We start from the raw sequence: 72,089 nt of genomic DNA on the forward strand, positions 1-72,089 counted from the left end.
AACCATAACTATCTTATAACATAAAGAAATAAATGAACGTAGAGATCAAAGAGGATAAAACGTGAGGATTTGAGAGTAACGAAAGTGGAAAATTAAAGAGAAATGTGAATTGTATGAATAAAAAGTTATTAATTTATAATTAACATAGATTGATGATTAGAAACATTTGTATAGATTTTTAACCTAAACTAAAAAGGGAAGAACAATTTTTACAAGACCAAATCCAAAGTTTATTTTCTTTAAATAGTTAAATAAACTTAAATATCTTAAATATTTTATGTCTTATATAAATTAATAAGAACATATCTCCTAAAAACCATTAGCCCGATTTATGTTTAGATGGTTTTGCATCAAAATAATTATTCTTTTTTCTTTTGAGTTGCTTGTATATTCTAATTGTTTTTTAGCAGCTTTTAGAATTTGATAGTATATGAGAGTTTAATGAGTTATTTTTTTAATTATTTTGTGCCAATATATATATATATATATATACACATACATATGCATATATTTAAATTTAAAAAAAAAAAAAAGGCGCGTAAACTGAAGATTGAATACGAAAATTCGGTTATAAAACGGTAATTTGCTAAAAGTTGAGAAGAAGAGATAGCAAAAGCGAAAGTAGCGGGAACAATTTCACAGAGAGCCGTACAACAGAAAGCACAGCTGCTGCCAACGTGTTGGGTTCTTCTCTTACCAAACATAAAACCTTTATATCATTTCTTAACCCAATTTTTCTTTCTTCTTCCAATTTTCCATTTTTAATTTTAGCTAGGGGGGAATCCAGAAATTCTTTTTCCTCCTTTTTGAAGAGTCACGCAGGACGATTCGATATTACACTGCCTACCTTTTGCTGGTTCTGCATGATTCTTCAAAATTTTGGGTTCTTCTCTTCACTATAAATTTTTAGGGGACAAGCCTCGTAAGGACGTTTTTCATGGTGAATTTCTAGTTGATTTTGTGAGGACATAGTTGTAATCAGTGCAATTTTTTCATTTTTTTCACATCTAGATTGCACATTCTTTCAATTTTTTAACCTGGATTTTAAGCCGGGACCAAGATATTTTTATTCTGAAGAAGCTAGAATTCCCTCGATTTTCTGTCTTGCAAGGAGCAAAATTTGGAAGGAATTTTGTGATCTTATATATATATAGTTTTCTTTCTGTTTATCTCTCCGGTAAGTAGTTTGGACCTATATATTCCCTTTTAATTCATTATCATCATCGATTAAATTTGGTTCTTAAAGAAGTTTCGCGTAAATATGGAATACCTTGCAGACATTCGTGTTTGGTCCGAAGATGGAGCAATTTCGGCAGATTGGAGAGGTGCTAGGAAGTATGAAGGCTTCGATGCTGTTTCGAGACAATATCCAAATCAATCAGAGGCAGTGCTGTTTGTTGCTGGATATCTTCAGTTTTGCATACGATTCAGTAGGAGAGAAAATGAGAGAGAACCTGAAATTCGAGGAGAGGCAAATCAAATGGAAGGCTCTTGAACATCCCCTGAGAGAGCTCCAGAGAGTTTTCAGAGATGGAGAAGGATATATAAGGCAATGCTTCGAATCCAAAGATTGGTGGGCTAAGGCCCTTACCTTTTATCAAAACACAGACTGTGTGGAGTTGCATATTCACAATTTGCTCTGCTGTATCCCAATTGTCGTTGAAGCGATTGAATCTGCAGCAGAAGTGGCTGGGTGGGATCAAGATGAATTGCAAAAGAGGAGATTGGTGTACTCCGACAAGTACCAGAAGGAATGGAAAGACTGTCAACTCTTCCACTGGAAATTTGGAAAACAGTACCTCCTGACAAAGGATTTTTGCAATCGGTTTGAGACAGTATGGAAAGAGGATAGATGGATTTTCCTCAATAAGATCCAGGAAAAGAGAAATTCAGGTAGAACAAAGCAGGAAAAGAGACTGATAAGTCTTTTCAATAGCTCTGATAGCTCAGAGCCTTCAAATGGAAAACTTCTACCAAGTTCAATCCTGCTGGGGAGTAAGGACTACCAAGTTAGACGGAGATTAGGGAGTGGGAGTCAGTATAAGGAAATCACGTGGTTGGGCGAAAACTTTGCATTACGACACTTTTTCGGGGACATTGAGGCGCTACTTCCTCAGATTTCTCCACTATTATCTCTTTTCCATCCCAATGTAATGTACTGCCATTGCGGATTCACTGACGAAGAAAAGAAAGAGTGTTTTCTGGTTATGGAACTAATGAGCAGAAACCTGTGCAGCTACATCAAGGAGATATGCGGCCCAAGAAAGCGAAATCCATTTTCACTCCCTGTTGCAGTTGATCTTATGCTTCAAATTGCTAGAGGAATGGAATATCTTCACTCAAAAAAGATCTACCATGGTGATCTGAATCCCTCCAATGTTCTTGTTAAATCAAGAGGCAGCTGTACAGTTGAGTACCTGCATGCAAAGATATCTGGATTCACCCTATCTTCCATCAAGAACGTCAGCCACAGAAGCCCTTCCAGTCAGAATGAGACCCCCTCATTCATCTGGTATGCACCAGAAGTTCTAGAAGAGCAAGAGCAGATGGGCAGTGCAGGGAATTCCAAGTATACAGAAAAATCTGATGTCTACAGCTTTGGAATGATATGTTTTGAGCTTCTGACTGGAAAAGTTCCTTTTGAAGATAGTCATCTCCAAGGAGAGAAGATGAGCAGAAATATAAGGGCAGGGGAGAGGCCGCTGTTCCCACTATCTTCACCAAAATATGTCACAAGCCTGACAAAGAGATGTTGGCATACAGACCCAAGTCAACGGCCGAGCTTTTCTTCAATCTGTAGAATTCTTCGCTACATAAAAAGATTCCTATTGGTGAACCCTGATTACAGTGGCCAGCCAGACCCAGCAGTAGCTCTGGTAGATTATTGTGATATTGAATCAAAGCTTTTGCGGAAATTCCCTTCCTGGGAGACTTCAGATTCATTGCAAATTTCCCAAGTTCCATTCCAGATGTTTGTTTACAGGGTTGTTGAAAAAGAGAAAACAAGTACAAGTCTGAGAGATACTTCAGAATCAGGTAGTGATAAGGCTTCTGTTAGTGGGGATGAAAATGGGACAGCAGTTGATGAATCCTTCCCGCCGACGAACGAAAGGAGGCTCTCAACTTCAATTGAAGCTATGAACAAGAGGTCTTCTTCGTTGAAAAGATCTCCAGACGTGAAAACAAGTAAACAACCAGGTTATCCATTCCTCAATACCTACTTGTTTTCATTCCTTTCTAATATATTTTTTTAAAATCTTTTGGTTTCAATCTAAAATTATACCAGATATCAGTTTGGAATTCTTGTAGATCTTGCACTAAACAACAAGAATTTTCAATAACTATTGCCAGATCAAATGAATTTATCACCAATTGAACACTTAGTGACCTTTAGGTATTCAAATAATTCATCTTCATATAAATCATTAGTAATCTCAATCCGCCCTGTTGAGAATACGATTATTCTCAGATCTAAGGACTCTATATGCGCATATGTAGAATTAAATTTCTTCAAGCAGATCTTGAGTTACATATTTCCTCCAAATATCTCACATGGAAATTATTTGAGCAAGCATATGAACCATTTTCAGTTCTTAAAGTTAGTTCAAAGCATCAGCCATCAAAACAATAAACGACTATGCAACATTATTTTGTTAAAGCACTCTGGCATCTAGTACCCTGGTGTATCTCTGACCTCTTACTTAGAACATCACTTTCTTAGGAAAACCGAGCATTAACAATGATAGCAATACTTTTCTGCCCCTACATATCTTTAATAGGAATTGTTTTGAGTTTCTATCCATTTTGAGAAGAGAAAATTACCAAGCAATTTTTCTTATCATACTTTCAAGGATAACTAATAACATATCCGAACTTGAAGGGATGGTTTCAATCTGTTCCTCTTACATATCCTAACTTGAAGCTGGTTTGTTTACAGGGACACCAAGAGGAAGATCAGTAAGACCTCCACAGATTACCCCTTGCGGTCGTAGTTTACGAATGAGCTCAGAAAGCCAGCTAATGTTGATGAGTCCAAAAATGAGGAGATCAGGGTCTGGTCATGCCTCAGATTCTGAGCTTCCATAAACCTCAGATGAAAAAAATGAAGTACTCCAACATCCCGAGATGGTTTTCCTGGATCAGTTGTTGACGGTATGTTAAGGAAAATGTTTGTATAGATGCCAGACATTTGAGATCAAGGATTTGTTATCTTATGGTAGTTTATTAGGGAAAGAATGGGGTAGCTTGCACCAACTTCTCTAGTCTGTTATGTGATTTGGGCTAGTCCTAAATGTATGAAGGAATATTCCTTTGTTTGTCCACTAAAATATAAGAGTAGAAGCATTTCAAGAATAACATTATGACTCTAAGGTGTATAAGCTCAATACAAAAAGCTATATATGAGTGGAATGTAGAAGAAAGCAGTTCAGAATTCACTGATAGGTAGGTGGAACAACCTCATTAAGGTATAATAAACTTTATATGCAAAGAAAATATAGAGGGTAATAGAGTTACATCAATCATTAGGATCTGGAAAACTGCACACAACTAGTATGTGGATGTACGCTTTCAATGGGCAATTACAGGGTAGCCTTTAACAGTTCTACAACTTCTGGAAGTTCCAACCATTTACACTCGTTCTTCAGCTGTCAGTATAGAAGCAAATCAGGTGCCGGAGCAGCACTTGCACTCCATGAAAAATTTTAGTAGTTGCAGCTCATTCATCTTATACAAATATTTTCCCAGCCTTATAGGAACTTGTCTAGAAGAGAATTAAAATGAACTAAATATGATTCCTTGATCATTAGGAATCATATAACAACATGATATTGATCACCCAGAGACCTCACTATTTTTGCAATCCTAATGCCTGTGGACAGAACTGAAATTTCCTGCATATTTTGCTCTAAGCAAGGAACTTATGAAAGTGAACTGCCAAAAGAAGCAACTGATTTGTGTTTTCCCTGTCCAGGACCTGGCTGAAGCAAGGAAAATGTCCCAGACAGAAGAGAGGGCTCGGCGGCCTGTGTAAATTTCTGGTAGTAATTTCACATCAAGAAGGCGAAAGACAAGTTCTTCAACTGGAATGCCAGTAAGAAAACCTCTTATCATATCATTTCCAGTAGCTTCATACTTCCAGTTGAGTTGGCAGCAACAAGCATACCTGACTTCCGTCTCCAACAGACACTTGAAACAAACTGTCCAATATCATAACCAGTCTCATGTCCAGAAATAGGATCAATAGACCCAAACTTGTAAGAAGTGATTGGCATTGGCAAAGATCTATAATAACTGTAAACCTGGCGGGTGTGGGAATACATGTTGAGATAGTTAGAACTTAATGAGTAAACATGACAGAAGCAAGAACATAATAAAGGAAGAAACAAAATTCTAAGCAATTCAGAGGAAGCATATGTTAGCGATGAAAATCAATTTATGGAAAATTTCTTTGTAGAATAATCAGTTAAATTCTTCTTGGGAAAATTTCTAGATATGGCTACCACATATGGGTTTATCCACTCCAACCATAAATGAGAGCAGGATATCAAAAGTATTTAGAATTTTAGGTGACACAATATGTTGATATGCGCATAATAAGAGAGACCCATTCTCAGAGTTTTCCTTATACAAATATTACCACAAGGCTTGCATGTTTTCCTATATGAAAAAAAAATAATTTATTTCATGATTCGAAGATACTGACCAGTGCCTATTTTAATAAGAAAAAGCAAAAGAGAAACTGTTACCGAAAAAATGTGAGAAAATACATATTGAAGTTATTTTGTACAATGTTCACGGCTAACCATCTTAAAGTCAGTTGATATGAACCATGCAACAGCTAAGTATTTGTTAAAAATGAAATCAATGGGAAATGAGACAGATGTTAAGAAAAAAATCAGCTAGTATAGAACTTTTCTTTTTTTGGGCGATTAGATATTATTACCTCGTTGGTTTCTGAGCCACATGCTATGTACCCATCGAAGACAGATAGTCCCACAAAATTCTAAGCAGGCAGGAGATAATGGTCATCAGTAACCACATTTATTTGATTATCAAGAAGTTTAATATGCCCAGAGCAGTCTAACCAACCTTCTTATTTGTGTGGCCGTTAAAGGTTAAGGTGCAAGCACCAGAAACCGAACCAGTGGAACTGGTCTTATTCAGGTCCCAAAGCTTGAGAGTGTTGTCTGTGGAAGCAGATACAATGGTATTTGCATCTAAAAATTTGACATAGCTTACAGCTTTCTCATGGCCAACTAATGTGCACCATGGGGTTCTATCATGTCGAAGATCATAGCAGTAGACCTTGTAGTCAGCAGATCCAAAGGCCAACATATGACCAGAGGAAGCAGAGAATTGAACACAGCATACATTGGCAGGGTTCCATATGGTGCCAACCGAACTTTTCTGCACGAGAGTAGTCACCCATTTCCCATGAATATTATGATTAACATTCATAAGGAAAGCATTGTACTTCGAAGCAATATCAAGAATTCAAAAGAGATAAAAGGAAGAAAAAAGGTGGATGAGTCAAGAAGATGCTAATTGAAAATTTCTGCATAAGTTTTCACACATTTCTCATGGATTTTTAATTTTTAACATTCCAATGAGACAGAAAGGAGAAAAGAGGTGCAGCAGTTAGGAGAGAACAAGAGAAGAAGTTCATAGTGCCTGTCAACCCTGCCCTGCTCTGCTTTTAATGTGTAGCTATAGGACAGGCACTCCCAGCCAATTACTTTATAGCAGACCAGAAGTCCCTTTTGAAATTGATGATGCATTAAAAAATTTCAACATAAACCTCCCTTCATATAGTAGGGCAGGCACCAGGAAGACAGCAAATAATTTTTCCAGTGATTTATGGTGGTTGCATAAAATTCAAAATTATCAGAATTTCCTCTGCTTTGCAATGACAGTGCCTCCAAATGCATCTCCCATATGTTAAAAGGTGTATGTGAGTGGGTGCAACTGTGCAAGTATGTGAGACCTGAATCTCATGTCTAAATCAAAATAAAAGCACAAATTTGGAACTATGATTTTCAAGAAAGCCTGTATTTTAGGAGCTAGCTAACTGATAGTAAAAAATAGTATGCCTCATTAATGCTCCACAGCTTCACAGAACAGTCATCACTTCCGCTGGCAAACTTCATTGGGTCAGTTTGCGAAAAGTCAACTGACCAGGCTCTCTTCTGATGCTCTAAGTACTGTGAGAATCCTTGGCCGGTGCCAACATCCCAAATCTGCATGTACCCATTGATACCTTATTATTAATAAAATGTAAGAGTTGCCAGTAGAAAACAGAAAACCATGACATGGCAGGTTGCCTGATGCTTATGAATGAAAACATGAATTTGCAGGCTAAAATTGTTGACAATAAAACTACCATAATTGTGATGATAGTGATATTCATGAAAGGGAAATAAATAGCCAAAAGTAAATTTCTTTATAGGTCTTTGTTGAGAACTTGGGCTCGTGATCCAAATCAGAAGGAAGGACTTTCTTTCAATGGTAACAGTATCAATTAAGTTTAAGTTCACTTAATTTCTATTTGAATTTGAATCAAGATGAGATTATCCGTAATTGGCAGTTTGGGAGGTCTGTTAGACAATTCTTTCAACTCTCATGGCTTAGCTGACTGCTTCCTGAAATCTAGGAAATTCGGTTATTTCACTGGCTATATCATCTAATTGGCCAACTGAGAATTTAAATGAAAGAGACATTTTCTTCTTCTCCATTAAAAAATTCAACATCTTCCTTTCCTGCTAAATTCTTCCCTCTCTATCTCTCTAATTTTCCTTCTCTCTCTCTGCATGTTTACTTCTCTCATTCTCTCCCTCACTCATTTGTTACATTCTATGAACCAAGGACACTACAATTTTATATCAGAACCGAGTGAATCTGAACTTACTCTTGCTAAAATCATTAAATTGGCCAAGCAAGGGAAGAATGCTATGGGTGATCACCAGTGTTTACGGTAGTTCAAAGAGACGGTGAATGGACTAGATCAGCAGCACAAGAATGTCATGACAGGAATTGATGTAAGCATGGAAATCATGGGTCATTTCAAACACAACCCAAGCCAAGGAGAGGAAGAGAGGGTCGGCCAAGAAGAGCACATGGGCCAAATGGAGAACCAAGAAGAGAGATGGGGTGGCCAAGAGAAGCAAGCTTGCAACAAAGCCCAATCAATGAAGAAAACAGGCCCATTAGACCAAGGGTATGATGGTACATGCACCATAATCCAAAGAGAAGAGGAAACCATAGAAAAGGGGAAAGAAAATCCTCCTACCTATGAGGAATCTTTCCAACCCGAGGGGATTGCCTTCTCAAGGGGAAACTTTCCTCTTCCTTCACCCATATCCCCTTAAAACTGCAAGGATCCCATCCCTTAAGGAAAGAATTAGCCACCAATCCAAGATCTTCTCCTAAACCGATCATGATCTCAAGAAAAGGGAAACTAAATCCCTTGGCTTGATGGGAGTCTAAATCTAACGGATTTAGGGAGATATGGATGGCAATTAAGTCTTTCCCAAACCAGCCATAATCTTCCTTAACTCTTCCCTCAATTTTCTCCATAATTAATGAAACTCTTCATTATTTAAAAGGTTTTCACAAGGGGATGACATATCTACCCTATTATAGTTATAATCTTCTTAATTGTAATTTTATTCTTATTTTAGTTTTGATTTATTTTCCTATATAAGTTTTACAATTAATTTAGGAGATTTCTTTTCTTATAATTCGCATGGCCTACAACGATAAATAGGTATTTAATTCATGATTGTAATCATTCAAGCACAAAATCAATAAAATATAAAGCTTTCAGCTTGACAACTTGAGAGATTTCTTCAACTTTCTTGTTGAGTAGAGAACTAGTGTCCACTTATTAAGATAACATGTGGCATTTTAATCAATCTCTTTTCTTAAATTGATTTTAACTTATCAAGATTTTTCTTATGTGTTCTAATTAATTCATATATTTCTATTATTTTAATTCCAATCACAAGTTGATTGTGATTAGGTAGGAAAAACATTCAGGAAATAAGTACTTAGTACTAATTGAAATTATGTGAATTTTGGATTGCACTATTAATCTTGGGTTCTGCATCAGGAATGTATAGCGCAATGGAACCTTCCATATAGCACCTCAATAGTGTGAACCAGAAGAACCAACATCATCTGTAATAAAGATTCAAGCAGCTGGTTGATCTAATCAGATCCAGTGGCAGCGCCTCTAACAAATTACTCAAAGCCAATAGGTCTCTACCCTAAGTAATCTCTAATCCCTCGTTGCATAGAGATTGAGGGTTATTGCACAGTCCTAGGAGACGGGACCACGGAGATAGTAGCAACAATATACTAGGGTCCTGGGCCTTGGATCTGGCCATGGGCCCTGCTAGTATGAAATCCTGAAGCAAGCGAGCTGCTTGCTTGTTTCCCAGTTTTCTGGCCTTGCCTTCCTATAATGAGGCTTGTCTAAGAGAACTTCTCATCTTTTAGAGAGAATCTTTTTGGATTAATATCTTGCTGATTTTGTTCATGATAATAGATGTATTGTAGTTTTCTTGGTTTTCCGGCCTTGTCGTCCTACGGTAAGCTCATTAAAGAGAAATTTTGATCTTTTAGAGAGAAATTTTTTGGATTAATAGCTTGTTGATTTTATTCGTAACAATAGATGTATTTAGAGTGAAGCTAATTAAATTAGATCCCTATTACAATTCTAAGAATCATGGTCCTAATTTTATTTTAGTCATAATCCAAATTTAATAATAGTTATAAGATCCTAGTTGTAGTTTTATTCCAATTTCCTAATCTAAATCTAAATAATTAATAAAAATCCTTAAATAATTCCAACTCTTGAAAGAAACTAACTTCCTAATAGACTTAAACTCCTTCCTTCTACTGCTTCTATGGGTCCCACACCTTATTATTTTCTATATCATAACATTTCTCCCCTTCTCGAATTGAAGCTTGTCTGCAAGCGCCAAAATGGAATGTTTTCTTGTGCCTTGCTTCCTCCTCATCTCTTGCCTCATTCTCAATTTTCAAACAAAATAGCTTTTTACACACATATACTGGAACAAATGATTCATCACAGTTGAAACGGGTACCCTTATTGCCCTGACCACTATAAGAGGCCTGCTGCGTATAACCTTGCTTTTTAGTCCATTCGCTACCATGGAATCCATAAAGGAGTAAGAGCTTATCCAAAAGTATCATGACGACCTTCTTATGTAATGGACCTTTAATTCTCAAGGTCCCTCTGGTAGACATGGCTTCAATGACTTGCAGAGAAACAGTTCCTGTGTCCTCAAGAGTCTCCTAGTTCTCTTCTTCCTTGTTTGCTTCCTTCCCCTCCTTGACTTCCTCCTCACTTTCCTCCACAGCCATGACTGTTCTGTTCTTACACTGGTGTTCTAGGAAGTATCTCTCTCCATAGGGATAACATAAGTTATTTCGCCCACCCTCTTGCTGGTTGTGGATCATAGCTTTTAGTTTCTTTCGTGTGGTAGTTACTTTTTGGTGCTTGCCATGAAAGGCTGGGTGTATACAGGAAGAATTTTTGGAACTGATTGGTGAGTAATGTGTTTTTGGGCTGTAGGTGGGAGACAATTGGAGGCCAACTGGTTTCTAGCAATTCATCACCTCAACAGATAGTTCTTGTTATAGGACTAGCTTAAAAGCATGGTTAAGGGTGAGAGGTTTATGCATTCTCACAGTGGGTTGAAACTTTTCCTTCAATCCACTTATGAAACTAGAGATAAAATCTCTCAAATAACCTAGGGTTTTCAATGAGCAAAAATGATCTCAGCTCAACTTTTTCCTGGTAGTTAAGTACAAACTCCTCCTGAACAAGTTTATTGAATTCTTCCACCACATCAATGCATTTATCTCACTCAGTCAATTCTCAAAGTTAGTTTAAAATGGCACTATTGACCACCTTTCAGTTCTGCACTACTGAATGGCCAAATTTTCCTGCCAACCAAATTCTGGTGTAGTGGGTTGATTTAGACCTTGAGAAGACCTCAAGGAAAGATTTTCCCTTCTGCAAGCCCAGTTTTTAGATTTCAGCCATCAGGACAAAGCCAAACTCCCTCTGTGTACTGTTGAGAACGTGACATGATCCAAGTCAGAATAACTTTTTATTAATGCTAATAGTATTAATCAAGTGTAGTTTTACTTGATTTTTATTTGAATTTGAATTACGATTGATTAGATGTAATGTGCAGGTTGGCAGGTTTGTAATAAGATTCTGTATTAGCTTAGCTGACTAGTTCCTGGAATCTAGGAAATTCAGTTATTTTACTGGCTGCATTAATTGACCATACTTTGGTACCATATGAGATTTTAAATGAAAAAAGACAACTTGTCTCATTTTCTTCTTCTCCCTAGAAAAATCCAACTTCTTTCTTTCCTGCTCGATTCTTCTCTCTCTCTCTCTTCTGCTCTGACTATCTTTCTCGCCTTTCTCAACACCTCTACTTCTCTCATTCTCTCCCTCCCTGTTGCATTCTATGAACTGAGGACACAACATAGTTCAGATAATTTATCTCCATTTTGTGGCATATTAACACACTATAAAAGCAGAGATCTATCTATGATCCATTCATATGTAACCAAGAGTTATCTAGCCTATAGAAACCAATGTATTCTTGAACTTTAAACCCTCCAAAGGGGCATAGTCAGCTGAATACAGATCCTGACAAGATTAGAGACACTGGAGACGAAATGCTTTATTTTCTTGTCGTAATAGTACCACATTTTCTTGACAAAAGCCTAAGAATAATAAGAGAATATCTTTGAGTCACATCCTCCCTATAGCAAGTGCAAGAAAATTTCCATTGAAACGACAAGATATTGTCTCCCTTAGCAATGCACCATTGGCTCCAAACAAACCATCAAATGAAAGGTCAGATTGCCTTGGCCACATGTTAAAAACAAAATGATAGGTTTTTCACACAAATTTAGTGCTCTAATGGACGAAAAAAATTATCTCAAAACGCACCTGAACAACACCATCATAATCTGTAGAAGCCAAATAGTTCTTAATGTAATTGTTCCAGCAAATACAGCTAAGTTTAGATTTGCTTGCCATCTCGACTACAGGATAATGGACATCGATAGAGTCATTCGTAAAGGCACTAAACTCAAAAATCTTGATTCTCTTTGATATTCCAGCTGCAGCAATGTATTCTTCATCACGGTCAAAGTTTAAAGAGCAAATCACATTCGTTGAGTTCATAAGATCTCCATTTCTTAGTGTTCCACAGACTTTGAACTTGCTATAGCAAGAAAATTTGCAAAGACCTTCAAAAAAGGCGCCAAGGCGATCAACAGGTTTCTCACTTGCATTCAGTTCTTCACTCTTGTTTTGTGTCTCAAACAACCTGTCTCGATTCTTCAGCAAGCCTTTCTCAAAGCATCTCACAGCAGCAGTTTCTAATAGTTGGGTTTGGGATCTCATAGAGAAGTATGCATCTTCAAGCTGATTGATATTTCTCATCAACCTTTCCTCATTCATATCTGGCACCAAGTATGATGTAGGAAGAGAAGTCAAACTTGTTGGGCCTTCAAGATGCAACTGCACTTCCCTTTTATTAGCTACAGGACAAATGACATTCGATATACTTGACAAATGCCTTCTCTCAACCTCCTTAATATCTTCTTCTAAGCTTTGAATATCTTCAACTAACTTGGAGGCATGTTTCTGCTTTTGTTCCTCTACTGAAAGTAGAAAATGAAGCAATAGGTCTAATTCAGCATCACTTTGAGCAGCAGATGTAGATAAAATATCTTCAGAAGATAATTCTTTGATTCCACACATCAACTCAGACTTAAGTATTTCCCTGTTGCAGACAGAAAACAGAGGCTGCTGAATTGATTATATTTAGATAATACTCTTAATGGTAAAGACAAACAGGAACTACATTCAAATCATACTGCATTAGTGATGACAGTTTACGAGTTAAAAACAAAAAGAAGCTTGCCCACTTACATCTCATAATTGAGACATGCTTTTTAATTAACACACAAACATATTTAAAGAAAAGGCCCAGAAAAAACAAACAGATCATTAAAAATGTAATCATCAAATGATTATATTGCTATATATAAAAAATACCAGTTAAATCTAATCCTCATCCTAAATCTTCTAATGCCTTCTATCCAAGTGATCTTTAAAGATCTAATAATAGGAACAAATGTTTCCTACAAAATGAAACCTTTTGCTTGACATCATGCCTGGCATAAACCACACACACACACCACCCCTTTGGTTCAATTTACATTCTATTTTAACTAATTCCTAACTTAATTATGATAGATTTAATTAACCTATTAGTATTGATATGTATAACTACTACATTTTTTTATGTTCAGAATTAAGTCCACGACTGTCGGACACCTCGTATTCTTAAGTGGTAAGGTTACTTCTATTTTAACTAATTCCTAACTTAATTATGATAGACTTAATTAACCTATTAGTACTGATATGTATAACTACAATATTATTTTATGTTCAGAATTAAGTCCACGACTGTCGGACACCTCGTATTCTTAAGGGGTAAGGTTTCCAATTTGTAAACTAGGAGGGGAATGAGAATTGAACCATACATAGGAAACATAGTAAGCATAAAGAGAAACATCAGTTTTGATCATACAACTGAATGAACTCTCCAATCTTTATATGGTGCCATGTCAGTCAAGCCTAGTTAAACTGTTAGGTCCCTAGACCAGGTTTCTTTAAGGACTTATTGTGGAAATAATACAAAATGGCTAAGCCTAAATTGTCTAAAAAGAACAAAATTCTAGAGTTACTAAAAACTATAATAATAGACTTTTCAATAGTACATCAGTTTTATATTTAGAAGAATTATAATATATAATTTATTTATGCCCTGTTTGGCAACAGCTTTTAGCTGTTGCTTCTGTGATGGAAAGCACTTTGATATCAAACAGAAAAAATTAAAAGTACTTTTGGCCAAAACTAAAACTGAAATCTGTTTTTAATATATATAAACACAAAAGCAAATTTTACATGTTGATCAAAAACTACTGCTTTGAAAGAAAAATATACAGATGGTTTTCCAAAATTATTCTCACATACACGTATTATTTATTAGTCAAATATTATCAAAACTAAAAAATAAACAAATTTTTATTTATTTATTAATATTATCGTACAAATAACAATCTCAAAATAAATTTATATTTTTTTACTATTTTTTGTTATTTCGACATGTAAAAGTTTTTTATATTATAACAATTTAAATAACAATTGTTCAATTATGTTTAACACTACAAATAAATAATTCACTTAGTATGTATTTGTTAAAATTTAATAATAATTTCAAAAATAAAAAATAGAATCAAAGTAACAATTAGAATTATTTAAATCTTTTATTCTCTTCTTATGCTCTTTTTATATCATTTCAGCACTCACAGCTACTCCCATAAAATATACCACCTTAAATTTTTCAAAATAACATCTTCTACTGTTATTTCAACTAAACATCTAATGGTTTTTATACTAAAAATATATTTACTATGAACTATTTTAACACTTTTTACAGCTCATAACACAAGTACCAATTGATCAAATGGGCATTAGCCAATTTAAACTTAAAGTAATTCTACATCAAGAAAAGGATAAAGAGTCACTAAAAAAGAATCCTTAACCCTCTTGAGTGGTAAGTGCATATTAAGTAAGTCTCTTTATCTTCGGATTTGAAACAAATTCCCACTTTACTGAAGATAACTTCTGGACAGAATTCACTGTCATAGTTATTGATGATATGTATCTTCTTTCAGACAAGATAGAAGCATCCTAAAGAATAGATAACTTCCATACTGAAGAAACCAATTCCAACATCTAATAATGAAAACTATAACAGATAAGAAAAGAAATGTCCACTAAGGGCTAAGAAAAAAAAGAAGAATCTATTCCCAGGAGATTTTACATGAAACTAACAAATCTATTTTGCTCTTGCTGCAACATCTTCATTCCTCACTAAGTTTACCATGTTGTCCACCATAAAAACACATGCCTTTGAAGAGCATGCTTGTCTGATGTAGCGTAGCAAAATAACGTAAGACAAATTAAGATTAATTTATCTGCTTAGAGGTTTGGACCTACAAATATAAACGTCATACCTAGAATTTCTAAGAACATTAAGCACCACAATTAAGGGTTTAGTTGCACCATGCAACTTAAAAATTGCGAAAAAACTCTGAGTATTTTATTTTATTTTTGATAGAAAAAGAAGTATTAGAAGTATTATTGAGATTAGAAAAAATGAGTTAAAATGGCAGAGGATAGGTATCATCCTGAACCCTTCACAATTAGTAACAAAACAACGTGCATGCAAAGATCAAAAGATTATCGCCTTTCAATTCCTATATGCTATATGAAGTACAGAAATAGAGATATCTGGAAATTTTCGTGGGCTTTTGCCCATAGGGACACCAAAATGTCATCTTCTTCCATAGAACCTCAATAAGGAGGGATCTATCTCTCAAAAGTCAACAATTTCGCTATAACTATATCATCCATAAACCTAAAAATAGAGCTCCTGTCTATAGAGGTGTAACTTTTTTCTTCACCCTCATGTCATTCATGTTAGAATTCTTTTTTTTTTTTTGGAAATACATCCATGTTAGAATTCATAAAACACTCCAAAGAAGAAGGTGCTATCCAGTTTAAACAAAAATGTATTCCATTGAATAACTGAACCTTGTCCCAAAAGGTGACTTTGTAGAAATATTTCTAATTGCTTCATATGTAATCTTTTCTGAATAAAATTAGACTAATTAGAAAATAATACTACTAATACAAATGGGAGAACTAAATACTAAGAGAATAATATAATAATATCCCCTTAAATAATATAATAGTTTTATATTTAATATATTTCTAATCTATTTAGGCAAATTTGAAACTTAAACTATTTTGTTTTGTGCCAAAGCTAACAGAAATACACAATTAGTTTTAATGTCAAAATTAGTAGAAAACACATAATTCGTTAAGAGTGCAAAAATCTTGGTGTAATGATGAAATCAATATATTAACAAATCTGTGCTTTAATTTCATGCTTGAGTTGAATGTCAATGGACCCAATTATTGACTTAGGTCCCTTTTTACATTGACTTTCCATAGTATTTTCTTTTAATTTCAACCCTCAATCCTGTCTTGAATCAAGATGTTGCTTGATTATCATATTTTACCAACTGACTTCAACTTTTTAGCCCTTTAAACTAATTTCAGTACTTAGTTATTGATATATTGCTTTAAATTAAAATGTAAACTTGACAACAAAGCTTGTCAAAAGTAGTTGAGATGTAAATACTTTTCGCAAAGAGTGACTTTCATCTCATTCCATGTTTCAATTTTCTATTGTCTCATTAATGTTATATTCTCTTCAATATTTTACTATCGTATTTTTACAATTCCAGCCAATCTTTTATTGCTTATTTGACTCTAACATATCATACTAGAGATGGGCACAAGAGCATGTTACTCAATAGCCTGAACCCAACCAGCTCCGTTGGAGTGAGTACATGTAACGGATTATAAGACAAGTGCAAGTAGAGAATTATAAACCTGAAATTAGTATGGAGTAGGTATTGATTAAATGATATACATGTCCTATCCGCTGCACTATATATGATTGCTAAATTTTTATTTCATTTTTTATTCTATTCATATTAACTAAACTCTTATTAGTAAAATATCCAATATTATATTTTTATAGTATTATTTATATTTATTTTTGAGTAAATTATTTAAATATATATTTTCTTTTTATTAAACACTTACAATTTTTAGTTAAGTTTTAATTATTTATTTATAAGATCTTTTAGAATTAAAAAATAGGTAAATGGGACAAGTGATGGATAAGAAATTCTACCCACGAGAAAGGTGGTGGGTCAAGAATTTGCTACCCGCGTTAGATATAAGACGGGTATGGGAATGGCTATACTTGCCTTATACCTGCTCTGTGCTCATCCTTATATCATACCAGTTACTGTATTCTTAAATTGAATTAAGCCAATGGGAAGAAATTGAGATATCTTCTTCTATCAACATCAGAAGTTTTGACTTTCATTCTGAACAATACCTTTAGCATTATCTTCGATTTGTCTTCTGTCAACAACTTCAGCAACTTGCAAATTTCGAACTGGTATTAGTGTTTACTCTTGTGCACCTCGCCTAACATTCAATTTAGGTTTAGTTACTATTATTGAAGCTAAGATTTCTCTTACATTAAAGTTGAACTAGTCTGTTTGACATTAGAATCGATCAAAGGAATCAGTTTGATCAAACTTGGAGGTTATTGAAGTCAAAACAGGTCAGATTGAGTGAGTCCCACTTGGGACTAGATGCGCAAGTGATTTCTGTGCCAACTTTTGGTCACTAGAATGCAGCCTTCAGTTAGTCTACTCACTAGCAGTGGGGGCTGGAGGTCGGTGAAGATGCAGCTAGAAGAAGGATGAATTGATAAAAGCAACGACTAAGAGGGGCTACAAGTGGTGTGTTTTCCACTGAATTTTTGCAGCAGGGCCCGGACTAGGGACGGTTCTAGCGTCTCCATGTGTGCGATTTTTGCTTTTTTTTTATGGTCACATAGTTGGTGCTAATTTGGTGGAGGGTTTTGAAATATTTGGTGTAGGATCTTTTCAGTTTTAATACCAATTGAATTAAAATTAATCTGCTTAGGAATTTGAGATAAAAAGTTTATATTACCTAAGATTTCTTAGACATCATATTTAACAAGTCTAAAGCATCATAATTAACATTTGATAGCATCACCTAACTAAAAAATGAAAGCTCATAAAGTATTTTATTGAATAACCAAACTCCGTCCTAAAAAATGAATTTAAAAAGATATTAATAATATTTTGTAAGTCATATTTCTTGAATAAAATTACACTACTACTAAGATACTTAAGAAATAATAACACTAATACAGACCGAAAACTAAATACTAAAAAGAATAAAATTTTAAAGCTCCTAAAACTATAATATTATACTCATAAATAGTACCATAGTTTTATATTCAACAGAATTGTAATGTCTAATCTACTTAGGCAATTTGGAACTAACCTATTTTGTTGTAAAGAATATGTTAGAACAAAAATACAAAAAGAAAAGAAAAGATTCAATTGATAATGATAGGTTTTGGCAATAAACATCATAACAAGGTTGCTACAACAATAATAACAGCAGTATTAGACACTCAAATCAATGATTTTCAATGAAGTGAGAGGTAATGAATTTTTTCTGACACGTAGATTTAATGTGGACTTTAGTATGCGTATCAGGCAATCAATTTAATAAGTTCGTTTAAAAGTGATCAAATATGGTTAAATAATATTGAGATTTAATGTATCGGATTTAAGTATATTCTTGTAATGTGTAAAGGCTATTTTTGTAATATTCTCATTTTATGATAGGTAAAATAGGAATTGCAAAAGTTTGTCAATATAAAAAGCAATTATGATCCCCGAATCATAAAGTTACCATTTTATTTTTCTGAAATCTTGTCAGCAGAAAAAACTAATTTCAAGGCATTGTGTTGATTCAGAAGATTCTACCGCGGACGCGAATAATTTTTCCGTGATGGATATAGTTACGCTTCCGCTTACATTTCTAATTAATTCAATACGAGATTATATGTTTAATTTTTACAAATCTACGGATTTGAAAAAAATATTGATTCCAACAATTGATATCAGAGTTTCTCGTATTAAATTTTTTAGAAAATTTTATTTTATAATTTTGAATTTTGAATTTTATTTTTTGTTTGACTGAATTTATATATATATATGCATAAATATATGCAAAAGAAATATATATATATATATGTATATATATAAAGATTAGAAATATATATATATATATATAGGAATATTAGAAATATATATGTAGAAGATTAAAAATATATATGTATTTTAAAGATGTATATATATATATATGAAGCAGAAAAACAAGAAATAAAAGCAGCGACCGACCACCACTGCATAAGGAAGAAAGCCTGGCGGTTACGCAACCGCTTGGCAGCCGTTTGGGTGTAACAGCTAGAAATTTCCAGCTGTTACTGTAGCAAATTAAGAAGCAGCCGTTACATGCTGCATGAGGAAGAAGAAGAAGAAAAAGAAGGAAAGTTTTGGGCTACTTGGGTTTTATTTGTGTTTTAAATTTTTAAATTATGGAGGCTTGGTCCACAAGAAGGAAAGAAAAGGAAGAAATGAAAGAAAATGAAGAAAAAAGGAAAGGAGAGGCCCATTCAGGTGGGCCAACCTGGCCCGGACCCAACCCGGCTCAGGACCAATCGAGTTTTGACACGATCTGGTCAACGGTCAATTTTTGAAAAAAAATGAATTTTTTTAAAATATATTTTTGGTCATTTTGTAGTTAATTTTATTCCTAATTTAATTTAAATTTAGTTTTAATCTTAAATTTTAATATTGATATGTGCATATATATATATATTGAAATAAATTATTTATATAACATGTCACCAAAGTTATCTCTCTTTGAGATAATTTATTTATTTCATAATGTAAATAGTTATATAAGTATAATTTATATTAATGTTAATCGGTCCAAAGAAAAGTTAATATTTAACATTATTACTTTTCATTTTTATGGTAATGAATACATGACAGTTATTTAATATAATATGTGAACTTTAAATCGGTCCAAATGAAAATTTATTATTTGATGTGTTTTTACTGTCTGTATTTAATTATTGTTACAGAATATCATTTACAAGTTAATATTTTATATAAAAATAGAGTATTAATAGAGTATTCGGTATTTTGATATAGAAATATACCTTTATTTAAAATTCATTATTAAATTTTATGACTTATAGTTTTATATGAGTATTAATTAATTTTTTTTTTTTTGTATGTTCTCTATTCAGCTTTTTTTTCTACTGGAAGTATCATCGCAAATGTTTATTCCATCCCAATATTGAATAACACAAACTTCAGGTAATGAAAGAATAGTGTTTGACTTGTACTTGGAGTTATGGATCTAGATTAAGCTTTATGGGTTGATCAACCCGGTTCGATTACTCCTGACAGTACCCCTGAGGAAAAGAATGAGTTTGAAAGATATGATCAGTCAAACCATATGAGTATGTTGATTATGGAACATGTCATTCCAGATATTTTTCGAGACACTATGTCTGATGAGATCACAACAACTAAAGATTTCCTTCATTTTCTAAAATAACGTTTCGCCAAAAGTGATAAAGTCGAAGCATGTACACTTCTGTTAACTCTTGTTTCAATGAAATATAAGAGAAATGAAAACATCAGAAAACATAATGGAGATGTCACATGTGCATTAAAAGCTCAAGGCAATTAGAGTAGAGTTATCAGAAGAAATACTTGCGTATTTTGTTTTGATTTCTCTTCTACCACAGTTCAATCATTTTAAGGTGACATACAACTGTCAGAAAAAATCATTAAATCTGAATGAGCTCATCTCACATTGTATTTAAGAGGAGGAAAGGCTCAAGTCTGAGAGAACAGAGGGTGCTCATTTCACAGTGATTTCAAATGATAAGAAGAACAAAAAAAAAGAAAACAGGTAAATCTGTTGTAGTTTCAGTACAACAGAAGAAGCAACAGAAGGTTCAGACTAAAAATGTTTATTTTTTCTGTAAAGCTCCGGGATACTGGAAGAAGTAATGTGCTAACTATTATGAGTGGCGCGTAAAGAAATGTATGCTTGTTAATTTTGTTTGTTCTAAGATTAATTTAACTTCTGTACCTACACACACCTAGTGAATAGATTCTGGTGCCACAACTTACATCAGTGTGTCTATGCAAACTTCATTGCCACAAGTCAAGTGATGGTGCCAAATTCATTTATATGGGCGATGACAAACGAATCGAAGTGGAAACAATTGAAAAATTTAGATTGTTGTTAAAGATTGGATTTTATTTGGATTTAGAAAAGACTTTTATTGTACTGTCATTTAGACAGAATGTGATTTCTATTTCTGTATTGGACAAATTTGGTTATTTATGATTATTTAGAAATGAAAAATTTAGTATTTTTCTTAATTCAAATCTGGTTAGTTCTGGTTCTTTATCAGCACATGATAATCTTTATTTGTCTAATATAATTACTTTTTATAATGAATCCTTACATGTTGGTACAAGAGATGTAAAGAGAAAATTAACCAAGGAAAATTCCGTTTCATTATGGTACAAGAGATTAGGTCACATCTCTCAAAAGAAAATTGAGATACTTGTGTAAGATAGAATTCTAAATCCCCTTGATTTTACAGATTTTGACTAATGGATCCATTGTATCAAATGAAAACAAATAAATATTAAGATATTAGGTGCCAAAATGGCTATATACGTATTAAAACTCATTCATACAGATATTTGTGGACCGTTCCCTACGGCTTTTTAGAATGGTCAACAATATTTCATAATGTTCAAAAATGATTATTGCAGATATGACTATGTATATCTCATTCATGAGAAGTCTCAGTCCCTGAATGTGTTCAAGAGTTTTAAAGCAAAAATTGAGAACTAACTCAACAAAAGAATTAAGGTTATTAGATCTGACCGTGGTGGTGAATACTATGGTAGATCTGAAGGTTCAGGTGAACAGCATTCAGGACCGTTTGCTCGCTTCTTAGAGAAATGCGGTATCGTCCCACAGTACACCATGCCAAGTTCTCCTAGCATGAATGGTGCTGTTGAAAGGTGAAACAAAACACTTAAAGATATGGTGAGTAGTATAATTAGCCATTCTATCTTACTTGAATCACTCTGGGGAGAAGCATTAAAAACCGCAACATATTTACTCAACAGAGTTCCAACTATAGCAACTATAAAAACTCCTTATGAGTTTTGGACGGACAAAAAGCCTAGTTTGAAACATTTGAATATTTGGGGATGTCCAGCTGAGGCTAGACCTTATAGGTCACAAGAAAGAAACTAGATTTCAGGACTGTAAGTTGCTATTTTGTTGGTTATTCTGAGCGATTCAGAGGTTACAAATATTATGATCCCACCGTTAAGATAAATTTTTAGACGAAAAATGCTCAGTTCTTTGAGAATGTTGAGTTTACAAAGGAAAAAAGAGTTCGAGACCTTATCTCTAAAGAGGAATGGGTCGATATTCTTAATCCCTCAGTTGCTTTTGATAACGATCAGGATTAAATTTTTATACCCAGCATTATTCAAGAAGTAATCCTAGATCAAGACAATGTCATAGTATCCTATGTTCCCGTTTAGGAAACTGTTCCTGAGGCACAAACTTCACACCCTCAAAACCTTATGTCATTAAGGAGATACACTAGAGAGAAGAGAAGTACAATTCTAAATTATTATATTATGTATTTTCACGAACATGAATTTGACATTAGTACGGTGGAAGATGATCCTATCAACTTCCATCAAGTTATAGAAAGTTATAACTCTCAAAAATAGATTGATGCCATGAATGAAGAGATAAAGTCTACGAAGGACAATGACATTTGGAATCTTGTCCCATTACCTCAAAATGCAAAACTTATTGGTTCCGAATAGATATTCAAAAACAAAAGGGATTCAAAAGGTAATGTGGAGAGGTACAAGTCTTGTTTTGTCGCTAAGGGTTTTATACAGAAAGAAGACATCGATTATAAAGAGACTTTCTCTTCGGTTTTGTCAAAAAACTCTTTCAGGACTATAATGTCTTTAGTGACATATTTTGATCTTGAGTTACATCAGATGGATGTTAAGACAATGTTTCTCAATAGTGCCATTGATTAAATAATTTATATGATGTAACCAAAAAAAATTTGTATCCGGGATGCACAGTAACTGAGTTGCAAACTAAAGAAATTCATCTATGTACTTAAACAGACTTCCTGTCAATGCTATCACAAATTTCATCAAGTCGTCATCTCGTTTAGTTTTGAAATGAATTTAATGGAAGATTGTGTATACCACAAGTTCAGTGGGAGTAAATATATTTATCTAATTTTATATGTCAATGATATACTGCTTACTAGTAGTGATATAGACTTATTGCACGAAACCAAGAGATTTCTAACAAATAAATTTGATATGAAAGATCTTGGGGATGTCTCTTTTATATTAGGAATCCAGATACACCGGGATCGTTCTCAGGGTATTCTTGCATTATCACAAAAGAGTTTTAAAAGGTTTGGCATATAAGATTGTAAACCAAGTGACTCCCCTATGTCTAAATGAGACAAATTTACTCTAAATCAATACCCCGATAATGATTTAGAGACTACGGAGTCTTATGTATGTACAGGTTTGTATGCGTCTGGATATTACATATATTGTTGGATATTAGGTAAATATTTAGGCAATCTAGGAATAGATCATTGGAAAGCAGCCAAACGTGTCATGCGATATCTACAGAGAACAAAATGTTATATGCTCACATATAGGAGGTCAGATCAGTTGGAGATCATTAATTATTCTGATTTTGATTTTGCCGAATGTTAAAACAGTAGAAAATCTACATAAAACTATATTTACTTGCTTGCTAGGGGAGCTATTTCCTGAAAGAGTGTTAAACAAACACTTGTAACCTCTTCTACTATAGCAGCAGAATTTATACCTTATTATGAGGCATCCAATCATGGAATATGGCTATGAAATTGTCACTGGGCTACGTATTGTAGATGGCATAAAAAGACTATTAAAGATTTTTTGTGACAATAAGTCTGCAGTTATGTATTCTAACAACAATAGGAACTCGACGAAATTAAAGCATATAGATATCAAATTCCCTGTTGTTAAAAAAAAAAGTTCAGAGTAAACAAATATCGATAGAACACATTGGAACAAGCTCCATGATTGCGGATCCACTCGCTAAGAGATTACCACCTAAGGCCTTTCATGAACACACTGCTCATATGAGCGTTGTATCCCTAGATGATGTATAATTTCATTGGAAATCTTGTACCGTAGTTGCATTTATTTTGTAAAACATATCATAAACTTTGTATTTGGTTTGGTTTATATATAAATATGGTTTCATTCCAATTTTTTTTTTTTTGTTTATGTTTATATATATTATTATCTCTAAGTTTTCTTACAGTTGATCTCACTAAAGTTAAGGCAGAACCAGTTAGAAATATGCATACTTAGATTATATAGCATGTTATTTCCATATTGTACATCCATGTTTGATTCATGTTATTCGGTTATATTAATATACGTGACCATTGATGAGTTTAGCTACGTTAACTATAGCAAAAACTGCTTTGATCCTATGTCTTTATGATCGATGGACGGAAATGTTTGATGATGCATTCAGGTATTGATAACACAGTTCTGAGTACGCCTACAGTTATTTAACCCAGAGTTAAGGAATCACATAAAAAAGCCCAAATGGAAGATTGTTGGATTTTTTCTGACATGTAGACTTAATGTGGATCTTGATATGCGTATCAAGCTATCAATTTAATGAGCTCGTTTAAAAATAATCAAATATAGTTAAACAATATTAGGACTTAATACATCGGGTTTAAGTATAGGCTTGTAATGTGCAGATACTATTTTTGTAATATTCTCATTTTATGATGAGCGAAATGGGAATTGCAAAAGTTTGTCGATATAAAAGGGGATTATAGTCCCCGAATCACAAAATTATCACTTTATTTTTCTGAAATTCCGTCACTAAAAAAAACTAATTTCAAGACTCCATGTTGATTCAGAAGATTCTACCGGCAGATGCAAACAATTCTTCCGCAATGGATCTCAGTATGCTTCCGCTTACATTTCTCATTAATTCAATACGATATTATATGTTTAGTTTTTATAGATTTACGGATGTGAAAAGAATTTTTATTCCAATAAGAGGAAATGGCTAGTTAAATAAGCTTCATTTCTCATCTATCCAAAAACTAGAATTTGAAATAAGAAAAAGTAAAATGTTTTCTTTGTCCCCTCCCCCCCAATCTACCTTCATCCGAAAAGTATCTTGAACAATCCTAGGTGTGACTCCTAGTTATTTTTTTGTTATCTATCCTAATCTTCATATGCTTTATCTAAGAATCCCTAAATTTGTCCGATATGTCTAAGTAGGAAAATTAACTCAGTATGTCCTAAATCAGACTGACTTTAGAAACATCCCTCCTAATAGATGGCCAATAAATTCTAACCTGGACCAGCGGGATGGTTATATCTCTACCAAGATAACCTGCAAGCATAGCCATATGCATCTGCCAAGCAAGACAATACCTAAGGAAAATACATGGAATCCATAAGATAGTGGCTTAGATACCAAATTGAGGTAGCACAACAAAATAGGGTTTGGGCATAGAGAAAGAAAAAAAAATGCAATCACCACAATTAGAAACTCAGAGCAATCACACAATCTCAAGGTTGTTGCAATAATATGTCACTCTATTTTATTAGTGAGCAGTCTAAAAAATAATATTTGTTGAATCACCATACACTAATATGATACCTCCAAACCTAATAGCACTAGAATAAGAAAACATTAAAGACTACTATATGTACAAAGGAAGATAATATAATAACCTTTTACTAGTAAGACTCTTATAACAATAACATGATAGGAAGTCATTCCTAACCCTATGAGAAAACGCCTCTCCATAGAAGTTAGATGGTCCCACATCATTTTCCAGAAGCATAGAAACCAGGATAGCTGCCCATAACAAATGGTCCTGATACCAAAATGTTAGGTTCCTAGATTGAGATCCTTTGATTAGTTTTTTGTGGAAGAGTTTGAGAGCTTATGAAGAAAAAACCTTTTATTAATCGAATGATAAGATTGTCCAGAAGCATAAAAACCAGGATAGCTGCCCATAACAATTGGTCCTGATACCGATATGTTAGCTTTCCTATATTGCCATCTTGAAATTTTTTTTGGCGGCAAGAAGAGGATAAGAGATTATGAAGAGAAAACTTTTAATTTTCAAATAATAGAAACTCGTTGAGGGAGAAAACCCCTGATCTCTGAATCATAAGGCTTTATGAGAGAATAACACAAGATCCGAACAAGAAACAAATTCACATTTTGTAGAAATGTTATGGGCACAAAGGCATTACTAAAATTATTTAGTTATAAATATCTTCTTCAAGACAAGTTAATAACACCCAAAGTATCTTCCATAGCTGAAGAAACCAATTACTACACCTAATAATAAAAAAACTAAAATAAATAAGGATAAAACTGTCTGCCAAAGATTAGACAAAACCAATAAACTTTCTGCAAGAGATTCTACTTCTACAGACAAAGTAGCATCCTCACTGATTTGACCGTGTTGGGCCATGACATAAACCTCATAGTCATGTGTGCAAGGATTAGTAGGAGAGAAGAAACAAGACACCAGAAGCCATTTGAGTTCACCAGACTGATTATTTGGCTTTCTCAATCATTTATTAGGCACCTAAATTGTCTGCTGTTAACTCCAATACTATTAGAGAAGTCACAAACAAGTAGGCTCCATCTATTTAATAAAAATATCTTTTGGTTTTTATTTTCTGAATTCATATATTTTATGCATAAGAATATGTACAACAAATGTTTTATTGAAAAAAAAAACAGCTTTCTAGAAAAATATTGAAAACAAATTTCAAATAATTGTCAAACTCACACCACATTTCATTCCTTAAAGAAAAAAAAAAGATTTATGCTGCATTTTTACTCTTATTATCTCAACATTATCTTCATTTCCAAATGCAGACATGTTTTTATGTATAAATGTATGTGAATTTAGAATATAAGGATTAAAATATTATCATATACTTAATGCTGCTAGATACCTAACAAGACCTTTAGAACTTAAAAACTTGTTGCAATAACTTTTGATATTTTTTAAACATTTATAACAACTAACGAAGTACCCAGTGAGCAAGAGTTGAGAAAGGATATCCGAGACTTGGGACTTATTTCTAGTTTATATCACTGACATTATCATATAACAATAGGGTATAAATATTCTCCTTTCCAATGAGAAAGCTTCTAAGATTGCAAAAAGGCTACAATTTAGAAGTCATAGAGAATGGTAGCCAGAAAGTGGAATAACAGAAGGTAATACCTAGTTGTTGGACGAGAGAAAGGTTCAGGATGAAGAAGCCAGAGACAAAATCCAGCTTCCCTTGGATTTTCTGAAAGAAAACTTGGCGGAAGAATTCGATGCCGCAAATCTGACATAATTGCAGGATACGTCTCCCTTGGCTCAAAACAACATAGGAACTGAATAAAACAACCCATGTTAGCTGTAAGGATAATTTTATACTCAGTTGAAGCTCAAACATGCAAGAAGAGCAACAAAAGTTGCCATACAAAGTAACTGTAGCTAAAAATTTGCGATTGAACTGAAGTGTATATATTTCGTGAAAAACATATATAGATATAGAGCCAAAGTAGAAAATAAATATTGAGATAACTTTGTAGCAAATGTGCAACCTTGAGACTGCGATGGTAGAAGATGTGCAGCTTTAAATTAAAATTTGATTGAAAAAATCAGTGAACTAATCTCCTAACCTCAAAAAGGAGAACCCCAAGTCCATAGGCATTTGATGGAAAGGTGCAGCCTCTCTCAGCTAGCTCCTCTGGACAAGCATACCACTTTTCTTCCAAATGACTAGTTTCAGAAATGGACTGTTGTCTGGTTGTAGAAGATGTACTAGGGTAGTTGTAGTTGACTTGATCATGGTGCTCACCATAATCAGAATCTTGCATATCAGCATTAAAATAAACAATCCCATCATTTGTCCTGTTTTTTGATCTGCAATTCAAGTTTGTAGGCTGGTAACTTGTAGATTTTGTCTCCTTACTGATTTTTTGCTGCTTTGCACTCCTGAGATTAGCACATGTATCTTTTTCCAGTGGTCGTTTCCTATTCAAATCCTGATCAACAGAAGAGTCTGGGTCTTTGATAGAAGAACCAGTGTAAATAATCTTATTAGATGACAACAAATTGAAATAGCATGGTCGTAATTCTTGCAAGACAAGACCTTGAGAGTGTGCAGAATCAACCAACTCCACAATCTGCCTGAACAAAAGCAGGCTTTTAGATTTATCTTTTCTATGAGCCCCAGGTTTCAGCCACTCCCTCAAGCTGATCCCATCATGAAAAGACCTATCAGCAGACACATTAATCCTATGCAAAGAAATCTTGTCACTTTTGGCACTTGAGTTCAGCAACCCATCAGAAACAATCTTAGCCATGCAATTCATTCGATCATCATTTTGCCCGACAATGCCTTTATCAAGTTCACATGGAGTTTCAGGGTCTATGCTTACTACCCCTTTTCCCTTTGAAGTTCTCTTTGCACATAATATGGAAAAATTAGAAGCAGATAAGGTTTTCAAATGGACAGCCGCAGTAGGCAATCCATCACCTGAAATATTCTTCTTGCTTGTAGCCCTTAGATATGCTGAAATTCCTTCTAGATTCCGATCATTTTGCTTGCTTGTGAAAGTATTCAAACTCTGCTTATCAAGAGGAACTCTTGCAAGCTGCTCTCTGACTCTCACCAATATCTTATCCATTTTCTGCGGCAGAGAATCTCCATCATAAACCTTACATCTAGAGGCACCCGCTAAATGATATATGTGTTTCAACTGGCTGTGTCTAGGACCAATCGTGGTGTTTAGTAAAGCCAAATTGGAGGTATGATCAACTCCTAGATCGGCAACTGCTGTCCCAGTTTCAATGTTCTCCACAGAATAAGGGCTAGTATGAGGTGGTTCAGATCCCCCAAAAGAAGTTACGCATCTGCTTAAATCCAAATCCTCAGTAATATCTGCACACTTGTGAGGCGAGTTCTGAGGCCAATGACTTGTCAAGGATTCACACATTACCGGAGATTCCATCATGACATGGCCTTCGGCTTTCAAAGGAAGATTACATTGTTTTTGAATAAGTTCCATGTTCCTAGTCATGTCGTTTGTAGCCACTTTATCCTCAAATCCTTCCATATCATCAACAAACCTCGTTTAATTACAAAACATTTGTTGATGCATCGCCTTCCCAAAAACGAAATTACAAGAATTTACTTACAATGAACAAAAAGAATAATCCGAAGCCAATAGATGGCTGTCTTCCAAACTCATTAAACTCATCTTCTACCTGCATGCATGCGTAACAAAGCAACATTAACACAGTTCATACAAAATTCTATGAGCGATTGTGATCGACAAGGTAAAATTCACAAGCTCCGGCCAACAGTGATTGTAATGTGTAAAAAAATTCCCCATCCAAATTATGAGGAAAAGGAAAGTTAATCAAAAAGAATTGAATTTAGGCACAGCAGAAACACCAACTGGACAAAAAATTTAACATAAGCAAGATGTCTGCAACTCTCATAATTCGTCTCAAATACTAGCATCTTTCTGCACTCGCAGCATAATTAAAAAAAGAAAAGAAACATGAAATAACCTGCATAGCTGACATAATCATACATGCATTTACAAAACAAAGACAGTCAAAATTACATCCATTTCACTTCGTGCGAAAAGTTCAAAGCAGAATGATCAAAACAACAAATTCTAATAATCACATTCTTTCAATCTACTGATAAAAGAAGGAAGACGCAGAGAGAAAGAGAAAACGATGGTGATAGAGAAAAAACAATAAAATAATCCACTCAACAAAGTGAACCGGGAAACCTTGCGAACAAGATAAAATGTAGAACGTGAAGGTCCCAAACTTGCCAGAAAAGGAAAAAAAAAATATCTCCTCGGAAACACAGCTCCCAAGCAGCACTACAATATTGAAGATTAAAAATTGAAAGAAAGAGAAAAAGATGGTGTTTATCTCGATGGTTGAGATATTTTTTTAAAGATTCTTTATCATTCAAAGACTTGAGGAACCACTAGTTTATTTCTCTGGCCAGTATATTTTTCAAAAATTTTAAATACTTCAATAATTTTAAAACAGAATTACAGAAACCTATTAGGTGTCTTGTCTACGGCTCTGGCGGTCTGGAGAATTCGCTCAGTCAGTGCGTACTGCTGCTGCAGATCTGATCAGGAGAGAAGATTTTTATTTTAATTCAAATATCAATATATGTAATTATTTCCAGGGAATCAGATAACGACCACCACAGAATTTTTTCATTAGGGGTGATATTTTGAACAATTACAGTAGAATCTTTAAAAGATTCTAAACTAAGGGTAGTATTTTGGGGTTTTAATTACCGAATTTGCCATTAAGTGTGAAACTGTGTGCGGCGGAGGCTGCGAATGCATGATGGCAGGGTTGTAATTTGGAGAGGTATTGGTGGCATTTTGAAGAAGTAGATGACGAGGATGAAAAGATTCCACGTAGTTTAGATAGAAACTGTGGAGGGAGTTGAGACACGAAGTTTTTGTTGGCGGCTTTGCACGTTTACCCATTTGAAAATGCCAACTTGATTATTATTATTTTAGTAGGTCAGGACCTAACCAGCCCATATAATGATACATGACTTTCTCTCTACATACCCCCGGGGGAAATTCTTGGGCCCGGGCCCAAATATTGTCAGACCGATAGAGAGAGAAATTCACCAGTTACCATAATAAAGGAAATTAAACAAAAATAAGACAATCAAGCAATTGAAGTCAACGGCGAAACTCAATTTGTGCAAATACTTATTTTAGTCGGCGGTTGTCTTCCACTTAAAACTTCTTGCCACCTGATTCACCACGGGACGTATCAGTGATTCCACAACATTTCTTTTTTCCTCCTCTTTCCCAGAAAGCCACAAATCTACAACTTGTCAACTACGAAAATTTCGTTTGAATTGTCAAAAGGTATATCCGTCGGTAAATTAATCAACCTGTCTTGTTCTTTTTCCCTTTAATGAACCAGGCTTTCATGTAACCGCTTTTATTTATTTCATCCTATAAATATTTTAAAGAGTAAAAAAGATTACGAAAAGGCATAAATATCTTTAATCCCGTTACAGGCTTGCCAGTGTTCGCATGGATGGCGGACGCTGCTGCGGGAACAGAAACAGAAATGGGGCAAGGAGTTGAAGAGAAAAGAATAGATGATGGAGAAGATGAAAAGGATCAAGACTTGAGTCCTCTTTTGAACCCAGAAGCATCTTTTCTGCGTGAACTGAACCTGGTGGTTACTCTTTTCTCCTTATTCTCTTTGCCCACCGACCACTCGTTGAATCTGAGGCAAGATGAAGGTAGGTCCACAAAAGATCATGAAGCTAACACCAACATTTCCAGATTTCACACCAAAAGGCGAGGAAGTAATGAAATAAAGCTAATGGAGCGACGAACACCGAGGTTTCAAACTACGACACAGGAATTCAGGTGCTACATTTGACTCCCTTTGTTGCTTACCTAAACACATTCCATACTTCTTTCCATAGAAGAGTGCCGGTTGCTCCAACGATGAGATTTTCAAATATCAAAATTTATTTATTTTTAAATCTCCTCCTAAAACCTTATTAATTCAAAAGTTGAAACTCGTATTAAAGAACAACAAAAAAAAGGAATTTCTTCATCTTTACAATTTTAACATCCATTCTTTGCGTCAGGCATTCCAGAAGAATGTGATGACAAAGACATGATTCTGCGAGATTTTGGAAAGAAGGAAGATTCTCCACAGAAGAGAAGGAAAAGCTGATATTTCCCCTGTTCGTGTTTATCATTTCGTCCGAGAATATCTTTACAGTCTAAAGCAAGCAACAACTTTTCTCTTTAACTAAAAGTATTTACTACACGAGAGTTCATAAATTTTGTTCTACTGAGTTCTTGGCAGTTTCTAAATGTTAAAAGGATGTTACAGGCCTGTAGAAACCCAAAGCTTAGCACATACCAAAGATAATATTATCTTGAATAATTTTATTGTATCATAATCATGTTATTACTCTCATTCTTCCCAGCAGCAAAATAGTTAAATATATCAGTATTTCCGTCATTCCTCTCTCTTCTTGTAACAGCAAAAAGAAAAAGCAGAAAAATGGAAGCAAATCAGGAAAACTCATGAAATATGAGTACACGAGAATTTATTTGGAAATCTTTCCATTATTCTAATGACGGTTCTGTTGGTGAGAATGAACCCTTCCTCCATGCAAAAATAAAACCAGCTTGATATGTGGAACCAACAACCATCGCATGGACAGAGCCGGGCAGACTCAATGATCTGTAAGCAGCAATGATAATGAAGGATAAAACCTCATAATCTCACGAAACACAGCCATTTGACCCCAAAAGTGAGAAATCAAGTATACAACAGTTTTCATCAACATAAAGTTTGCGGATGGGCACTTTAAACACTAATCAAGCACATCAGTTACTTCAAAAAATGCACCTAACCACACTGTTATGTACATATATCACTCAGAGAAGACATACAGAGACCAGTGTTCGGTGGGCACCTCTAAAGCATTCATTCAGTAGCTGATGTCCAGCCATCAATTTTCATCCACTAAAAACTAAATTAGACAGACTGTTTCTCACAGTACATATGCAATTACCCAAGCAGGATAGGCAATGCTTAATTTGTTCCTAAGATATGGTACCACAGAACTAATAAATAGTTCCTTCCGGTGCCCTTACAACCAAATGTTTGAGAGGCACCACCTACTGAATTGCACAAGTTCAATGTACCTTTTTCTTGTCTGCTCCCTGAGAATTCTAGTTAATTTTAGCATGTGGTTTAGAAATGCTACCAATCCAACCCAACAAACAGTAATTTATAACAACCTATCTGCACACACATGCCAAATGGCAAAGACAGACATGCAAAGAAAGGAAGTGAGGGCAAATGAAATGCCACCGCATAACAACAATGCAAAAATGAATTTATTTTCTCAATTCTTATAGAGAGGTAGCTAATGTTATCCCCATTGCTCTCTCAAACTTACTTATTGACACAGCACATAAATGAAAGGCCAAACACTACAGTGTGTTCACAAAGAAACAAAAATCAAGGGAGAGCAACATATAAACAAGCCCCACGTAAATTTCTAAACTCATTCTCAGAGAGAAAAAGGAAGAATTACCCCTAGGTTATCTTCTCTCTAATCCCCTTGCCTACAAAAATAGCACACTTGTTGAAGAAACCATATGGAGGTCTTGAAAGTCAGTCTGATATTCTAATCTCAACTCCTAAAATGTCCTTGACCACTTCATACGTCACAAATGCAATAGCAATGGATGGAACTACCTGAAAAAGATACCAACAAATGTTAGACAAGGCCTTTTGAGGCTGAATCTTACTCAGTAAAACAGAAAAAGAGAAAAAAGAACATACATACTGACTTCCATTAGATTAATCAAATATTTTCTTTTTAATTAAAAAAAAGGAAATATTATTAGAAAGAGAAGAATCTATATTAAATATTGACATCTAAACCAGTTACTTATTTTCTTAGAATGATTTGCTACCACCATGAAACAAAAAAAATGTGGTCAATGTGTAAGAAAAAAAAAAAAGAAAAAAGCCAATAACAAGAAAAAAGGACAACTTTTTGGAACTTTAAGACATTAATTGCCTTCAGGAATCCAATTCTATCAGCAAAATATCGGGAAGTGCAAGGTCAACAATCTGAGGCATTCAGAATTATAAAGGATTTTGGACAGGTTAACCAATTCGAACATGGATGGCACCAACATTTATTTTATCCAAACCTAAGCTATGAGGACATGGAAAAGCAATTAGGTTGAAACATACTCTCTGTCCAAAATGAATATATTTAGAATATCAGGGTTCCCATCCAAGTAGACAATTGCTCAAGGTTTAACCATAGATTTATCAGGAACTAAAAGGACAAGGAAGGACGAGATGGACCTTCACAGAATTGGGGACCAAACCCTTGTATAATGCTCCAAAGCCCTCATAACGAACGGTTTTCCTAAATGCATCAATCATTCCAGTATATTCAAGGGATGCCTTGCTTCTTCCATCACCAGTAACAATTGAGGAAGCATCTTTCCATCCAACCATCTGCATTCTTCGGCGAATGACATCAAGTGGGTAAGCCACAGTTTGCCCAACAGTTCCAGCAGCAGCCCCACATGCAAGCCTTGTTGTCACACTCAACTCAGAATCTTGAACTAGCCCAAATGGTTTAGATTTAATTAACCAATCCTTTAGTGATTCATACACAGCAAAGTTCAGACCCACATAAGGAATCTGCAAACATGACGTTAAGATAAGGTCTCCGACAAAATAAGTTAAACTATTTCAGCCCAAGAGGTGAAGGAGACTTACAACTCCAATAACAGATGGAAGCCAGCCCTTGTACAATGCTCGGGGACCTTCTTCTCGGAGTACAGTTGACAAGGCATGGAACATTCCTCTGTATTGATAGAGAGACTTCTCTGTCTGTAAATATAAGACAAATGGAAAGGATGAAATCGCCATATTTTAAGATAAAACATTGTTTCCAGAGAATAAAAAAAAAAGCACCCGAGCGTAAAGATTCTTTATTCACTTGGCTAAAAGATAAAGAACACATATTTTTCTAGCAGCTTTCTGAAAAAAGTAAGTTCTTCAACATACTTTAATTTAAAAGAAAAATGAAAATCTCAGATTTTTGTTTCTTGTTTTTTTTAGTTTGAAAGATCATTTCTTACCAGCACGATAGGCATGTCAGAGAAAATACCTGCACTGTTAACCTGCCGCGTACCATATCCATGGGATATGTTGCAGACATGGCAATTATTCCAGCACATGCCCCAGCCCCAAGGCGTAAGACAGGAGTGAGTTGAGCATCTTCTGCAGAAAAACAAAAAATAAACAAAGACTTAGGTCGGTTATTAGCCAATGGTTATCAAGTCCATTCATGTCTAAATTATCAAGCAACAAATAAAGATATTCTACAGCTATGTCAAAGGCCTTTCATGAAGAAAAAATCCTTTGAGCAGAAACCCCCTTAGCTCTTATTAATGGGCAAAAAGCTAGCAGAGTTAACCATCAATCCAAAGTGGATGCTTAAAGGACCCATGATATTTAAGGGGACCATCAAATCAATTTCCTTTCTATGGATTAAACCAAAAAGAGAAAACAAGATAAAGAAAATTGAAAAGAATACCGATTATAAAGTAAGGGATGACCACAACCCAGTTAAACTACTTGTAGAGGGGGCCTAGTAGAACTACTATTTTTTTAAAGAACAAACTAGTTGAACTAAACCAAGGACTCAGACGAAAATGCACTAAAACATTGTTTTTAAGAGTACATGTCAACCTAATACAAGGCATTATTAGATTGTCAATTCCATAAAAACACCAGCCACTTGAGGCCCACACTACAATAGAGGTCTAAACCTCTTGGCAATTAGGCAAGGAAGGCAGGAGCTAACACTCTTTGTTTATATGGTATACGCACCATGACATGATAAGGATGGTCACAATCCAACTGCAAAGGCTCTCAATCTGTAAAGAATATCTTATGCAGAATGGAATAGGTTCAGTTTGTCTAAATAGATAAGAAAATGTGATACTTTTAAATATAAAACTATTGTACTATGTAGGAGTCTATTACTATAATTCAAGTAATTTAGGATTTTATTCTTTTTAGTATTTACGTTTAGTAGTTTTTATTTCAATTCTCTTTGTAACCACAGTTTTCGAAATGATTCAATTATTCAATAAAAGCTCTTCGAAAATTTCCCTCATTTATGGTTGTGTGATGCCATCAAATCCTTGAAAGTACTAAGATACCCTAGGTAATGATGTTTAGGTTTTACTCCCAAATCTCTAAGTACGTAACTGACCATAATTTGTCCAACATCAGTAACGGTTGGCGTTGCATGTTCTGATCCAACCACAATACTTTATTAATGCATGAAACGAAAAAATTGATGTTAAGATAAAAAAGAAACATACCATTCCCAGTCTGCTGTTGATAAAGATAAAGTATTCCCCTGTCATGTAAAGATGCAGAGCCAATCAAATTTGTGAAGCCGCATAAGAAAAAAAAGCAGGAACTACTGAAAAATGAGGAAAAACTTAATTTCAAGTAAGTGAAATCCAAGCCAACAAATAAATAGAACCAGAATCAACACAACAATCAAAAAGACGAAAGAAAAACGACTGTCCACCTTATGCATACAAATTTGTGAAGCCAGATAAATAGAATTATGCATATTCACCATTCAATCATGCACCACCTATTCTTACTCTGATACAGGACTCAGTTAAAAGCATTCTGCCAGATTCATGAGATGAATACAAATTTGGCATTTGGCACTATGAATAGGGTACCAGAAAATTGCATATTGACCATTCAATCATGCACCACCTATTCTTACTCTGATTCAGGACTCAGTTAAAAGCATTCTGCCAGATTCATGAGATGAATACAAATTTGGCATTTGGCATTATGAATAGGGCACCAGAAAATTAGATTGCTTGGAAGAAGGATGCATAGCATATGCAAAATCATAATTAAAAAAAAAAAAAAAAAAGTATAATCACAGAAGAGTTCCACAATAGAAGAAAAAAAATACACAATCAATCAAAAGGGAAAAGAAAACAAACAAACCCTGCATTTCCAATTCAGCCAAATTGGTTATATTTCAAGGACTACAACTTAGGTATTAACGATAAATTTGATTTGACTCATACTTAGAAGCTTGCTCATAGCTGAAGAATTTGACAGCAGAGTTCGGAACAATACGAGCACAATTAGTGCCATTGCCTTTGAACAATCCACGAAATCCCTCAGTTCTCCAAATATATTTCAAGCCTTGGATTGTTCCATTATACTTTATATTATGAGGATTTTGAACCTGCATTGGAAAATACTATCTGGTATGAGAAAAGAAATGATATCAGGTTCAGAGAAGAAAAAGAAAACTAAAGAACCAACCTGCAGCAATATCTTCAACCTTTCCAACGGAGCAACAGCAGTTCTTGACCTGGTCAAACATGCAACTAGAGTGAACACTCCAACTCTCAATGTCACAAAAAATAATAATAATAAACCTGGTACAAAAAGTTGCCTTTCAAAAATATATAATTGGAAGCACCCTAGTGACTATTATTTTATACATAGCACAAAAACATTTTGTCGAAGTTCAAGTGAAAAATCAACTTCTTCCTCCTTTTCCTTTTCCTTCTTCCCTGGCTTGGAGAGGGCCTTTACGGTCAGTTTAGTTCAAGGTGGTGAAATTAATTGTTTTCCAGAGGAAATTAGTTTCCAGAAAACATGGAAACAGTTAAAAAGATGTGAAAAGGGATTTAGATAAAATTTGCATCAAACAAGTCAATATAGCTGAAAGTAACCTGTTTTACTGCCAAGATCAGAAAAGCTCAGTATCATAAAAGAAAAAGAACCTAACAGTTTGTATTTATATTTTAGTACGCAAAATTAACCAGGATATAAGGCAAAGAAGTAAGAAATATATATTTAATAATCAATCAGAAATTACAGATAAAATGTTGAATCACTGTGTTTATTATTTGGTAAGTAACACCAAAGAAGAATTAGACAAGTGGATTATTCCCTTATGGAGCTCCAAACATGTGAGAACCGGTCAAGATCTAAAATTTTCATTCCACAGGCTTGCTATCATTTCAGCTGCCAAAATATTTCTTTTAACCACTCAAAAAGGTTTTCTCATTTAACTCCTCCACCAACCAGACGCTTACTATACATGTTCCGTATTTGTTCCAGTTACAGGGAACAAGGAAATCTTAAGCTTTTTTTAAGAAATGAGACAATCCCAGTCGTTCTGTTTACACTTTGTTCCTAATTCTCTCCCGAACGGAGGAAGAAGATTCGATTTCGGACATATTAGTTACATCTCAAAAAGAGGAACGTCTGTTCTTGAAAGGTTCACCAAAAAGTTAACTCGTAACAGAAACATTACGAAATTATGCTATTATCTTCGCGTTTTTCAACTAGTAAAACAATAACTTGAGAATTACATCCGCTCACTTTTTCCATGCAAACAAATAACCGAAGACACAGAAAATATAATTTGCGTGAAACAGATAACAAAAAGAGAAGGCCAAAAAAATGAATAACTCACACTCCACCGGCGACTCCACCAGCCACGAGTGATTTGCAGATACTGAGAATCGCATAGCTTGGAGCCTTTACGCCCTCCCTCGCCAGCTTCGCCTCCTCGGCCAGATTCACGATCGTCGAGACTGCCGATTCACTCGTCTTAACATCCTCTGATGCCATTAATAGGAACAATAACTGAGAGAAAACGGAAAAAAAGAACCAAAAGTATCAGACGACAGCTAGACGGAACCCTAGGTCAACGGGGCTGGAGATCTCTGTATCCGATTTCCGGCGATCAATGGAATCGGAAGTCCGTCTCGTTTATCGGTCAGAGAAATGCTGCATTTCTCTCTCCTTTGGTTCTTGTGGCGTTGAGGTGTGGTGGAGACGGCTTTTGGAACTGAAAGTGAGGGCTCAACCAACAACGACAAGGCAATAAGCTGAGCGCTGAGCGTGACGGCGTTTGATCATTAAGCGTCTTGCACATATATATCGGAATCCTTTTTCATTTCTTTCTACTTTTTTAACTTTTTATTTGTGTACTCGCCCTTGCGGGTATAAATCTCAAAACTCGCTACCCATGGTGGCTACGTGGATGGACAAGATGCGCTTAAGGTTTGGAGCCCATTTGGTGAATTTGGACAAGCATTACAAGGCCGTGTTTGGGTTCGCGATTTTAGAATCTCGGAAAGCTATCGTAACGTGGAAAGTTTTTCGTATTTTCATCAATTAAAAAAAGATTATATTGCTACTCTCCAAAAAATATTTTTCTTTGATCGTTATTGAATGTCAAAATTACGAGGCGTCAGTCTATATATATATATATATATCATTTAATTATAGCCAAAAAAAATTCCAAGACAAGACAAGACGATTACCACGGAACCAAACACGTCCTAGTTAGTGTTCGAAGAGACAGTTTAGATACTGCAAATTTACAAAAAAGCCCTGGAAATGAAAATGCGGCAGATAAGTTATCATCGTCCAACAAATATGGAGAAGGTTTGGTAGGGTTTATAGTTTAAGATAAAAATAATTTTGTTAATTGAGAGGTAATCTTTTGTTGCCCTGGCGGAGGAGAACGGAAACCTAGCGAATCTCCTTGACGGCGTTAGTGGGAGTAACACGTCATTCCCTATTATATTAATTGCTGGAATTACGTGGGACATTGTCAACCTAATTTAATGGATTTAATTGAGTTTTGCGTCGTATGAATTGCCTCTTTTTGGTTAAATCGTCCAACAAATTGCATCAAATTTCTTTCAGCCTACACGACAATGATAACTACATTATAAATTATATTACATTTATTATTATTATTAGATATAATTAAAAAATTATAATCTTATTATAATATATGTACTGCTTCATTGTAATTAATTACTGTTTAATCTTAAAATGGCGTGTATAGAACCAATTTAATTTTAATTTTTTTTTTAATATTTTGTTAGTAAATTCTAGAACTAACACCTTGTTGTCTTTCAAATTTTTATCTTAAAATTATTAATTTACCAACATTTGATTAGAAAAAATTCAAGGATAATTGGGTCTATTAAAATATTATAATAAAAAAATTAAATAAATTTTAAATTCCGTCATGATTCCATAAAAAAATTTTATGTGATCACCTTATCAAGCAACTTAACATGGATCTACATCAGCAATTCTGTCAAAGAATTTCCAGATTTGTTGCAAAAGTTTTAGCAAATTCTGAATCATATTTGTAGTTCTAGATCTTCCTTCGAAAAAAAAAAAAAGAATCTCGTACAACATTCAATTATTAAAGAATTAAAAAATCTTCAATCAACTACTTTTCTCTAAAAATTAGTTTTGTTCAAAATCAAACTGGGTATAATCCTCAAATTTTGAATCATTTTGAAAATTAAATAGAATGAATATTATTCTGTTTTTTTTAAAAAAAAATCAAAGTATATACCCTCATTTTTCATTAAATTTTAAATTAATTATTTTGTGCATATTTATTTTTAACCACAAAATTTGTTCATTATACACACACTTTAACTGGAGTGATAAAATTGATTTTTACATTAGTCTAGAGTGAAAACATAATTTAATTTATATTTTTTATTACACTAACTGTTACAATTATATGTGGATGGGGTCCTCTCAATTGTACTTACTGTCACTTTGGCATGAAGCATTTTTAGCTCAGTGAAACTCAGACTATTGCAAATATTAGTCTAATTGGGTTTACATATATATATATAACAACTTGACTTTATTACAGGTGGATCACTAAGTACATAATAGACATAGCATCATTTTACTTTAAATGATTACGGGGCGTATATACTTTTTTAAAGACATTTTGATTCTGTGTAAAATATGTTCCAATTCCTTCTTAACTCATCAATAATGAACATTGTTGTGTTGTCAAAATCTTAGAGGTTTGATTTATAAAACAGTTGTAAAATTCGAGATATACTGAGTTCTTTTTTAAAAAAAAAAAAAAATTGTTAAATATTTTGAAGGTTTAGCCAATAACACTAATACTAAAAAATTGGGAGCATCTTAAAGGAGATTTTTACATTTTTATTATTAATTAATTGTTAAAACGAATACTTTCTAAAATATATTACTTTTACAGAAAATATATGATGAGTTTCAAAAAATCATTAAAGAAAATTATACAGTTATAATATATTTTAACAGTTCAACACACCTTAGAATAGATCAATTTATATCTCAAAGTTTTATAGATAATAGTGTCACAATATAGTGAATTCACTTTTATACTAATTTTTCACATGATGATTGATAAGAAAACATATAAAGCCATCAACTAGCATAAATATCTTTATTATGTTCTCAAAATTTACTAAATAATTAGAATTTGATTCTTATACTTCTGTTGTTGCAGTGATTAAGTTAGTTATTTTTGAATGGTAAAGTTTTATTTTGTAATTAATATGTGATTTTATTTGGAGGTTTATATAACAATACGGAACTTGAAAAGAAATAAAATCATAAATTGAATGCGGAAGCGGAATAATAGAGTTAGTATTTACATTCCTTACACAATAATTTAGAATACCCAATAGGATTACGGGAATGACTCTTTTTAAAAGAACAAGCGAAAAATCAAGAAATAAATGAAAAGTAAAAAATTAGGTATCCTATGACGACAATTCACGAATCTTTAAAAGGAGTCCGGGTGGTAAACTATTCACAACTCCCTTATTGATCGATATCTGGATCTTGGTCCTCTTAATCTGAAATAGTTAATACAAGTATGAGCTACACTACCCGATTAAGAATATCATAGTACTCACCGATATAGAAATGAATGTTGGTAAAAATAATAAAAACAACTAATGTAACTCTTAAATTAAATAAATTCATTTATCATAAATAAAATCATTTATTGCGTATTTATCGTAACGAGATTTTCAAAATCGATCGATAGAGGCAATAACACAAACAACATCATAATCTCATATTCAATTAATCAAAATAACAACTTTCTTTTTTTATTTGCTTACTGGTATCCCTGAGGGTCTATAGGGATGTCTCATCAAGCGTAAACCCATAACAAAACTTGTTAATTAACCAGCTGTCCTCATACCCCGTCCGGTAGGAGCGCCAAGAATACCATCCTTCAATACCTCGTCTGGTATGAGGGTGAAACGGGCCGTCCCCATACCCCGTCTGGTGTGAGCGTCAAAATATTAATTCTCGATATCTCGTCCGATATGAGGCGACGTTCACGGTAGGGTTCTCTATGTACCTGATCCATCTACTATCTCCCACAATATCCAGTAAGACAACTGTTCTATTCATTCATTTAACCAAGTAATTTTTTGTTTACATTTAATTTTTAATTTTACAATTTAACTGTAAATTACGCAAGACAAGCAATATATGTATCAAAAAAACACAACTGAATCATTTTACCAATTTTAGTGTATTATCATGCATTTAAAACTATAAGATCAAACAATCAGTTAAAACAGAACAAACATAAATAAATAACCAGTTCCAGCTTTATTAGTAACCTGTAATTAATTATGAAAATTTTTTAAATTACGCAAAATATTGTATTATTTATAATTAGACTTCAATTCAATAACAGATAATAAAGTGATGGATTCTTACCCGAATCGGTATCCAAAATATTGAATTTTCTAGTGCACCTACTGACGGTCTCCAGGTTTCATAAATTTTCTTCCGGAGGTAAAAACAAGCTTCGCGTGTAACGACCCTAGAAATTCAAAAGAAAATATATAATAATTTAAGTGCGGAAGCGAAAAAAAAAGGTTAAGATTTACATCCCTTACACAATAACTTAAAAGTACTAAACAAACATCACGGAAAGAATCCTCTGAAAGAAACACGAGAAATGAAAAAAGTAAAGAAAAATATAAAGTATCTAGCATCTACTCGCAATCTTCTTGTGGATCGGCCTCGGGAACCAGGTCCTCTTGATCTGAAATGGTTAAATAAGGGGTGAGCTACACTAATCCAGTAAGGACATCACACTATATCACCGACACAGAAGTAAAGGTTGGTAGAAAATCAAAACAACCAATGGAGCATTAGATTTAAACTAATACATTTATTTAAAATAAAACAATTTATCCTTTACCATTGGGGAATTTATGAAAACAAATTATAGAAGCAATAATATCATACAGATCATAACTTCATGCACGACCAACAACATAGAATATATCATAAATTCACATTTATTAACAATAAATGAAATCATAACTGTTTCTCGTTTCACCAGCCTACTAGTATCCATGGAGATCCATAGGGGTGTCCTCGCTACACGTGAACCCTTTCCCTTAATAGTCTTAATTACATAGTCGACCTCATACCCCGTCCGGTATGAGTGTTAAGACATTAAACCCCAATACCCCGTCCGATATGAAGGTGAAATGGGTCGTCCCCATACCTCGTCCGGTATGAGCGCCAAAGTACCAAGTCTCCATACCCCATCCGGTATGAGACAACGTTCACAGTAGGGTTTCCTATGAACCCGGTCCGTCCACTATCTCCCATGATATCTAGTGAGGTTGTCATCTTATCAGTTTATTATATCACACCCCTTTTCTATTTTCCCTTAGTCTCCATTACCACATCAAATATTATCACATAAACAAATAAACATGCATTAAGTAATGCAATCATGTCTCAAATCTAAAAATCCAACAATGGTCAAGTAAGACAGTAATATATGCATTCAAACCTTAAAATAGATAAAACAAATACTATCATACTTTTAGACTGTAAAATAAATCAATAAAAATCAACAGAGAATAATGTCTGATTCGACCTCCATTAGCAACTTGTAATTAATTATACACATCTATTTAATTTGTACAAAAGACCGTATTATTATTTATTCAAACTTCAAATCTATGATAGGAAATAGGGTGAGGGGTCCTTACTTGATTTGACGCCGAAAAGTTAAATGGTTTACTGCGCCTATGAGCGGTCCTTGGGTTCCATGAATTTTTCTTTAGAAACTGAAACGCACTTACAGTACCTATAAATGTCCCAAATAAATCAAAAATTAGTCTCAGGGCCTACTCGGTCAATTTCAAAAATCCGGCACGGTGGCTCCGCCGTGCTCCGGCGACGGTGATCCACCTCAGGTTGGCTATTTTCGGTGTTTTCGGTCGAATTCAGCCAAATTTGCATAAATTCTTGTTTTCAGCGTCTGTGACGGTAGTTTTCCTCGAACTAGCCGTTTTTAGCAAATTTTGACCGACTTCGACCGATTTTATATCAATCCGTGCAAAAAAATACATTAAGGAGCTTCGGTTGGCCCAAAAAAATAAAAAAACAAAAACTTACTAGCAGCGAAATTTTTTGGTGCGGCAGCTCCGCCGGCTCACCTTCACGGCTGGGTGTTTTTCTTCGGTCAACCTGTAGAAAATAAAATGATGAACATAATAGTGAAAAAATCGTGCAAAACGGGAAATGGGAAGGAGTTCATCGGAGGCGATTTTTAGTTTTTTCGGTGGCGGTGCCGTCGGGCTTTAGTTGTAGTTTTCGGCTCATACACCGTTTTTTTTGCTCCGATTTGGCCATAGGGGTATTCAAAATTAAATTCCGAGCAAATAGGAGAATTTTTACCTTTATTGACGGTTAGAGGTGGCTCCGACGCAATGGTGAACGGCGGTCGGCTCCCTTCTCCAGCGAATGGTTCTTCTTATCCAGCGGGGGACTGATGGCTAGGGTTTGAGTTTGGTGTGAAGTAAGATATTTATACCTGTCTCCCTTAAATCTGGATCGTTCATCGCGTTTGATCTCGATCGTCCGATCGTGTTTAAAGAGGAAATGAATATGAACTGTTCATCGCGATTTGATCTCCACCATACGATTGCGTTAAAAGAGGGAACGAATCTAGACCGTTCATCATGTTTTATCAGACTGTCTGATCGCCCCTGAGGAGGGAACGTATTCGGACCGTCCACGTGTGCCGGAACGCATCTGGGCCGTCCGATCGCAGGTACGCGGATTACCAGCATGGCCTCCCGCGTGGCACTGAATCAGCGTGCCTTGCCATGCGGCGCATTGGGGCTGCTGACTAGGCGGTCCTACACGGCATATTTTTTTAATTGCATTTTGACCCTCAGGTTCATATTTTTCTTTCAAAAATACCCTCCAACCCAAATTTTTACCCATTTTTCTCAAAATTGTTTTCAGTTTCATCATCTACTTATTTTTTCTTAATTTTACATTAAATAAAAATTTATAAATTCAAAAATTATATTTTTATACATATTTTTTAAAATTTTAAAATTAATCCCAATTCAAATTTCGGACTCAAGTATTACAGTTTAAGTGTACACCAACTCTATCATTAGTTATATATGGAATAACATAACACCAATAATATTCATAATAGTCTATTTAGATAGATTTGTTTTTCTAATTTTATAAAAATATCAACTTTTTATATATTTAAGACTAAAATATCATAATAATTCTCGTATTATTGATAAATATCTAAAGAAGTCCTTATATATTTTTCAGGTTTAATGTTACCTTTTTACTTTCAAAAATGTTCCAAATCAACTTATGCCTGTTAAACACACTTGACCTCAATTACCACTCTTGCATTTTTCGTCTCTTTCATTCCGACAAACCTAGTAATTCAACATAATTTATTTACTTCAAATAAGGAAGAAAAAGACAAGAGAAGAAGATGAAGGACGAAGAGATGGGAGAAAATAGGGACCTGTTATGATTTCATTTAACTAATGCCACATTGATTTTACGTAGGCAAAAAACCACATTAGTTATCACACGTACATCAGGTAACAGTATTAAGTGTGTTTAGTGATTAAAGACTGTGTAACGACCCCAAAAATTCAAAAGGAAATGCATATAATAATTTAAGTGCGGAAGTGAAATAAATGTTAAGGTTAACATCCCTTACACAATAATTCAAAAGTACTAACAAACATCACGGAACAAATTCTCTGAAAGAAATACGAGAAATAGAAAAAATAAAAGAGACTATAAAGTATTTAGCATCTACTTGTAGTATTCTTGCAGATTGGGCTCGGGAATCGGGTCTTCCTGATCTGAAATGGTTAAATAAGGGGTGAGTTACACTAGCCTAGTAAGGACATCACATTATATCGCCAGCACAGAAGTAAACATTGGTAGAAAACGAAAAAAACAACCAATTGAGCACAAATTTTAAACCAATACATTTATTAAAAATAAAACTATTTTTCCTTTTACTTACCATTGAGGAATCTGTGAAAATAACCTATAAAGATAATAACATCATACAGATCATAACTTCATGCACAATCAGTATCATAGAACATATCATAAATTTCTATTCATTAACAATAACTAATCATCACCGTTTCTCGTTTCACCAGCCTAGTAGTATCCATGGGGATCTATAGGGGTGTCTCCACTACACGTGAATCATTTTCTTTAAAAATCTCAATTCCAGGGCCGTCCCCATACCCCATCCGGTATGGGCGCTAAAATATTAAACCTCAATACCTCGTCTGGTATGAGGGTGAAGCGGGTCATCCCCATACCTCGTCTAGTATGAGCACCAAATGATCAAGTCTCTATACTCCATCCGGTATGAGACTAACATTCACGGTAAGATTTCCTATGAACCCGGTCCATCCACCATCTCACAGGATATTTAGTGAGGCTGTCAATTTATCTGTTTATTAGATCACATCCCTTTCCTGTTTATCCTTAATCTCCGTTACCAAATTAAACACAATCACATAAACAATGAACATGCACCAGGTAATACAATCATATCTTAAATCTCAAAATCACACAGTGGTCAAGTAAGACAGTAATACATGCATTTAAAACTATAGAATAGATAAATTAGATATCATCATGCCTTTAAACTATAAAATAAATCAACAAGAATCAACAGAGAACAATATCCGATTTCGGTCTCCTTTAGCAATCCGTATTATTATTTATTCAAACTTCACATCTATGATAGGAAATAGGGTGAGGGTCCTTACTTGATTCGATGCCAAAAACTAGATGATTACTGCGCCTATGGGCGGTCTCTAAGTTCTCTGAATTTTTCTTCGGGAACTGAAACGCGCTTACGGTACCTACAAGTATTCCAAATAAATCTAAAAATTAGTCTCAGAGCCCACTCGGCCAATTTCGAAACTTCAGCACGGGGGCTCCACCGTGCTCCAGTGATGGCGGCGGTGACCCACCTCAGGTTGGCTATTTTCGGCCGTTTTTGGCTGAATTCAACCAAACTTGCATCGATTCCTGCGAGAAAACACTCTTAGGGCCCTCGGTGGGTCAAAAAAACGTAAAAAATCGAAACTCACCGGCGGTGGGGCTCTCCGGTGCGGCGGCTCCTCTGACTCACGTTGTGGTTGGGTGTTTTGCTTCGGTCAACCTCGTTTTGTGGTCGAAAATTGCTCCGGTGCGGCAGCAGGTGGCGGCGGTGGACTCCCCGGCAGCTGGGCTGTCTTCTCCGGCGAGGGGCTCTGGTGGCTAAGGTTAGGGTTTGGGTGTGGATGGGGTTATTTATACCCATCCGCTTTTGATCTGAGTCGTCCATCGCTTTTAATCTGGACCGTCCGATCGCGATTAAATAGTGAGTGAATATGAACCGTTCATCACGATTCAATCTAAGTCGTTCGTGCGCGATGCAATCTGCGCTGTCCGTGCGCGATGCAATCTGGGCCGTCCGTGCGTGTTTTGAATCTGGGTCGTCCGTGCGCGCAGGAACGGATATCAGTCGTTCGATCGTGCGCACGTAGATCGCCCACGTGGTTCCCCCCGCGTGGCCTCCCGTGTCAGCACCTCTGCCACCTGGCGCGTCCTGGTTGGTCGGGGCTGCTAACTGGGTAGCTGACGTGGCTCAACTTTTTTAAATTACGTTTTGATCCCTAATTTCCGATTTTTCTTTCAAAAATACTCCAGAATCCAAATTTTCACCGTTTTTCTCCAAAATTATTTTCAATTAAATCCCTAACTAATTTTTTTACCCTTATTATTATTATTATTATTTTTATTTTTATTAAATCAAATTAAAATAAATTAAATTAAAATCATATAAATAATAATTATATTTATATAAAAATAATAATAATCAAATAAAAATAAAAATAATTAAATGTTGGGTGTTACAAACTGATTTGAAAAAAATTTTAAAGTAGAAGAATGACTTTGAACCTAAATTTTTGAACATTTATCAATGGTATGATAGTTATTATAGTATTTGAGTCATATTTTTAATATTTATCCAAATAATATATGATTGTTTGGATTAAAAATACTTTATACACTTTCATTCATTATTAAAAAAATCGAATACCCATTTAAGAGTTTAAATTTGTTCGAGTTCATGATTTTTTTTTTTCAAAAAAAGAATCCTCTAAACTAAAATAATAGTTGGATAAGTAAGTTCATTGAAACGGATAATACAAACTGTAATAAATTTTTATGCATAAGTTATCTTTTTATTGAATTCAACACATCTTAAAAAAAATAACAGAAAGTTAGAACTACATATCATTCTGAGATAATGCAGTCATAACGTGATTGAAAGAACCCTTGGAGATGACCTTAATTTTTTGACTCACTTTATCTCTCTATCTAATTGTTATGCACAAAACTTTGTAATTTTAGTTGATAGAACACACCTTAAAAGATGAACTCGTGCTCATTTTATAGATGGGATGAGATGTCAAAGCACATTCAAGGTAATTGAATGTGTTAATAATCATTTCTATTATTGTAAATTAATACTCATAAAATACAATAATTTTTAATTTATTTTAAGGTTACTCACTTCACCGAGGTATATTTTCCTTTATAACGATTATTTATTATTTTGAGTGTCATTTAAGTTGGCTTCAACCATTATAAGTGAATGAAAAAATAAAATATTAGAATAGTGGGTCATCCACTTAATTGTTGAAATTAACATTTTCCCACTTGACTCACAAAACTAATTATGAATACTATAATATATATTCATTTTATATGAAAATATATTTATTAGTAAAATAAATTTGATACATGATTGTAATAAAATCAACCAACAAGTGTAAAATTACTATACCATAATACTAAAATAATTTAGATTATGAATGTGAATCATAACGGTCACATTACTTCAATGTCATATTTTTTCCTATGCACCACACACTAATAACCTTTACTAATTCAGTCCATAATGCCAAAATAGCCTCTATAATTTGTTTTGTTAAGACATTTCCTGTTATTTAAATACTAAATTGTGCACCTATGATTAAAAACAGAAAATAAAATAAATAGACTTAAATGCGCAAAATGTCAATTATTCAACCACTGAAATATTCATTGGCATATTGTAAATTACTCAAAAGACTTAACCTTACAACATGTTCTGCATACGTCTTTAGAGGTAGCCCTTTAGTCAATTGATCAGTAATTATAAATGTAGTACTAATATTCTCAATCGACACTTGTTGTTTCTGGACTCTTTCTCTAATAATTAAATACTTAAAGTCCATATATTTGGATCCATTAGAATATTTTTCATTCTTAGAGAAGAAAATAGTTGCAATACTATTATAAAATATTCTCAGCAGTTTAGCGATAGAGTCAACAATACCAACTCCTGAAATAAAATTTTGCAACCACAAAGCATGACTTGAGGCTTCAAAAGATGCTATAAACTCAGCCTCCATTGTGGATGAGGCAATAATAGATTGTTTTACACTCTTCTACGAAATTGCCCCATTTGCTAGCATAAAGACAAAACTTGAAGTAGACTTTAAGCTATCACGACAACCACTATAGTCTGAATCTGAGTATCTAATCACCTCTAATTGTTCTGATATTTTATATGTGAGCATATAATCTTTTGTCCATTTAAAACACCACATAACCTTCTTTGTATATTTCCAGTGTTTAATTCCTGGACCACTTTGATATCTGGTCTAGTATAAGTTTGAGTGTACATCAAACTTCCCATAATAGATGCATAAGGAATATTCTTCATCCGTTCCCTTTCTAAGTCATTTCTTGGGCATTGACTCTTACTTAATTTGCCACTCTTAAGAATGAGTGCAACACTAACTGAACACAACTTCATATTGAATCTCTCCAAAACTCAATTAATATATCATTTCTAAGATAAACCTAACAATCGTTGAGAACGATCTAAAGATTTTTATTTCAATGACATAAGTTACCTCACCTATATCAACTATTAAAAGTTTTTAAAGAGATATTTCTTAGTTTCGTATAACAAACCAAGATCACTACTAGCTAACAAAATATCATCTATATATAGTATTAGAAATATAAATTTACTCCCACTAATTTTCAGATATATACACTAATCAACATCGTTTTTCTTAAATCCAAAAAATGTAATGGTATCATTAAACTTTATATACCATTATCTGAAAGCTTATTTAAGACCATAAATGGATTTCTTTAATTTGCAAACTAATTATTCTTTTCTTTTCTTCGTGAACCCTTCAAGTTGATCTGTGTATAGATATATTCATCCAAATTCTCATTTAAGAAAGTAATTTTCACATCCATTTGATGTAGCTCTAAATCAAAATGTGCTACAAGTGTCATAATGATTCTAAGTGAATCCTTTTTAGAAACTGGAGATAATGTATCTTTATAATATATACATTTTTTTAAGTAAAACCTTTAACCACTAGTCTGACTTTAGATCATTCGATATTACCTTTAGCATCGCGTTTGGTCTTGAAGACCCATTTACAACCGACAATTTTAACTTATTAGGCAATTCGACAAGATCCTAGACATCATTATAGTCCATAGATTTTAATCTTCTTTCGTAGCTTCTATCTATTTATTAGAATCATCACTTTCTATGGCCTGTGAAAATATAACTAGATATGTTCCTATCCCAATATTAAAATCAGATTTTTGTAAATATACCACATAATCATCTAATATATTAGGTTTTTTTTCCTTTGAGATCTTCTCAAAGATATTGATTGAGGTTATTCTATAACATTTTTAATGACGACATCTTCTCATGGCAATGAACTATTTCTATTATTTAGCTCATTTTTTGGAACTTGTTGAGAAGGATCAGTAAGAGTTGTCTCTTGGGGGAAAAATGGTGGTAGAGTATCCACTTTTATTTCCTCAATGTCTACTTTTCTTAGTTCACTCCCACTGATTTTGTCATTTTTAAAGAATCTGGCATTACCAATTTTAACTATTCTCATACCATGGTTAGAATAGTAAAGTCTATACCCTTTGGACTTATCTGGATAACCAATAAAATATTCAGATATTGTTCTTAAATATAACTTTTTCTCTTGAGGATTGAAGATTCTCGCCTCCGCTAGACTATCCCATAAATGTAAATGTCTTAAATTTGGTTTCCTACTAATTCACAACTCGAAAAGAGTTGCAGATATTGTCTTACTAGGAACTCTGTTTAAGATATATATTACGGTCTTTAAGACTTCACCGCATAAAGAAATAGGTATAGAAGAGTAACTCATCATACTTCTAACCATTTATATTAAAGTACGATTATGCCTTTCAACAGCACCATTATGTTGTGGTGTACCTGACATTGTGTATTGAAATAGACCAGGATTTTGTCGTGACTCATCATATCTACCATAGAATTCACCACCTCGATCAGATCCCACAATCTTAATCTTTTTATCTAATTGTAATCTCTGTACACTTTAAAGATGTCAATGGTTTGAGACTTATCATGCATTAGATATAAATAACTATATCGAGATAGATCATATATAAAGATGATAAAGTATCTCTCTCCAATGAAATAAGGAATGGAGAATGGTCCACAAATATCCGTATGAATCATCTCAAGAAATTCATTACTTCTTGTGACACTTTTTTTTGTATGTTTAGTTTGTTTTCTTTTTATACAATCTATACATACTTGGAAATCAATGAAGTCAAGATTTTATAAAATTTCATCATTCACCAATCTCTCAATTCTTTTCCTAGAGATACGCCCTAGCCTTTTATGCCACAAAAATGAAGAATTTTCATTAATTAAGTCATGTTTTGATCCAATATTTGAATACAAGATAATTAAAGCATGTGAAAATTTATTGTTCAAGCAGATTTTATATAAACCATCATACAAAATACCAGAACCAACTATCATTGAATTAAACACTAAACTTACTTTTCAACAACCAAAATAAACTGAATACCCAACAACATCTAATTTGGATAATAAAATTAAATTTCTAGAAATCAAAGGAACATAAAAAGTGTTCAAAAGATCCATCTAATGATCAATCTCTAATAGCAAAGTGACAGGTACCTACAACTACTACTTCTACTTTGATACAATTTCCCATTTAGAATAACTTTTCACTTTTTTTTAGTTTCCGGGTTGTAAAGAATCCATGCATTAAATTAGTAACATAAGTTGTGGCTCCAGAATCAATCCATCAAGTATTAAAAGGAACTTCAGTAAGATCTGATTCATAACATATAAAAGAAAGATTCATACCTTTCTTTTCGAACTAAGCCTTATGCTTATTACATTCATTTTTCACATGATCTTTCTTGCCACAAAAATAACAACTCAGAGTAAATTTTCTATCATGACTCTGGTTATTCTCCTCAGGTCTACTATGTTTTTTTGGTGGAATGTTCTTTATTTTTTTGGATTTCCCTTTATTCTTCATAGCTCCCTGAGTAACTGAAACGGTAAAGTTATGTCCATCTTGCTTTAATCTCATTTCCTCTTGAATACACTTACTAGTAAGCTCGTTCATATTTTACTGTTCATTATTAGTGTTATAGTGAATTTTGAATTGAGCAAACTACAAAAGAAGTGAGTTAAGGACAAATTAAACTAAGAATGACTCATCCATATTCATGCCTAATGCCTTAAGTTTTTTAGCCTTTTTAGCCATTTTTAAAATGTGTTGCTGAATTTGTAGCACCCGGAAAGGAGGAGGAAAAAAAAAAAAAAAGCACCACGTCAGCAGGCCCGGTCAGCAGTCCCGGCCAACCGGGGCCTGCCACGTGGCAAGACCACGTCACTCCGAAAAGTAGCCACGTTGACGATCCGCGTGGGTGAAATCCGACGGCCCAGATCAATCGCGCGATCGGACGGCCCAGATACAATCGCACGGACGGCCCAGATTCAATCAAAAACGAACGGCCCAGATTAAAACAAAATGGACGGCTGAGATCAAAAGGCAAGGGGTTATAAATAGAACCCCCACACCAGACCACAAACCCTAGCCGCCTGCCGCTCGCCGGAGAAGACGAACCAAAGGCCGACCGCCACCACCCGCCGCCGCACCGGGGAAATTTCCGACCGCCGATCGAGGTAAATTTCATACCCCCGACTCGTTTTTCCACGCTGATTCCTCCTATGGCCAAATCGAAGCCAAAATCTCGGCCAAACGGCCGAAATACGCGGCCGAAGACCAGCGGCGCCGTCGCGCCCCCTCTCGGTTTTTGCCTCCGACGAGGCCCTTCCCGGCCTCCGTTCGATGCAATTTTTATATCACCGTGATCACCATTCTTTTCTCTACAGGTTGACCAGAGCCGAATCACCAAAACACTAACCTCGCCGGAGAGCCGCCGCACCCGAGAGCACCGCCGCCGGTAAGCTCCGTTTTTCCGTGATTTTTTGGCCCCCCGAGGACCCTAAGGTTGTTTTCTCACAAGGACCGATGCGAGTGTGGCCGAATTCGGCCGAAAACGGCTGAAAACAGCCAACCCGAGGCGACTCGCCGCCGCCAGCGGCGGCGCCGTCGCCGGAGCACGGCGGAGCCGCCGTGCCGGAGTTGCGATTTGGGCCGAAAGAGGCCCTGGGCCTAATTTGGATTTTTTTTGGAACACGTGCAGGTACTGTTAGTGTGTTTCAGTTCCCCGGAAAAAATTCAGGGAAAATTAGGGACGGCCTGCAGGCGCACTGTGAATCGTATTCGGATCCCGAAAATAAGTAAGGACCCCTCACCCTATTTCCTATCACGGTATTAAAGTTTAAAATGATAAAACGGTATTCCTTGAATTAACGAATGTGTGAAATTGTTTAAGGTGGCTAATGGAGCCCGAGTCTAGTGTGATTGGTGATTTACTGTTATTTGGCCTGTTTACAGCTTTAAATGCAAAATGAGGTTTGATGTGTTCATTTTACAGATTTGTGTGCGTATACTATGTTTTTATTAATTATGGGTTGAATGACTGAAAAACTGATACTGTATGTTGTCTGTTTGGCATGAATTACGATTTGTTTGTTTAAATGTGAATTGATGATGCTGACTGAGGAAAAGGAAAATAAAAGATTGTGTAGACTGATAATTGTATTATGGGGGTCAGCCTGACTAGATATCTTGGGAGATGGTGGACGGACCGGGTCCGTAGGGAACCCTACCGGGATTGTGGTCTCACATGCCGGACAGGGTATGGAGATCTTATGGTTTTGGCGCCCATACCAGACGGGGTATGGGGACGGCCCGTTTCACCCTCATACCGGACGGGGTATTGAGGTTTATGGTTTTGGCGCCCATACCGGACGGGGTATGGGGACAGCCCTGGAAACTGGTTGTGAATGTTAAAGGTTAACGGGTAGCGGGACCCCTATGGACCCCCACGGATACTAGTAGGCTGGTAAATGAGAAAAAGATATGTTGTATAATGATTGAATTACAAGAGGCGTGATAAGTGTTATGTTTTACAGCTTATATTATTCCATGATTATGATAATGTTATTGTTTTTCTTATATTGTTTTCATAAATTCCACCGAGGTAAGTGGATGGTAAAGGTTTTCATGTTAATAAATGAGTTTGTTGTAAATTATGCTCCATTGGTCTTTTTGTGTTTTCTACCCACCTTTACCTCCGTGACGGTGAGATATCGTGATGTTCTTACTAGGCTAGTGTAGCTCACTCCTTATTTAACCATTTCAGATCAGGAAGACATGGTTCCCGAGCCCGTTCCACAGGAGGACGACGAAGGGGATGCCTAGAGACTCTGTAGTCATGCTCATAGCTTTGTTTTCGAGTTTCTCTTTTAGTTAGTTTAACCTTTTATAATTTAAGTACGTTTTTGGTTTTCGTGTAAGGGATGTTAACTGAAATTTTGATCTCGCTTCCGCATTTGATATATTTAAATACTCATTTCATTTTAATATTTCCGGGGCCGTTACAGAATTCCTTTATGACTATCATATTTTATGGTGATCAATTCAACCATCAATGTGCCTGCAAAGACTTATCGACACATTTGAAACATTTCTCCACAGATTCAAAAATTATGGGGCTATCTCAGTTTGAGGGAGAAAAGTTTTGATGTTAGTGGCAATGACCATTTTCATAAATATAAGACTGAGTTTGTTTGACCTTGTCTAAACTTTGAATTGTTTTTTCTGCTCCAGAGTACTATCATCTATAGTTTCAGGAGGTTTTTCAATTATCAAAGTTAGATCAAAATCTAATAACCCTAGTGAGAATTAGATCCTTTTATACCACTCCATAAAATTTGATCCATCAAAAGTTATCATTCTAGATGCAAGATAATACAGTAAAGTGAGAACTATTAAAATAAAACAATGCTCACAGTAAGGCTTTATGTATATTTATAATATTAAATTATAAACGATGAACTATTGATATCACTATAGTTTTTCTTTTGAGTAAAACATTAGTATATCTAGTGTTCACTTAAAGGGGCTTAAAATACTTAATATTTTGTATTATTTATGTAACACCCAAATTTTTTTTATTTTATTATTATTGGAATTATTTTGATTTTATTTTATTTTAATAATTAATTTATTAGGTAATAATTATGTGGTTTTAATTTAATTTAATTTAATTAAATAGAAATAAAAATAATAATAATGATAAAAAGAGGTAAAATTATTTTTTGGATTTAATTAAAAATAATTTTGGGAAAAAGGGGTGAAAATTTGGATTATAGGGGTATTTTTGAAAAGAAAATCGAAAACGGAGGGTCAAAACATAATTTAAAAAAATTGTGCCACATCAGCAGCCATGTCAGTAGCCCGGTCAGCAGTTCCGGCCAACCAGGACACGCTGCGTGGCAGAAACACTGACGCGGGAAGGCCACGCAGAATGGGCCACGTGGGCGATCCGCGTGCGCGCGATTAGAAGGCTGAGCCGTTCCAGCGCGCACGGACGGCCCAGATCAAACTCGCGCACGGACGGCCCAGATTGCACGCGTGCGGACGACCCAGATTGAATCACGCATGGATGGCCCATATCGCATCGCGATGGACGGCCCAAATTCATTTTTAATTTAATCGCGATCGGATAGTCTAGATTAAATCGTGATAGACGGCTCATATTAAAAGGGGAGGGTTATAAATAATCTCATCCACACCCAAACCTAAACCCTAGCCGCCAAAGCCGTAGCCGGAGAAGACAGCCCAGCCACTGGAGGAACCGACCGCCGCCACCCGCCGCCACACCGAGGCACTTTTCGGTTGCCAAACGAGGTAAAATTTCTCCCATTGGCTTGATTTTCGATGCTGAACTCACATGTGGCCAAATCAGAGCCAAACCACCGGCCAATTGGCCAAAAAACACTGTTGAAGCCCAGCGGCGCCGCCGCGGGTTTCCTTAGTTTTTTCCTTCGATGAGGCCCTTCCCGATTCCCGTTCGATGTAATTTTTACACCACTGTGACAAACGTCCTTTTCTCTACAGGTTGACCGGAGTCAAATACCAAACTGCGACTCGCGCCGGAGGAGCCGTCGCACCCAAGAGCTCCGCCGCCGATAAGTCTCAGTTTTCTAGATTTTTTTGGCCCACCGAGGGCTCTAGGGGTGTTTTATCACAGGAACCAATGCAAGTTTTGCCGAATTTGGCCGAAAATGGCCAGAAACGGCCAACCCAAGGCGGATCGCTGCCGTGCCAGAATTTCAAAATTGGCCGAATAGGCCCTGTGTCTGATTTAGAGTTTTTTGGGGACATGTGCAGGTACGAGAAGTGTGTTTCAGTTTTTGAGAAAAAATTCAGGGAATCTAGGGACTGCCCGTAGGTATAGTAAGAACCCGATTTCAGACTCTGAAACAAGTAAGGATCCCTCACCCTATTTTCTATTATGGCATTAAAGCTTAATAAATGATTAAATAGTATTTTATGAATTAATAGATATGTATAATTAATTAACATTGCTAATGGGACCCGAACCTGATGTATTTGTTAGTCTATTTCTGTTTGATGTATTTTACAGTCTAAATGCAGTATAGTATTTGATTGTTTATTCTGTGGTTACGTATGCATGAATCACTGTTTAATCTATTATGGTTTGAATTATTGTGAACCCGATGTTGTGTTGCCTTGTTTGGTGTGCGTTACTGCTTTACGTATTCATGTTGATTGGGTAATTGAGACTAAGAAAAAAATAAGGATAGTATATGAATTTATGAAGGGATAAGTCGACAGCCTCACTAGATATCCTAGGAGATGGTGGACGGACCGGGTACATAGGGAACCCTACCAGGAACGGGGTCTCTCATATCGGACGGGGTATGGAGACTTTAAATGTTTTGGCACTCATACCGGATGGGGTATGGAGATGACCCACTTCACCCTCATACCGGACGGGGTATTGAGATTTATGATTTTGTCGCTCATACCGGACGAGGTATGGGGATGACCCTAGAATTAAGGTGAATGGTTCATGTGTAGCCCCCTATGGGTCCCCATGGATACTAGTAAGCTAATAAAAGAGGAAATTTGTTGTTTGATGATTGAAATAAAAAGTATGATATGTGTTATACTACAGAGTGTGCACGATCTTATGATATTTATAATATTATTGTTTTCATAAGTTATTTTCATGAATCTCACCGAGGTAAGTAGACAGTAAAGGGTTTTATTATTGATAAATGAATTTGTTATAAATTATGCTCAATTGGTCGTTTTTGTTTTCTACCAACATTTACTACTGTGACAGTGAGATAGTGTAACATCTTTACTGGACTAGTGTATCTTATTCCTTACTTAACCATTTCAGATCAGGAGGACTTGGTTTCCGAGCCCGTTTCGCAAGAAGACAGCAAATAGAAGCCTAAAGATTTATTAGTTTTCCTTATAGTATTTATTCATAATATTTCATTTAGTTAGTTTATTCTTTCATATCTTTAATATGTTTTGATTATTGTATAAGGGATGTTAATTATAATATATTTTATTTCGGTTCTGCATTTAGAATAAATATATACATTTCCTTTTAATTTCTGGGGCCGTTACAATTTATATGTTATCTTTGGGTATCTATCTAAATAACACAAAATAAACTATCAGTTCATAATTAGTAGAAAGTGACTTTCCTTTACGTTAGTCTCAATCTTATAATTATAAAAAATATATATTATTCCTTTATAAGCCTCCTTTAATCTTTTAATGTAATTTAACTAACGTAAGACTCATCAATCTGGGTTACTTTGGTAACTCGTCATGTTAATAAATCTTAAGTCATAAAACTATGAAACCATAATTTGTGTAAAATATACATATCTATTTATATTTATGAAATTAACTGTAATTTAACATATGTGTATATAAACTATTAATGTAATATATATATATATATATATATAAACTGTTAGTGCAATAATATATATAAGTTGTTAGTGTAAAATTATATATATAAATTATTAGTGTAATAATATATATATTAACTGTTAGTATAATTATATATATATAAACTGTAAGTGTAATTATATATATATAAATATATAAATTATTAGTATAATATATATATATATATAATGTTAGTATAATAATATATATATATAAACTGTTAGTGTAAAATTATATATATAAACTATCAATGCAATAATATATATATATATTAACTGGTAGTAATAAATATATATAAACTGTAAGTATAATTATATATATAAATATAGAAACTGTTAGTATAATACATATATATAATGTTAGTATTATTATATATATAAATATAAATTATGTGTAACACCCCAAATTATTATTATTATTTTTTAATATTATTTTATTTTAATTTAATTTTTTTAGTAATTTTTGGATGAATATAATAATTTATTATGTAATAATATATGATTTTAATTTAGTTTAATTTAATTAAATAGAAATAAAAATAATAATAATAATAATAATAGGTAAAATTATTTTTGGGATTTAATTGAAAACAATTTTAGGAAAAAGGGGTTAAAATTTGGGTTATGAGGGTGTTTTTGAAAAAAAATCGAAAACCGGAGGTCAAAACGTAATTTAAAAAACTTGCGCCACGTCAGCAACCCGGTCAGCAGCCCCGGCCAACCAGAACATGCCGCGTGGCAGAGACGCTGAGCCACGTAGGTGATCCACGTGCGCGCGATCGAACGGCTGAGATTCGTTCCCACGCGCATGGACGACCCAGATCAAAAGCGCATATGGATGGCTCAGATTGAATCGCGCATGACACAGATTGCATCGCGATGAACGACCCAGATTTATTTTCTATTTAATCGCGATCGGACGGCCCAGATTAAATTACGATGGACGGCTCAAATTAAAAGTGGAATGTTATAAATAATCTCATCCACACCCAAACCCTAACCCTAGCCGTCAGAGCCTTCGCCGGATAAGACAACCCAGCCACTGGAGAACAGACTGCCGCCACCCCCCGCCGCACCGGAGCACTTTTCGGCCGCCAAACGAGGTAAAAATTCTCGCTTTGGCTCGGAATTTGATTCTAAACCCTCTTGTGGCCAAATTGGAGCCAAAATACCAGCCAATTGGCTAGAAAATGCCACCGAAGCCCAGCAGCGCCGCCGCGAGTTTTTTCTATTTTTGCCTCCGATAAGGCCCTTCTTGATTTTCGTTCGATGTAATTTTTTCACCATTGTTACTACCGTTCGTTCATCTACAGGTTGACTTGAGCAAAACACCAAATCGCGACTCGAGCCGGAGGAGTCGCAGCATCGGAGAGCTCTGTCGCCGGTAAGTTTCAAATTTCTGTATTTTTTCGGTCCACTGAGGGCCCTAGAGGTGTTTTCTCACAGGAACCAATGCAAGTTTTGCTGAATTCGACCGAAAACGGTCGAAAACGGCCAACCCGAGGTGGATCGCTACCACAAGTGGCGGAGCCGTCGTGCTGGAATTTCAAAATTGGCCGAATAGGCATTGGGTCTGATTTTTGAATTATTTGGGACATGTGTAGGTACCGTGAGCACGTTTCAGCTCTCGGAGAAAAATTCAAGGAACCTAGGGACTACCGGTAGGCGCAGTGAAAATCCTGTTTTCGGCTTCGAATCAAGTAAGAACCTCTCACCCTATTTTCTATCACGGGATTAAAGTCTAATAAGCGATAAAACTGTATGTTTTGAATTATATAGATACACGTAATTTATCACGGTTGCTAATAGAGCCCGAACCGAACATATTTCTCTGTCAGTTCCTGTTTAGTTTATTTTACAGTTTTAAATGTAGTATGGTATCTATTTTATTTGTTCTATAATTTTAAATGCATGTATCACTGCTTACTTTATTTCGGCCTGATTTTGTGGATCTAATAATATGCTTACCTTATTGGGTGCTCGTTAGTTGTTAAAATATTCATGTTTATGTGGGAAACGGAAAACTAAGAAAAAAAAAATAGAAAAAGTATATGAATTGAGAAATGGATAAATTAATAGCCTCACTAGATATCCTGGGAGATGGTGGACGGACCGAGTCTATAAGAAACCATACCGGGAACATTGTCTCATACCGGACGGGGTATGGAGACTTTCAATATTTTGGCGCTAATACCGGACGGGGTATTGAGATTTTATTATTTGGGGTCCATACCGGACAGGGTATGGGGACGGCCCTAGGAATTAAGTTTGTTAAATGAATGGTTCACGTGTAGCGGGGACCCCTATGGATCCCCACGAATACTGGTAGGCTGATAAAAAAGGGGTAACTGTTGTTTGATGATTGAAATATAAAAGTATGACATGTACTATGATACATACTATGTATGAATTCATGATATTTATGATATTATTGTTTCCATGGGTCATTTTTATAAATTCTACTGAGATAAGTGGACGGTAAATAGTTTGATTATTGATAAATAAATTTACTTGAAACTTGTGCTCCATTGGTTATTTTTGGTTTTCTACCAATCTTTACTTCTGTGACAGTGATATAGTGTGATGTCTTTACTGGCTAGTATAGCTCATTCCTTACTTAACCATTTCAGATCAGGAGGACTTGGTTCCCGAGCCCGATCTACAAGAAGACGGCGAGTAGTTACCTAGATGTTTATTAGTTTCTTTTATAGTCTTTTATTTCCAGTATTTTCCTTTAGATGACTTATTTTCGATGTTGTTAGTACGTTTAAGTTATTGTATAAGAGATATTAACCAGAACTTTTTATTTCGCTTCCGCACTTATATTTTTATATACATTTTCTTTTTAAATTTTCAGAGTCGTTACATTATGAGTATAACATATATAATGTTAGTATAATAATATATATAAATATAAATTATTAGTATAACATATATAATGTTAGTATAATAATATATATAAATATAAATTATTAGTATAATATATATAATTTTAATATAATAATATATATAAACTGTTAGTATAATATACATATATATAATGTTAGTGTAACAATATATATATATATATATATAAACTGTTAGTAATAATATTTATAATTATAAACTGTTAGTATTATATATATATATGAATATAAACTGTCAGTAGAATTCTAATATGTGTGAATTCAACTTTGTACTGATATCAAATGTATGAAACTTTTATGCGAAAGTTATCTTTTTATTGAATTTAACAAATCTTAAAAAAAAAAGATAATAAAAAGTTGGAACCACATACTGTTATGAGATGATGCAGTCATAGTGTGATTGAAAGACTCTTGGAGATGACCTTAATTATTTGACTCACTTCTTTTCTCTATCTAATTATTATGCACAAAACTTTATAATTTTAGTTGATGGAACAAACATTAAAAGATGAATTCGTACTTTTTTTATAAATGAAAGTAGATGTCAAAATACATTCAAGATAATTGAATGTGTTGATAACCATTTTCATTATTATAGATTAATACTTATAAAATATAATAATTTTATAATTTATTTTAAGGTTACCCACTCCGTCAAAAAATATATATATTTTTTATAACAGTTATTTATTTTTTTAGGTGTCTTTTAAGTTAGCTTTAACTATTATAAGTGGATGAAAAAATAAAATATTAGGTTAGTGGGTCATCTATTTAATTACTGAAATTAACACAAACAACATTTAATTTGGCACTTGAATTATAACCTTGAATAATTTTAAATTCAAAAATACAATTAAATTATGATTTGTTTCAAGGAATAATTAATTAATGGATTCACTAGAATATAAAATGCATAATCTCATACATATTTTTCGATCAAATACAATGAATCAATATTTCTTTTCATTAGAATTTTGCATTATAGATAAGAGGACAGCTTAAAGTGGATTATTAATCAAAATGTACCCTTGCGTGTGAAATCTAGTTATCATATTTGTAATGAATAAGTGATCAACAACTCTTCTTCATTAATATTATTTTAATCATTATAATAATATTTTTTTTTATTCAACAATTATTACTAATTATATAGCATAATTAATCAAAAGTATTGTCACAACTTGTATTGGCTATACATCTTACAATAAATTTTATCTAAAACTAATAATATCTAACCCCTATGTTTACTTAAAATTTATTTACATTATTCACTGTGCAAGCATTAATGGAACCAAAACATAAGCTAATTATTAGCTTTTGAGCTTTCTCTGAGAAGTAATAGCTTTTAACTTTTGTTTGATTCAATTGATGAATAGATCATAGAACTCAGCTTGCCCATTTTGTACCTAGGAATCACTTGCCTTCTATTTAATATTATAATTTCATTATAAAAAAAAAAAAAAAAAATCAAAGATGTTTTTTCATTGGTTTTCTCCATAACATTAGCATCTCATGTATAACATAATTTACAAAAGAATTAACATAATGCTAATATATGTATATATTAAAACATATTGTTTTAAATGCAGTACTAGTTTTTACACGTAAATGCAATGTTTGTTAATTGGATTTAGAAGTATTCAGCTTCTATATGTATATATTAATGGATTTAAATGCAAACCGAGGACCCACGTTTGTGAATTGGAATCCACGCCGTTTAATCAAAGCCAGAATTGATTTGTTACTCCAATGCCCATCTTTTTACTTTAAGATAACTGGTTTTATAGTTTTTTTAGCCCAATATATATATATATATATATACACACACACACACTAATAAGTTGGTCCACCCTTTGTAAGCTCAATGCCCTTTCAGGCCTTGCTTTTTGATAACTAAAAGATTTCAATATTGTAATGGTTGGTAATTTTGACCTGCTCTTAGGTCAAGATAATAATAAATCATGAATTGATCTTATCAGAGTTAAATATATTAAATCAAACTGTTTTTTTTTTTTAATAAATAAAACACAAATATCAGGCTTCTTGGTTTTAGAAAGCATGGTTTTTTTTTTTCTTTTCTTTGAGAAAAAAGTGTGAAATCTAGAGTTTTCTAAAATATTGGTGATGAGTGGCTCTCTATTGATTATTCTCCCCCTTATCTCATTCAATGCTACTCGAATGAGTTATTGAAAATTGTCTTTATAGCGCGACAACTAATGGGTTCTTTTGCATCCTATTTTGTTTTGCTAGGCCTCTAGAGAATCTAATGAACTAGCACATAACTTGGCCAAGTGAGCATCAACTTTTTATTTGAAGGGCCCATATCTATAAATATTGTAAAATTTTTGTTAAGTAATTTTTTTTCACGTTTTTAATTTTAAAAAAGGATTAGTTATGGTCTTATGGAGATTGAATAATGTTTTTACATTTATGTTATGTTATATTATATTTATCTTATAAATATTGTAAAGATTGTCGATAAAATGATGAAACTAATGACATTGTATAAAATTTAATGTAGAAATTATTTAATAAGAAAAAAGGGTTTGGTTGTGTATTTTTCTCATTGTGGTTTTTAAAATAAAAAAATCTAATCATTAAGAATTTTTTTTTTAATTAGAATCATAATAACTTATTGCTACAATGTAATACCCAAATTAATTTAATTGTCATTTAAATTAATTTATAAATATAATTTTTGAAAATTTAAAATTTTAATTTAATGTAAAAATGAAGAAAAATAGGAGGGGGATGAAGTTGAAAATAATTTTGGAAAAAAGAGACAAAAATTTAGATTATGAAAGTATTTTTGAAAGAAAAATCAGAAACTGGGGGTTAAAACATAATTTAGAAAAGTTACGCCACGTAAGATGCCCAGTCAGTAGTCTTAACGAACCAGAACGCGCCGCGTGACAACGGGCGCTGACGCGGTGCCACGTGGGAGGCCATGCAGGCGATCTGCGTGCCCACGATCGGATGGTCTAGATTCATTCTCGAGCGCATAGACGGTCCAGATGAGTTCCATCCCCAAACGAGATCGGACGGTCAGATTTAAAATCAATAAATGGTGTAGATCTACTTTCTATTTAAACGCGATCGGACGACCTAGATCAGATCGAGATAAACGGTACAGATTCACTCCTTATTTAATTGCGATCAAACGGTTCAGATCAAACGCGATAAAAGGGTCAGATTAAAAGGGGACAGATATAAATAACTATCTTCACACCAAACCCTAACCCTAGCCACCAGACACCCTCGCTGGAGAAGAAGACTCAGCCGCCGGGAAGGAGAGCCGCTGCCATCCATCGCCACACTGAAGCCACTTCCGACTGCTAAAAGAGGTAAAAAAAATTTCACTTTGCTTGGAATTCAATTTTAAACATCCTCATGCCCAAATCGGAGCTAAAGGACCAATGGATTGGTCGAAAACCGCAGGTAAAGCCTGACGGCGTCGTCGCGGAAATTACAAAAAATGCCTTTGATGAGGTCATTTCCGATTCTCGTTCTGCATAATTCTTTCACCATTGTAACCACCGTTTCCTCCTCTACAAGTTGATTGAAGCAAAACACCCAACTGTAAAGGTGAGCTGACGAAGTTGCCGCACAGGTTAAGCCACCGATGAGTTTCGATTTTTCATTTTTTTGGGTCAACCGAGGCTCCTTAATGTATTTTCTTGCGGGGATTGATGCAAAACTGGCCGAATTCAGCCGAAAATGACCAAAAACAGCTGACCCGAGGCAAATTGCCGTCGCATGTGGTGGTGTCGTCGCTGGAGCATGGTGGAGCCGCTGTGCCAGAATTCTGAAATTGGCCAAAAAGAGGTCCTAACACCGATTTTAGATTTTTTGGGATATCTGTAGGTACTTGTAGCGCATTTTAATCTCTGAAGAAAAATTCAAGGAACTTGGGATCGTTAGGAGGCGCAGTCAACAAGTTTAGCTTTTCGAACATCAATTTGAGTAAGAATCCTTCACCTTATTCTATGTTATGAAATTGAAGTCAAATTATAATAATACGGTGTTTTGTGCAATTTAAAAAATATCTATAATTAATTACGAGTTACTAATTGAGCCAGAACTAGAAATTATTTTCTATTGATTCTGTCGATTTATTTTACAATTTGAATGCATGATAATATCTGATTGATCGATTTTATGATTTTGAATGCATGTATTGTTGTCTTATGTGACTACTGTTAAATTAGAAAACCGAGATGTGATTGCATTCCCTGATACATGTTTGTTTATTTATGCTTACAGTTGAATTGAGAAACTGAAGATTAAAGATAAATGGAAACTGTGTGATTAAGTGAATGGATGAAACGATAGCTGTATTGGATATTCGGGGAGATGGTGGATGGACCGGGTGCATAGAGAATCCTATCGTGAACGTTGTCTCATACTGGATGAGGTATCGAGACTTAGTAATTTGGCACTCATACCAAATGGAATATTGGGACGGCTTGTTTCACCCTTATACCGGACGGGGTATTGAGGTTTTGTAATTTGGCGCTCATACCGAACAAGGTATGGGGACGGTCCGTTAATTGAAAATGTTAAAGGAAATGGTTCATGCGTTATAAGGATGTCATCTCTATGAACCCCCATGGATACCAATAGGCTGATAAAAATAGTAAGTTGTTGTTATGGTTAATTGAATATGAGATCATGATCTGTGTTATGTTATTCATTCTATAGGTTATTTTTGTAAATCTCACTATGGTAAGTACGCGGTAAACGATTTTGTTTATGATAAATGAATTTGTTTAATTAAGAGCTCAATTAGTTGTTTTGATTTTTCTACCAACTTTCATTTCTGTGTCGGTGAGTAGCTTGATATTTTTACTGAGCTAGTGTAGCTCATTCCTTTATTAACAATTTCAGATCAAGAGGACTAATTCAGAGTCCGATCCACAAGAGAGTTGCGAATAGGATGTCAGTTTATTTATTTTATGCTTATTTCCTTAAGTTTTTTTATATTTCTTTCAAATGATAATTTCCGTAACACTATTTGGGACTTTAAGTTATTGTGTAAGGAATATAAACCCTAATTGATTTTTTTACTTCAGCACTTAATTTATGATTTATTTCCTTTAAATTCTGGGGTCGATACAGTTAGTATCAGAGCCGCTTTCCTCAGACCCATTCCTTACACAAAATCCTTAGGAAACACCAAAAACAATAAATTATCACTCAACCGTTCTTTGTGAAATGCAGGTACAAATAGATGAGGAGAGGAAGGCCTCCATTAAACCTAGTAGTCCGGGAGGGTTCGCTACGAGAAGATGTTGACCTATTATTTAAGATGCTGGAGAGACTCATCGTTGCCTAGTAGGGTCGGGAGAAAAGGAGGGAGCTCCCTGACCCTTATCCGCTGCCACAGGTTAAGCCACCTTTGCAGCGAGAGGATCTCGAGCTACCTTGGTACGACCGTACTCCTCCACAGTACCACCCGACACCACCACAATATGATCAGGTGCCTCAGCCACAGTACTATCTGACACCACCACAATATGGCTTGGTGCCCTAACTGCATCACTCGGCACCACTACAGTACAGTACAATCTGATGCCCGCACCGTATCATCTAGTACCACCGCATGGTCATCCAGTACATCCTCAGCACAGTCCAATTCCTTTTTCACGAGACCCTTATCCTCCAATAATGGACCTAAGCTACATCGAGAGGTATAAAAGACTAAATCCATCTACTTTTACAGGGGGATCCTCCTTTAAAAAGGGCGAGTACTGGTTAGTTGAGACAGAGAAGACCTTCAGGACACTTAGGGTGACTCCCAAGCAGAAAGTCATCCTTACTACCTATATTCTTGTGGGAGAAGCAGGCTGCTGGTGGCAACTCAAGCAAGCCACCCTGCTCGTTCTAGTCACTTGGGAATAGTTCCTGACGGCCTTTCATGTAGAGTACCTTTCAAAGCATCTCCGACATTTAAAGGAGATGGAGTTTGCACACTTGGTTCAGGGGGACATGACTGTATCAGAATATGCTCGCATGTTCCTAGAGTTGGTCCAGTATTCCCCTAAGAACATAACAGATGAAGGCAGGAAGGCTAGAAGGTTCGAGCGGGGTCTCCGTCTTGAGATCAGACAACAGTTGTATGTGCTTGAACTCAGAACTTATTCGGCTATTTTGGCCAAGGCACAGTTAGTGGAGGAATCTTTGCACCCTCCCTCCAGCAGTAGGGAATCTCAGGCCCTCGGCTCCACACCGCAGACCAGCACCTACTACACCTGTTCAACAAAACAAGAGACCCAGCCGATAACTCAAGCTCCTCCTTAGGTTCTAGTAGCAAGGCACGGTAAGACCTGTCAGTACTGTGGCAAGGATCATGAGGACCGACCCTGCTATCGCGTCAACAACACCTGCCGCATATGTGGTAGCACCCAACATTATGCAAGGGAGTGTCCGAGGAACTAGAACTAGGCCAGACCTCCTATCCAGGGCAGAGCTTATAACCTCACTCAACAAGATGCAGAAGCTGACCCGGACGTGGTACAGGGTACGTACACTATCTGTAACCATCCTGCTCATATTTTTATTGATACTGGTACATCGCATTCATTTGTTTCACATGTTTTTGTATCAAAATTAAATGTATTACCTAAAAACTTTGATTCTGTGTTGTTTGTGTCTACTCTTGGGAGTAGAACACTATTAGAGGAAGTTGTATATAGAGCTTATGTCATAGATAGAGCAGATAGGAAATTGAGTGTGGACCTAATAGAGATTGACATGGGGGACTTTGATACAATTTTAGGAATGAACTAGCTAGCATCATATCACGCCACCATAGATTATTTTCGCAAGAAGGTTGTATTCAACCCTCATAATGAGAAGTCATTTACAAATTAGTAAAATTCTTTAACATTTGTTTCCCTCATGGCAAATTCTCTTATTATCAAGTACTTTAATCCGACTATTTTCTCTAACTAGACAAACTCAAGAAAAAAATTTGTATTCAAGAGATTCCAATAGTTCGAGAGTTTCCAGATGTGTTCCCAGATGAACTACCTGGACTACCAGTGGACAGAGAAGTTAAATTCACCATAGACCTTCAGCCAGACACCTAGCCTATTTCGGTTGCTCTTTACCGCATGAGTCGTGTTGAGATTGAGGAACTGAGGAAACAGATCATTGAATTGCAGGACAGTGGATTCATTTGACATAGTGTGTCTCCTTGGGGTGCCGAAGTCACATTTGCAAGAAAGGAAGATGGGACGTTGAAGTTATGTATAGACTACAGAAGCCTGAATAGGGTCACGATCAAGAACAAGTACCCCCTCCCCAAGATCAATGACCTTTTTGATCAATTACAGGGTGCTTAGGTCTTCTCCAACATAGACCTGCGTTCAAGTTACCATCAGGTAAGGATTATGGCAGAAGACATTCCCAAAATAACCTTTCGAACCAGGTACAGACACTATGAGTTCCTAGTCATGCCATTTGGACTAACTAACGCTCCAGCAATCTTCATGGACTTGATGAACATGGTTTTTAAACAATTCCTGTATCAGTTCGTTATTATGTTCATCGATGATATCTTGGTTTATTTAAAAAGTAGAGAGGAACACACTCCCCATCTGACTCAGGTTTTGCATATTCTCAGAGAGAAGAAGTTGTATGCAAAGTTGAATAAGTGTGGATTCTAGCTTGAGTAGATTACCTTCCTAGGGCACATCATATCAAAAAATGTAGTGTTAGTGAACCCTGAAAAAGTTAAAACAGTGCTTGGCTGGGAAAGATCGACTTCGGTGAAGGAGATTCGTAGCTTTTTGGGGATGACAGGTTATTACCGCCGGTTTGTGGAACGATTTTCTAGCCTAACTGCTCCTCTAACTCATCTCACAAAGAAGAATGTCAAGTTTGAGTAGAACAGGAACTGTGAAAGAAGTTTTTCAGAACTAAAGAGACAGTTAACTACCGCACCTGTGTTAGCCTTACGGAGCGGATCGGGTGGATATACAGTATATAGTGATGTCTCCTACCTAGGGTTGAGTTGTGTTTTGATGCAGCATGGGAAGGTCATAGCCTACGAGTCCAAATAGTTGAAGAGTCATGAGAAAAACTACCCCACCCATGACTTAGAACTGGTGACAATTATCCAAGCCTTAAAGACTTGACGTCATTACTTGTATGGGGAGACCTTTCAGATCTATACTAATCATAAAAGCTTGAAATATATATTCACTCAAAAGGATCTCAACATGCATCAAAGAAGGTGGATAAACTTCTCAAGGACTATGATTGCGATATCTTATATCACCCGCATAAGGGCAACGCGGTAAGCAACGCATTAAGTAAGAAAAGTCAGGTATATTAGCTCATTTGATCATTTTAGAATGTAGAGTAATATGGATCGCACAACAGGTATAAATTTAAGACCTGAAGAGAGTCATATGTTTTACCCACCTGAGTTAATACAGAGAATAAAGGAAGCTCAATATGCTGATTCCACCCTAACAGCCATCAAGAAAGATGCAGAACAGAGAGTTAATTCAGAATTTCGAGTCTCTACTTATAGGTTTCTCAGATTCCAGGACAAGTTGTGTGTTATGGGTGACAATGAGTTAAAAATGGACATCATGACAGAAGCCCATAACTTAAAGTTTGCCATACATCTCGGAAGTACTAAGATGTATCAAAACATGCAACCTCGATTTTGGTAGAACGGGATGAAAAGAGATGTGGCTGACTTTATTTTTAAGTGTTTAGTATGTCAGCAGGTTGAGGTAGAGCATCAACACCCAGGTGGGCTACTCCAGCCATTACCAATTCAAGAGTGAAAGTGGGAACATATCACCATGGATTTCGTGACATGATTGCCTAGGGCATGCTCAGGACATGATATCATCTGGGTAATTTTTGACCAACTTACGAAGTCTTCTCACTTCTTGGCCGTCAGGATGACTGACCCTTAAACAAGTTAACAAGAATGTATATTTGGGAGATAATCAAATTACATAGAGTACTAGTGACAGTAGTGTCCGACAGGGACCCCAGGTTCACTTCTCAATTTTGGTCTATTTTTAAGCAAGCCATAGGAATAAAACTGTTCCTTAGTACTACATTCCACCCTTAGACTGATGGACATTCAAAAAGAACGATCCGCACACTTGAGGATATGCTCTGAGCTTGTGTTCTTGACTTCGGGGGCCATTGGAATGACAATCTATCCCTGATAGAGTTTGCCTACAACAACAGTCACCAAGCAAGTATTGATATGGCACCGTATGAGGCGTTGTACGGCTGCCCATGTAGGTCGTCGATATGTTGGGAAGAAGTGGGTGATAGGAAACTGTTAAGCCCAGATCTCGTAGAGGAGACTACAGCTAAAATAGTTAAGATCAGAAAGAACATTCAGACGGCTCAGAGCAGACAGAAGAGTTATGTGGACATCCAGATGAGAAATTTAAAAATCGAGAAAGGCAATGAGTATTCCTCAAAGTCACCCCTTAAGGGAATCCGTAGATTTGGCAAGAGGGGGAAGTTGAATCCTCGGTTTATTGGGTCATTTGAACTCATAGACAGAATTGGTACCGCTGTCTACAGACTAGCATTGCCTCCAGAACCTTTTAGGGTCTATAATGTATTTCATGTGTCCATGCTACGCAAGTACAACATGGACCATTCTTAAGTCTTGGCCCACGAACCTTTTTCATTCTAAGAGGATCTGTCATAAGAGAAGGTACCGGTCGGTATTGTGGACCGAAAGAGCAGATTGCTCTGCAACCGAGAAATTTTTTTTGTTAAGGTCTTATGACAGAATCACACACCGAGAGAAGCCACATAGGAGTTAGAATCAGACTTCAAAATCCAATACCCCCAACTGTTTGATTGAGTGAGAGAGAGATAAATTTGAAGGACCAAATTTCTTTTAAGGGGGGAGAGTTATAATACCCAAATTAATTTAATTGTAATTTAAATTAATTTATAAACATAATTTTTGAATTTTTTTGAATTTTAATTTAATGTAAAAATGAAGGAAAATAAGAGGTGGATGAAATTGAAAATAATTTTGGAAAAAAAGAGTGAAAATTTGGGTTCTTGAGGTATTTTTGAAAGAAAAAATAGAAACTGGGGTCAAAACATAATTTAAGAAAGTTATGCCACGTAGGATGCCCAGTCAGCAGTCCCGATGAACCAGAACGCACTGCGTGATAATGGACGCTGACGTGGTACCACGTGGGAGGCCATGCAGGCGATCCGCGTGCCTGCGATCGGACGGTCTAGATTCACTCTCGTGCACACGGATGACCCAGATGTGTTCCCTTCCCAAACGCGATTGGACAGTCAGATTTAAATGCGATTAATGGTCTAGATCTATTTTCTATTTAAATGCGATCGAGCAACCCAGATCAGATCGCAATGAATGACCTATATTCACTCTTTATTTAATCGCGATCGGACAGTACAGATCAAATGCGATGGACGATCCAAATTAAAAGGGGATAGATATAAATAACCCTCTTCACACCAAACCCAAACCCTAACCCTAGCCGCCAGACACCCTCGCCGGAGAAGAAGACCCAGTTGCCAGGAAGGAGAGCCACCGCCACCCGCCACCGCGCTGGAGCTATTATCGACCGCCAAAAGAGGTAAAAAAAAAAATTTGCTCGAAATTCAATTTTAAATACCCCCATGGCCAAATTAGAAACTAAAAGACAGACGGATTGGCCGAAAACTGCGGGCAAAGTCCCGCAGGAAGTTGTAAAAAAGGTCTCCGATGAGGCCCTTTTCGATTCCCGTTATGCGTAATTGTTTCACCATTGTAACCACCATTTTCTCCTCTACAGGTTAACCGAAGCAAAACACCAAACTGTAAAGGTAAGTCGACGGAGCCGCCGTACCGGAGAACCCCGCCGCTGATGAGTTTTGGTTTTTCGTTTTTTTTGGGCAAACTGAGATTCACTCCCGCGTGCATAGACGGCCCAGATGCGTTCTCTACCCAAACACGATCGAACGATCAGATTTAAAGCGATCAACGGTCCAGATCCACTTCTTATTTAAACGCGATCGGACAGACAAGATCAGATCGCGATGAATGACCCAGATTCACTCTTTATTTAATCACGATCGGACAATCCAGATCAAACGCGATGGACGGTCTAGATTAAAAGGGGACGAATATAAATAATCTTCTTCGCACCAAACCCTAACCCTAGCCGCCAG

At 35.1% G+C, this 72,089-nt stretch overlaps 4 protein-coding genes across 11 annotated transcripts; 2 read left to right on the plus strand and 2 right to left on the minus strand.

The window, feature by feature from the left end:
* The first annotated feature begins 633 nt into the window (after window positions 1-633).
* LOC110806865 (uncharacterized) lies at window positions 634-5,098 on the plus strand. 2 transcript variants are annotated; one of them, XM_088219647.1, is made up of 4 exons: window positions 634-1,177; window positions 1,278-3,198; window positions 3,938-4,152; window positions 4,973-5,098. In XM_088219647.1, exons 2-3 carry the CDS (start codon window positions 1,299-1,301, stop codon window positions 4,084-4,086), a joined length of 2,049 nt encoding a protein of 682 aa, XP_088075773.1. In that variant the 5' UTR covers window positions 634-1,177; window positions 1,278-1,298; the 3' UTR covers window positions 4,087-4,152; window positions 4,973-5,098. The 2 variants fall into 2 exon arrangements, with proteins under 2 accessions (XP_088075773.1, XP_088075774.1); XM_088219648.1 differs by lacking the exon at window positions 634-1,177 and having other exon boundaries at window positions 1,258-3,198.
* SPA1 (SPA (suppressor of phyA-105) family protein) lies at window positions 4,462-30,073 on the minus strand. Of its 6 annotated transcripts, none has more exons than XM_088219642.1 (10): window positions 29,928-30,073; window positions 29,037-29,105; window positions 27,515-28,947; window positions 27,066-27,223; window positions 25,161-25,239; window positions 12,005-12,868; window positions 7,092-7,238; window positions 6,091-6,408; window positions 5,945-6,004; window positions 4,462-5,300 (listed from the first exon to the last, which is right to left on the minus strand). In XM_088219642.1, the coding sequence occupies exons 3-10, from the start codon at window positions 28,916-28,918 to the stop codon at window positions 5,109-5,111; spliced, it is 3,222 nt and encodes a 1,073-aa protein (XP_088075768.1). In that variant the 5' UTR covers window positions 28,919-28,947; window positions 29,037-29,105; window positions 29,928-30,073; the 3' UTR covers window positions 4,462-5,108. The 6 variants fall into 6 exon arrangements, with proteins under 6 accessions (XP_088075768.1, XP_088075769.1, XP_088075770.1 ...); XM_088219643.1 differs by lacking the exon at window positions 29,928-30,073 and adding an exon at window positions 29,690-29,841; XM_088219644.1 differs by lacking the exon at window positions 29,928-30,073 and adding an exon at window positions 29,645-29,814.
* A 535-nt stretch (window positions 30,074-30,608) lies between these two features.
* LOC110806871 (uncharacterized) lies at window positions 30,609-31,850 on the plus strand. The gene is made up of 3 exons (XM_088219649.1): window positions 30,609-30,769; window positions 30,925-31,285; window positions 31,513-31,850. The coding sequence occupies exons 2-3, from the start codon at window positions 30,945-30,947 to the stop codon at window positions 31,529-31,531; spliced, it is 360 nt and encodes a 119-aa protein (XP_088075775.1). The 5' UTR covers window positions 30,609-30,769; window positions 30,925-30,944; the 3' UTR covers window positions 31,532-31,850.
* On the minus strand, window positions 31,791-38,453 carry ADNT1 (adenine nucleotide transporter 1). 2 transcript variants are annotated; one of them, XR_002538372.2, is made up of 9 exons: window positions 37,963-38,453; window positions 36,798-36,846; window positions 36,554-36,717; window positions 35,813-35,850; window positions 34,588-34,700; window positions 34,194-34,307; window positions 33,771-34,115; window positions 32,983-33,146; window positions 31,791-32,120 (listed from the first exon to the last, which is right to left on the minus strand). XR_002538372.2 is itself a non-coding variant. In XM_022031844.2 (8 exons), the coding sequence occupies exons 1-8, from the start codon at window positions 38,118-38,120 to the stop codon at window positions 33,063-33,065; spliced, it is 1,065 nt and encodes a 354-aa protein (XP_021887536.1). In that variant the 5' UTR covers window positions 38,121-38,453; the 3' UTR covers window positions 32,761-33,062. The 2 variants fall into 2 exon arrangements, 1 of the variants encoding a protein (XP_021887536.1); XM_022031844.2 differs by lacking the exon at window positions 31,791-32,120 and having other exon boundaries at window positions 32,761-33,146.
* Window positions 38,454-72,089: the final 33,636 nt, after the last annotated feature.

This window comes from Carica papaya, chromosome 5 (assembly GCF_054855325.1).
Source record: "Carica papaya isolate Zhongbai chromosome 5, ASM5485532v1, whole genome shotgun sequence".
Classification (NCBI taxonomy): domain Eukaryota; kingdom Viridiplantae; phylum Streptophyta; class Magnoliopsida; order Brassicales; family Caricaceae; genus Carica; species Carica papaya.

Bases quoted from the DNA above. Each gene is read 5' to 3' on its own strand.
- LOC110806865 (XM_088219647.1), top strand. From the start codon at position 1,299: ATGGAGCAATTTCGGCAGATTGGAGAGGTGCTAGGAAGTATGAAGGCT. The intron at 3,199-3,937 runs GTTATCCATTCC...GTTTGTTTACAG, and splicing joins GAAAACAAGTAAACAACCAG to GGACACCAAGAGGAAGATCA.
- SPA1 (XM_088219642.1), bottom strand. From the start codon at position 28,918: ATGACTAGGAACATGGAACTTATTCAAAAACAATGTAATCTTCCTTTG. The intron at 6,409-7,091 runs GCATACTATTTT...ACTCTCGTGCAG, and splicing joins AGCTGTGGAGCATTAATGAG to AAAAGTTCGGTTGGCACCAT. The intron at 6,005-6,090 runs GTTGGTTAGACT...CTGCCTGCTTAG, and splicing joins ACGGCCACACAAATAAGAAG to AATTTTGTGGGACTATCTGT.
- LOC110806871 (XM_088219649.1), top strand. From the start codon at position 30,945: ATGGCGGACGCTGCTGCGGGAACAGAAACAGAAATGGGGCAAGGAGTT.
- ADNT1 (XM_022031844.2), bottom strand. From the start codon at position 38,120: ATGGCATCAGAGGATGTTAAGACGAGTGAATCGGCAGTCTCGACGATC. The intron at 36,718-36,797 runs GTTGGTTCTTTA...TTTCCAATGCAG, and splicing joins GGTTGAAGATATTGCTGCAG to GTTCAAAATCCTCATAATAT. The intron at 34,116-34,193 runs GTAAGTCTCCTT...TCATGTTTGCAG, and splicing joins TTCCATCTGTTATTGGAGTT to ATTCCTTATGTGGGTCTGAA.